Raw genomic sequence first — 69,167 nt, forward strand, 5'->3', positions numbered from 1 at the left:
GGGGGCGGGGGCGAGGGTGATGGGGGGGCGAGGGTGATGGGGGGGGCGAGGGTGATGGGGGGGCGAGGGTGATGGGGGGGGGCGAGGGTGATGGGGGGGGGGCGAGGGTGATGGGGGGGGGGGCGAGGGTGATGGGGGGGGGGGGGCGAGGGTGATGGGGGGGGGCGAGGGTGATGGGGGGGGGGGCGAGGGTGATGGGGGGGGGCGAGGGTGATGGGGGGGGGGCGAAGGTGATGGGGGGGCGGGGGGCGTGGGTGATATGGGGGGGCGGGGGCGATTGGGGGGGGGGCGAGGGCGATGGGGGGGCGGGGGCGAGGGTGATGGGGGGGCGGGGGCGTGGATGATGGGGGGGGCGGGGGCGTGGATGATGGGGGGGGCGGGGGCGTGGATGATGGGGGGGGGGCGGGGGCGAGGGCGATGGGGGGGCGAGGGCGATGGGGGGGGTGGGGGCGAGGGTGATGGGGGGTGGTGGGTGGGTGGAGGGATTGCTTTTGTGGGGTGTGGGGGTGATTTTGGGGTGAGGGCGTTTGGGGGTGTGTGATGGGGATGAGGGTGATAGGGTGTGAGGGTGGTGGGGGGGTGAGGGTGAAATGGGGGTGACAGCGGGGGGGGGATGAGGGAATTCATGGGGGGAAATGACGGTGTTCGTGCGGGGGAAATGACTGTATTCGTGGGGGGGGACAATGAGGGTATTTGCGGGGGGCGGGAAATGAGGGTATTCGTGGGGAGGGGAATGACGGTATTCGCGGGGGTGGAAATGAGGGTGTTCGCGGGGGGGAATGATGGTATTCGCGGGGGGGAGGGGAATGATGGCATTTGTGGGAGAGGAATGATGGGGGGGGGGAAATGATGGTATACGTGGGGAGGGGGAATGGGGGTATTCACTGGGGGTGGGGAATGGGGCTATTCGTGGGGAGGGGAATGATGGCACTCGCTGGGGGGGGGAATGATGGAATTTACGGGAGGGGAATGATGGGATTCGCTGGGGGGGGGAGTGAGGGTATTCGTGGGTGGGGGAATGAGGGTGTTCGTGGGGAGGGGAATGATGGCATTCGCTGGGGGGGGGGGAAATGAGGGGTATTCGCAGGGTGACTAAGGGTATTCGCAGGGGGGATGGGAGTGACGATGGGGCGCAATGAGGGTATTCGCCCGGGGGGGGGGGGGCGGGGGGAGAGAATGAGGGTATTCACGGGTGGGGGGGGGGAAATGAGGGTATTTGTGGGGGGAATGAAGGTATTCGCGGCATGTGTCTACTGATTCTCGCCTGAAAAATTGTTCCTGGAAGCTTGCACAATGATTTCGGTTTACATTTTAAAATCTGATCAATGGTTTGGATATTTCCTTCATGTAGCTACTTGTTCAGGATATGTATAGGTGCATCACACATGGTCCTGTTAAATCTATTAATGGATACAAGGCTGAAAGAATGAAATCTTGCTTTTTACCCAAATTATATTAAAAGTTCATTAACTTGACGTTTATATGCCTACGGCAATACTTAGTGTGAACCTTTTCGATGGTTCACAATGGCTGTGAGTTGAATGTTTGCAAACTTGCAGTGTAATTTTGTCAGTTGGCTTATGTTTCATGACTGACATTGACATGGATAAAGACAGATTTGAAATATAACTTGATATTCAGAGTTGTGCTGTTAAGTAATAAAAAATTAATCAATTTTTTAGTAATATTTGGTTTGTTAAGATTTAAACGAGGAAGGCTTTTTGAGGATCATTAACATAGTGGTCTGGCACCTTGTTTTGCAAAGGAGTGATAAAATTACATCATTACAGACCTCACTGTAGACTTTGATTGTTGCTGTAGCAGAGTAACTGATTAAATAATCTGCTTGAATTGGCAAAAGTGGGACTTGGTTGACTGAAAATGTAAATTGTTGGAAAGAAAATTAGAATCTATTTGTGTAGTTTCATCAGGTAATTCATTTCTTTTAAAAGCAAATACTGCGGATGCTGGAATCTGAAACCAAAAAGAAAATGCTGGAAAATCTCAGCAGGTCTGGCAGCATCTGCAGTGAGAGAAAAGAGCAAACATTTCGAGTCCAGTCGACCCTTTGACAAATGCATTTCTTTTGATCAATTCCAACGCAAGGTACATTGGGGGAAGACGTAATAATCTAGTTCATTGAAGAAAGCAAAACTTGCATTTGTTTAGCATTGTTTATGTCTTCATGACCTCACAAAGCTCTGCATGGCCAATCAGTTGCTTTTGAAATGCATCTCTATGATGTCGGCAAATGCAAGCAGCCAATTTACACAGTAAGGTCCCTGAGATCAATGACCAGTTAACCTTTTTTTATGTTGGTTGAAGAATGCACGTTGGCCAGGATATCCAAAGATTTTGCTGCTTCTTTTTGGGAAACAGGGCCATGGAATCTCTTCAAGCTACTTGACCACATTGGCATTTGTTTACAGCAGTCTACAGGAGTGGGCATCATTGAAGGCCAGAATTTATTGCCCATCCGTGGTTGTCCTTAACAGGGCACTGGTGATCCTTCTTCTTGAACTACTGCAGTCATGTACTTGAGGTACACCAAAAATGCTGCTTGCTAGGGAGTTCTGACCAGCGATGAAGGGACAGTAATTTATGTCCACTGGCAATAATAGTATTGTCTAAGTAATTTGTCACAACCAGGAGGAGAAATTATTTTCTAACTTGTATTTGTGAAAACTACATATTAGCACAAATGCATATTGATGATGTGTAAGTTTGCCAGTAGTTAAGGGGTGTGTGAATGCTTTATACACTTGCACGTTTGATTACATAAACTTGAACTTTTCCTTCTGCCTTTCGCAGTATTTGAGTAGAATCTTTATCACAAACCCTAACCTCTTTGATGTAATCAGATTACTTTCTGGATAAATCATTGCTGCTTTCAAAAACTACATATATTTAGCATGATTAGGTTTGATAGAGGTATTCACAATCAGTGGGTCAGGACACAATACATAGGAAAAAAATGTCCCTGTAGGAACAATTGAGGACACAGATTCAAGATAATTCGCAAAAAGAAGCAATGGAATCATGAGAAACTATTTTCATGCAATGTGTGGTTAAGATTTGGAATGGAATGCCTGAATGTGGTGAAGGCAGGTTCAACTGAGGCACTCCAGAGGGAATTAGATTATTATCTGGGAAGAATGTGGAGAAGACAGGGGAGTGGCACATTCGGAGAGCCAGTGCAAACATGATTTGCCAAATGGCCTCCATCCGTTCTGTCACAATTCTGTGACTGTCTACAGCAGCTTGGTTTGACATAACTCTAATTCAGATGAATGTAAACTGTAAGCGGGCAGTGAGGAGGAGATAAACATTTTACAGGCAGGTATAGATGGGCCAGGAGATTGGGCCAAAATTAAGTGTGAGGTTATCCATTTTGGCCGATTATTATTATCTAAAAAGCAGATTCAAAATGCCTGGGCGGAGGGATCTGGGTGTCTTTGTTCATGAATCGCAGAAAACCAGTATGCAGGTACAGCGTGTAATTTAAAAGGCAAATGGAATGTTAGCGTTTATTGCAAAAGGACTGGAGTATGAAAGTATTGTGTTCAGTTTTGGTGTCCCTGTTTGAGGAAGGATGTGGTGATATTGGAGGCAGTTCAGAGGAGGTTCACCAGATTGATTCCGGAGATGAAAGGGTTGATGTATGAGGAGAGATTAAACAGTTTGGGCTTGTACATGCTGGAGTTTAGAAGGATGAGGGAATCTGATCGAGGTATATAAAATACTAAAAGGGATTGATAAAGTATACTTAGACCAAATGTTCCCCCTTGTGGGGCAATCTAGAATGAGATCTCACCGATTTATAGGTTGAGAGGCAGTAGCTTTGAACTGAGATGAGTTGGAACTACTTCTCGCAGAGGGTGGTGAATTTGTGGAACCTGCTGCCCCATAGTGCGATGGAATCTGAGTCATTAAATGGTTTCAAGAAGGAGACAGATATATTTCTGATTTTAAAAATGGGTTAAAGGGATTTGGGAAACAGATAGGGATGTGGATTTGAGACCAGGAAGAGATCAGCCATGATCTGATTGAATGGCGGAGCAGGCTCGAAGCGCTGAATTGCCTACTTCTCCTAAAACAGCATTTTTGAAAAGGATTCAAGGGGAAATTATGATAATTGACCTTTCATCGGATGGAGTATAAATCTTTAACATTTGGAATGTGAGAAAAAATATGGCACTGGTAAAAGACTATCTGAAATATATACAGTGTTCGTGACCTGGGTTTATCTAAATACTATTTCTTTACTTCTGTGTAACTTCACATATATCTAAACCACCCTACATAGTTAGGAACCCCAATTTTCTACTCAAAATCCCCAAATTGTCAGCATTAATTTTTAAAAAAGCTTACTGACTTGGGTGCCGATTTGAGCTAAGGAACATGGTTATAGAAGAGATAAAGTCCAAAATCTTTGGTTCTCGTTTGCAGCTGGGATTTTCCGGTGTTGCTGAAAGTGAATGGAATTTTGGCTGGAACTCCAAATTCTGCACTCTCGCTTGCATTGGGCCCTGCCTCAGACCTGACCAGAAAATAACGCCCAAAGAATATCAACAGCTACCTATTAAGACAGCCTAGCTAAATTGATGAGGACATGCCCCCAATCCTGTCATTTTGTGGTAATGTCTTTGTTGCTTGGATCCATATTATATTACTAGTTTTGGTTTTGCTTTTTCATTTGAGAAACCAGTGGGAAGATCTGAAGAACAAGAATTTGATCAAGGTTGAAAAGCGTTTACAAAGAAAAATAGGAAAGCATTTATATTTTTTAAAAAAAGGATTAGGTGCAATAGGAAGTTATTTTTTATTGTATTCTGGCATAGAAAATCATGATTAAGCTGCAGCTTTAAATTTTAATGGACATTTAATTGATTTGTGATCCACTTGATTGGGGCAGAACTTGAAGCACCTCGTCCCTTTTTTTGTTGTGCTTAATTTTGTATGAATACGCTGATGAAATATGATTTGCTGAGTTTACAAAGAGGTTATGGAAAATTAAAATTCAGTGTTTTCACAAATTCCATAGGATTTGACATCCTAATATGGCACTCGAGCTAAAGAATGGAAATTAGAGGAAATTTCCTATGTAGTCCCCGAGTTGAGTTGCACTTTTCAAAAACAATTTAACCACAGGAGACATCCAGCACAAATTAAGTGTAGGGCAAAAGTAAGCCAGTTTTAGTGGCAACTGACAACCTGAATTTACAGTAGGAATCAATGTGGTTCATACAAAAAAACTTAATTGTTTTTGTCCACAGGTCTCACAACCAATACCATGAAAAACAGTTTATCTGCTCAGTCATTTGCTGTTTGAGAGACCTTGGTGTGGATCGTCTGGCTGCTGCATTTGTTTACCTAAGTATACCTTTACCTCTCTGCAGCCTTTCGAAACATAGACAGTAGGGGCAGGTGAAGATCATTTGGCCCCTCAAGCCTGCTCTGCCATTCGGTATGATCATGGTTGATCCTCCATCTCAACGCCACACTCCCGCTCTGTCCCCATATCCCTTGGCGCCTTTAGTGTCTAGAAATCTTTTTCCATATTCAGTGAACTGGCCTCCACAGCCTTCCACAGGTTCACCACCCTCGGTGAAGAAATCTCTTCTCATCTCAGACCTAAATGGCTTCACTCGTATCCTGAGACTGTGACCCTTTGAACTAGCGATCATCCCTGCATCCAGTCTTTCCAGCCCTGTCAGAATTTTATATGTTCCAATAAGAAACCCATTCCTCTAAATTGCAGTGAATACAGGCCTAATCGACCCAGTCTTGTGAACCTTTGTTGCACTTTCTAAATCCTTTCTTGGGTAAGGAAACCAAAACTGAAAACAATACCCCATTGTGGCCTCACCAAGGCCCTGTACAGCTGCAGTAAGACATCCTTACTCCTGTACTCAAATTATCTTGCAACAAAGGCCAACATACCATTTGCTCTCCTAACTGTACATCAACATTTCCCAATCTATCACCATTTAAATAATAATCAGCAATTCTGTTTTTCCTACTGAAGTGGATAACTTCATATTTTTTATACTGCATCTATTTCCCCCCCCCCTCGCTCAACTTGTTAAATTGCTTTGAAGTCTCTTTACATACTCCTTACCACTCACAATTCCTTCTAGTTTGGAATAGTCATCAAACTTGGAAATATTACTTTTGATTCCCTCACCCAAATCATTGATGTATATTATGAATAGCTGGGTCTGCGGTACCCCACTAGTTACTGCCTACCACGCTGAAAAATAATTATTTATTCCTACTCTCTGTCTCTTGTCTGCTAACCAATTCACAATCCATGCCAATATATTACCCCCAATCTCATGTGCTTTAATTTTGCATGCTTGTCTCTTGTGTGGGACTTTTATTTTGATTTTCAGAAAGCTTTGATATACCACATCCACTGGTTTACTCTTATCTATACTACTAGTTACGTCCTCAAACAATTCCCAGTAGGTTTTTGTCAAACATGATTTTCCTTCCATAAATCCATGTTGACTTTGACACTGTCCTGTTATTATATCCTTTAGCATTTTTGCTACTACTGATAGGCTAACTAGTCTGTAATTCCATCTAGATCAATCACATCTTCATCCTCTAATGCCCTGTGTTGTCCAGCTCATTGGAGCTTGTGATAGTTAATTTCAATTTTACCTGTTTGATCGGCTTCTCGTCCCCAGCAACAGTTTCCACATTTATGCTGATGACACTTGCCTCTGTCTCTTAATCCCTCTAATGCCTCTTCATTGTTAAACTGGTTGTTCAACATGCAATGTTGGATAGGAACAGGAGTAGACCATTTACTCTCTCGAACTTGATAGGTTCGAGAGAATAAATGTTCTACTCCTATTCCTATTAGGTCCTGCCCTTGTCTGCTAAAACTTTCGTTATTTCTTTTGCTCTCTCAACCCAATTTCACACTCCATGTATTGTGCCTCCCTCTAAATCTGTCGTCGCTACCTTTCTCCCCCAAAAAACAACCCTTGGCCTCACTATCCTTATAAACTACAGGCCCATTTCAAACTTTCCTCCCCTCTGAAGTCCTTGAACGTGTTGTTGCCTCCCAAATCCATACCCATCTTACCTGGAACTCCATATTTGAATCTTCCCAGTGTGGCTTTTGCTACTGCCCCAGGACCAAAACAAAGCTGGTCAGTCACCTGATATCCTATGTGACTAAGAAATGTAAACTTAACCTCCGCACTGCACTGCTTGACCTGTTAATGTGGTTGGCGATGGGACTGCATTCCTATCTATTTAACCGCAACCACAACATCACCTGAAATGCCTTCTCTTCCCATTTTCGACAACCAAACATTTGAAAGACAAGCCATTGTTTTTGGTTCACACTAGAAACACCGTTCTCTCGCCACTAACTTTTGTCCTTCCTGGCTGAACCAGAATTCTGAACCTTGGCGTCATTATTTAACCGAGTTAAGCTTCCAGCCACACACTGTGCTATCACAAAGAGTACCTGATTCCATCTCTAATATCATCTGACTCTGGCACTGCATTTGCTCAGCTGAACAGAGAAGGTTCAGAGGGGAAGTGAAAAAGTAAACAAGACAATCTGATGTGAAAGGGAATCCAGAAGTTTTCTGTCGGCAAAAAGATTAGGGACCAAAAAGGGTACTTGCATATGGAAGCAGGCTGACATATAAAATTAACACTTGCATCTTTTTTCTTGGTAAAGAACATGAGGGGATAGATTCAAGGTGAAGAAAGCAATGGAGACATGAGAATTTGTTCACAACATATGGTTAAGATGCCCAAGTGTGATCGAGGCACATTTATTTATTCTTTCTGGGATGTGGGGGCCCTGGTAAGGCCAGCGTTCATTGCCCATCCCTAATTGTCCTTGAACTGAGGTGTTTGCTAGGACATTTTAGAGGCAGTTCAGAGTCAACTGCATTGCTGTGGGTCTGGAGTCTCATGTATGCCAGACCAGGTTGGCAGGGCTACAGGGAAAAGAGAGGGGAGTGGGACTGGGTGAGTGCAGAGCCAGTATGGACACATGGGCCGATTGGCTTCCTTCAGTGGTTTATCCATTCCATGATTCTTTCGAATGTTCTTCCTGTTCATTTGGAATTCCAAATTCCCTGCAACGTTTTTAATAAGAGAGGTGACTTCTCCAAATATTTTGGCCAACATACATTCATCAACACGCACCACCTGATAGATTTAACAGGTCATTTGTCTTATTGCCATCTCGAGGAGCTTTATGGAAATTGACTGCTATGTTTGAATCCATAAATAACTACACTTCAAAAGTAATTCACTGGTTGAAGTATTTTGGGAAATTTGAGGGCTTGAAAGTTGCTATAAATGCATATTACGTATTTTTATAATGCCTTCTAACTTTGCAACTGTGTCTGTATACCTCCTGGATCTTCATTCCTTTGAAAATACCTCCATCAATACGTCTTCCAGTACTCTACTCTCAACCAGCTTCTGGACTCAACACAATACTCATTGATGCTGCATGCTAATTCCACCCTTCCGAAGTTGTTGAGCTAATCGTTTGGTATTTCTTGACCTTCCTGCTCTTGCTGCTGTCCCAGGCTTGACTCCCTGTTAGATAAGCCTTCATCTTTCCTCTGTGCTTTTCTTGGCATCCTTTAACAGGTTCATCGAGGAACTTGGTGCTGGGCTGGCTCATTACGTACCAACTCTGACCTCAGTTAACCAAACCAACTTTTCCGCCGATTGTGGCTAATTGCTAACCTTGGAGGGGGGTAACCTTGCCAGTCGTCTTTCTGTCAAGTCATCCCTTGCACTGACAACCCAATAAACTTTGTTAACTACTTAGCTCTCACCACTCCTCTATACATCTCCCTCTGGAATGTCTGTTCACTTGTGAACATGGCCTTTCCATTCGTGAACTTGTGAATGATTGCCGCAACATCAGGCCTTAATGGAACCTGACTGAGGAGTGCTGCCACCTTCCCTTAATGAAGTCTCCATACCTGGCTCCCCATCTTCCATCAATCAAGCAGTCAAGATAGTCCCAGTGGCAGTGTGCCATTTATCAAATTTATCTGATCCCCCATTCTCTCTCACCATGGCCCTTCCCCTTGGTACGACTCTCAAGTCCAAGGATCACAGACTTGAAAGGTGCAACTCATAGCTGGTTTAGCCATCCATTGTTGGATTTGACTGGACCTCTTAAAACTATCAGATCCGTGTCTTGGCCAAAACTGCTTCTTGCTATTCTTGACTGTAGACCGTCTTCTTGAACCCCTTGCCCTTGCTACTCAACCCTCACCTCCAACAAGTGTGGGGAGATCATGGACATTGGAGTCATAAGCTTGAGATGATTCAGTCACCTGTCTCTGACACATCCCTCACTTCTACTAGCCCTCTTAGCCATGTTTCCTTTAATGCTCCTACTTTCCCTCGCCCTGAACTTGTATTTTCCTCTCATTTTTCTCCTATCTCCCCATTGAGGGCAGCACGGTAGCATAGTGGTTAGCACAATTGCTTCACAGCTCCAGGGTCCTAGGTTCGACTCATGACTTGGGTCACTGCCTGTGCGGAGTCTGCACGTTCTCCCCGTGTCTGCGTGGGTTTCCTCCGGGTGCTCCGGTTTCCTCCCACAGTCCAAATATGTGCAGGTTAGGTGGATTGGCCATGCTAAATTGCCCTTGGTGTCCAAAATTGCCCTTCGTGTTGGGGGGGGGGGGTTCCTGGGTTATAGGGATAGGGTGGAGGTGTGGGCTTGTGTAGGGTGCTCTTTCCAAGAGCCGGTGCAGACTCGATGGGCCGAATGGCCTCCTTCTGCACTGTAAATTCTATATGCCTTCTGAGCTCATCTTAGCCATGCTTCACACCTCCTGTTCTCTTGATCCTATTCCAGTTCAACTCCCCATACAGTATCAATATTGTAAATGGTGTTCTCTCTTCAGATGTTTTTTCCTTCTCTTTTCAAATCTGCTGTCATTACCCCTCTCAAAAAACACCCCTGACCACTCTGTCCTTTCAAACTACCATCCAATTGATAATCTCCCTTTGCAAAATATTTGCGCTTCAGGAATCCATTCCCATGTTTTCTAAAACTCCCATGTTTGAATCCCTCAAATCAGGTTTCCACCCTGCCAGAGTACCGAGTTGACTCTGAACAAAGTCACAAATGACGTTCTCTATGTTGTAAATCTGAAGGTTGTCAGATTGTCTTGGGACTGTTTAGTTTAAGGTAAAATGGAGCGGTTCACACAATGGTGAGGCCCAGATTGATTCACAGGGAAGAACATAAAACATATTAACATCTTTCAAACCTGTAGACAATGAAGAGCATTTATGCTGACTTTGGCAAACTATCTCCAAATCTCAAAGGGAGCTTTTAGGAATGCTAGATTTAACGAATCTGTGTGAAAGCTCTGGCTGGGGGTTGGTTAGTTCAGTTGGCTAGATGGCTTGTTTGTGATGCAGGATGACGCCTACAGCAAGGGTCCAATTCCGGTATGGGCTAAGGTTGGCTTTGATTTTTATGTCATCATTGGCTACAGGAATAGTGCCAGAGGACTGGAGGACAGCAAATGTGGTCCCTTTGTTCAAAAAGGGGAGCAGAGACAACCCCGGCAACTATAGACCGGTGAGCCTCACGTCTGTAGTGGGTAAAGTCTTGGAGGGGTTTATAAGAGACAAGATTTATAATCATCTAGATAGGAATAATATGATCAGGGATAGTCAGCATGGCTTTGTGAAGGGTAGGTCATGCCTCACAAACCTTATTGAGTTCTTTGAGAAGGTGACTGAACAGGTAGACGAGGGTAGAGCAGTTGATCTGGTGTATATGGATTTCAGCAAAGCGTTTGATAAGGTTCCCCACGGTAGGCTATTGCAAAAAATACGGAGGCTGGGGATAGAGGGTGATTTAGAGATGTGGATCAGAAATTGGCTAGCTGAAAGAAGACAGAGGGTGGTGGTTGATGGGAAATGTTCAGAATGGAGTTCTGTCACAAGTGGAGTACCACAAGGATCAGTTCTGGGGCCGTTGCTGTTTGTCATTTTTATCAATGACCTAGAGGAAGGCGCAGAAGGGTGGGTGAGTAAATTTGCAGACGATACTAAAGTTGGTGGTGTTGTCGATAGTGTTTAAGGATGTAGCAGGTTGCAGAGGGATCTCGATAAGCTGCAGAGCTGGGCTGAGAGGTGGCAAATGGAGTTTAATGTAGAGAAGTGTGAGGTGATTCACTTTGGAAGGAATAACAGGAATGCGGAATATTTGGCTAATGGTAAAGTTCTTGAAAGTGTGGATGAGCAGAGGGATCTAGGTGTCCATGTACATAGATCCCTGAAAGTTGCCACCCAGGTTGATAGGGTTGTGAAGAAGGCCTATGGAGTGTTGGCCTTTATTGGTAGAGGGATTGAGTTCCGGAGTCGGGAGGTCATGTTGCAGCTGTACAGAACTCTGGTACGGCCGCATTTGGAGTATTGCGTACAGTTCTGGTCACCGCATTATAGGAAGGACGTGGAGGCTTTGGAGCGGGTGCGGAGGAGATTTACCAGGATGTTGCCTGGTATGGAGGGACTATCTTATGAGGAAAGGCTGATGGACTTGAGATTGTTTTCGTTGGAGAGAAGAAGGTTAAGAGGAGACTTAATAGAGGCATACAAAATGATCAGGGGGTTAGATAGGGTGGACAGTGAGAGCCTTCTCCCACGGATGGAAATGGCTGGCACGAGGGGACATAGCTTTAAACTGAGGGGTAATAGATATAGGACAGAGGTCAGAGGTAGGTTCTTTACGCAAAGAGTAGTGAGGCCGTGGAATGCCCTACCTGCTACAGTAGTGAACTCGCCAACATTGAGGGCATTTAAAAGTTTATTGGATAAACATATGGATGATAATGGCATAGTGTAGGTTAGATGGCTTTTGTTTTGGTGCAACATCGTGGGCCGAAGGGCCTGTACTGCGCTGTATGTTCTATGTTATCCATGAAGGTCTTCTCTACCTTGCCCCTCACCTGAGGAGTGGTGACCCTCAGGTTAAATTACCACCAGTCAGCTCTCTCTCTGAGAACAGCATGTGTTCCTCTGAGACTATAATGACTTTCATTTTCACTTCAAGCTCAAAGATAGAATTGAGTTTGGGGTTTAAAAACAGGTTAATCAGCATTTTTGCCTGGATGCAAAACTCATCTGATTCACATTGCCATGGAGTTTGGGAGAGGAATGGGCCATGGAAAGCCATTGGAGTATTGGTTTTCATATCTCTGAATTTCACAGAGGGATCATAATTCAATCTGTCCGAATAAAAGGGAGAGCAGAGGGACGGAGGTTGCCAGTTTCTGTTCACATCATAGAATTTACAGTGCAGAAGGAGGCCATTTGGCCCATCGAGTCTGCACTGGCTCTTAGAAAGAGCACCCTACCCAAGCCCACACCTCCTCCCTACCCCCATAACCCAGTTACCCCACCCAACACTAAGGGCAATTTTGGACACTAAGGGCAATTTATCATGGCCAATCCACCTAACCTGCACATCTTTGGATTGTGGGAGGAAACCGGAGCACCCGGAGGAAACCCACACACACACTGGGAGAATGTGCAGACTCCGCACAGACAGTGACCCAAGCTGGGAACCTGGGACCCTGGAGCTGTGAAGCAACTGTGCTAACCACTGTGCTACCGTGCTGCCCATGAAATGTGGGAGGGAGCTTGAAGGGGTCCTTCCGGAGGTCCAAATCCAAGTATAATGTCTGCTGAAAATACTGAGGATTCCGTTTCCATATCCACTGCTGAATCATCCGCACCCTGCTGACCTCAGCACAGGTCTCTGGTGGGGAGTTCTCCTTGGTTCATGGCAGGCAGGGCGAGGGATAAATTCATCCAATGTGGTTTGCTCTGGGGCAGGCTCCCTGCCTTTGAGATTGTCTATCTGCTATTGCAATGTTCGATCTTCTGTCTTGATTGAGTAAGAGACTGTTTGTGTTCTCTTTACTGATTCTTGGGAATCACTGGGCACCGTTGCTGAAATTACGAACTTGCACCTTGTCCCCAGGTTTAACCCCTCTGTAGCACATTTGTTGATTGTGATACCCCTGCTTCTCTTCCTTCCCACTAAGGTTAGGGAATGTGCATCCAGAGATTCCGGCTTATCAGTAGCACTGCTGGTGCTATCGCAGTTGTACGTGGTGTGGTCCAGTAAGTAAACGGGAATCGTGCCAGCTTTGTATCACGTATCCAGCAGTCTGTTTTTTTAAAAATACCTTGTTTAAACGTCTGCATGACTGTTCTGCCAGACCGTTGGAAGATGGGTGATATGAGGCAGTTCGGTTGTGTTTCACCTCATTAGTTCACATAAATCCTTGAAATTCCTCACAAGAAATCAGAGATGCATGTCATAAAGGAACATCTGTGATTATGGGTGACTTTAATCTGCATATAGTTTGGGTGACTCAAATTAGTCCCAGTACAATAGTGGAGGAATTTCTGGAGTGTATACGGGATGGTTTTCTGGACCGTTACTTTGAGGAACTAACAAGGGAACAGCCATCTTGGACTTGGTGTTGTGCAATGAGACAGGATTAGTTGGTATTCTAGTTGAGAGAACCCTTGGGGATGAGTGACCATAATATGGTAGAATTCTTTATCAAGGTGAATAGTGAGGTAGTTGATTTTGAGACCAGGGTCATGAACCTCAATAAAGGTAACCATGATGGTATGAGGCATGAGCTGCCTATGACGGACTGGGAAACATTACTGAAAAGAAGGACAGTGGATAGGCATTCAAGGAACAAATGTATGAGCTCCAAAAATTGATTATTCCTATTTGGTGCAAGAGTAGAAAGGGAATTGTGGCCAAACCATGGCTTACAAGGAAAATTAGAGCTGGTATTAGTGAGAAATTAATAAATTCTTTACCCATCTGGCCTCAATAAAACTCGAGATGGATTTGTAGGCATAGCATTAGTTATTTTTATTTAACTTGCAAGTCTGACTCTTCTCTCGAGTGATTCTGTAGAACAAAGATATCTCTACCAACACATTCAAATGGCATCAAGTTTCACATACACGATTCCCAAAGGTCATCCTATACCCCTCCTGACCTGGCCATACACACTTCTCATTCCTTCCCCTGGCCTCTTATTACCCAGCATCCTTTCCTCCTCATTCTCTAAACACCCCATCCCCCCTCTTTTGCCATGCTCTCTGAAATCCTTTGTCTGTGAACTAACATAAATTAGACCGGCCTATATCTACATTACAGTGACTAATATCTTTAAAGTAACTATTTTATATCACATTCGTCATTAGATTCAGAGAAGAGACATACAAATTAGCTAAAAAAAAAAACAATAGACCTGAGGATTGGGAACAGTTTAATATTCAGCAAAGGCAGACCAAGCGAATGATTAAAAAGGGGCAAATACAGTAAGAATGGGCAGCACAGTAGCACAAGTGATTAGCATTGTGGCTTCACAGCGCTAGGTTCCCAGGTTCGATTCCCTGCTGGGTCACTGTCTGTGTGGAGTCTGCACATTCTCCCCGTGTCTGCATGGGTTTCCTCCGGGTGCTCCGATTTCTTCTCGCAGTCCAAAGACGTGCAAGTTAGGTGGATTGGCCATGATCAATTGCCCTTCGTGACCAAAAACGGTTAGGAGGGGTTATTGGGTTACGGGGATAGGGTGGAAGTGAGGGCTTAGGTGGGTCGGTGCACACTCGATGGGCCGAATGGCCTCCTTCTGCACTGTATGTTCTATGTAAGCTAGCCAGGAACTTTAAATGTTCCTATAGGTATGTAAAGAGAAATGGATTGATTTAAAAACTAATGTTGGCCCCTTACAGTCAATAATGGGGAACAAAGTATTGGCTGAGGAACTAATTCGTACTTTGCTTCTGTCTTCACAATGGAAGACATGAATAATATTCCGGAAGTTCTGAGAAACACAAGTTTCAGTGAGGAGCTGAAGAAAATTAGTATTGGTGAAGAAATGGTTTTGGGGAAATTAATTGAAGGTGGATAAATCTCCAGGGTCTGATAATTTTCATCCCGGAGTACTTTGGGAAGTGGCCCTAGAAATAGTAGACCCATTGGTGGTCATTTTCCAAAATCCTTTGGACTCTGGAATGGTTCCTATAGATTGGGGCAGCTAATATAATCCCGCTGTAATGACCTCCAATTGGCATTATTGGTTGGCCAATTGGAGTATGAGCTCCCTCAATGATAGCTGTGTAGGCTTTGTGAGGCAGTCTTTTTAAAAAAAAAAAAAAAAAAAATGTTTATTCAGAATTTTGAACAAAAGTTTTCAACCATTCAAACCCCCCCCCCCCCCGGTAACAAAAAAGAAAAGTCACAGAGCAAGACATAAATATATCAATTCAACATAATACAGAACTTTGTACAATGGGTTCCTCCCGCACATATTGACTTTCCCATATGTTTATGTTTTTCCTTTCTCAAGTGCCCCTCGGAAAAACCCCTTGTGAGGCAGTCTTAAGTTGACTGGAATGCTAGCAGCACTGTTTGGAGCTGCTCTTGTATATAAGTTATTGCAAATAAATACTGGTGTGGTGACGGAACCCCTGCCTCCTGTGGATTATTACAGTGGCGACGAGGTAAACAAAGAACCTTGCGGAGACCAGCTGCCGCACTCGGAGGGTAAGCCCTGCTCTTTCAAAAATGCCTCTTTTTGGGAAGTTGGATGCATTCGACCCGACTATTGAGGACTGGTCCCAGTATGTGGAGAGAATGTGTTATTTTTTCCAGGCCAATGAGATAACGAAGGACGGAAGGAAGCGGGTTATACTGCTGTCGGCGTGCGGACCCTCAGCCTTCGCCATTATACGTAGTCTAACTTATCCCGGTACGCCGGACACGATACCTTTCCAAGAATTAACGAAATTGGTGGAAGAGCACTATGACCCAAAACCACCCCTCCTTTTGCGTAGGTACAGATTATACACAACGAAGCGGGAAGACCGTGTCAGTCACAAATTTCTTGACCCGCCTGAGAAGGCTGGCGGCAAAATGTGAGTTCGGCCCGACGCTAAATGAAATGCTTCGGGACCGGTTAGTGTGTGGCATAAATTACCTCCAAATACAGAAGCGCCTGTTGGCGGAAATGCAGCTAGACTGCAGGCGGGCGTTGCAGCTCGCTCTGTCCCTAGAAAGGCAGCAAGTGGGGCGCAGGAACTACAGGGCACTCCAATGGAGGTAGATACCTGGGAGAGGGACTACCACAATGGGTCCAGCTACCAGATAGCCGCCCTCAGGAAAAGCCTGAGGAACAGAGGGCCAAAGGAAAACCCCAGAACTGCCCCCAAGTCTGCTAGGACTAACTGGAGACAGAGGGAACTACCGGCTGAGGCTCCCCCAACAGAGAAGGACCGTTTCTAGCACCAGACAGAGTGGAGTAACAGCGACAGAAACCCTAGAAGGAGATGGCAAAAGAGGAATAGCAGGTGGGGACGCAGGGAAGTACACAACCTAGGTGCCCCATCCTCCTCCGAAGGGGAACAGTTATATAATATTGCGACAAAGAAAGTGGAACCTATTAAGATTACCCCACGGGTGAACGGTCGGCCGACAATAATGGAAATAGACACGGGTGCGGCCGTATCAGTAATGGGAGTGGCAGCATTTTAAAAAATCAACGATGGACTCCAGCCACTAACCCTAACAAAAACATCGACGAAACTTAAAACCTACACGGGGGAACCCCTGGAAGTTCTAGGCACGACTCATGTACCCGTGGAATATGACAAACAATTGCTCAGATTACCATTGACGATAGTAGAGGGCTCCGGACCGAACTTAATAGGACGGAACTGGCTGAAAGACCTAAACTTAGATGGGATGAAAATTTTCCAGAGTGGAAGCGGACAGTTGAGTGGAGTACTCCAAAAATACCCGGAGGTCTTCCAAGAAGGTTTGGGGGAAAGTATAGGCGCCAAAGCAACTTTGCACGTGGACCCAGAAACCCTTCCGAAATTTTGTAAGGCCAGGCCGGTACCTTTTGCATTAAGGAAGAAAGTAGATGTCGAAATAGAAAGGTTACGGCGCAAAGGCGTTATCAGACCAGTACAGTTCTCGGAATGGGCAGCGCCGGTGGTACCAATTTTGAAGCCAGACGGCTCGATATGCCTCTGTGGAGATTTCAAACAGACGGTAAACAAATACGCACTGCTGGACAAATACACAATCCCGAAAATAGACGACCTATATGCCAAATTGACAGGTGGGCTTTTGTTCACGAAACTGGACATGAGCCACGCCTACCTGCAGTTAAAACTGGACAAGGACTCCCAGAAGTTCGCTACGATCTACACCCTGAAGGGACCTTTTTTGTTATACGAGGCTACCCTTCGGAGTGCCTGTGCTATATTCCAGCGTACGATGGGAAATATTCTGCAGGGACTACCGCAGGTGGCGATTTATTTGCACGATGTCTTAATCACGGGTAGGACAAACCGGGAACACTTAAGGAACTTGGAGGAAATGCTCAGGCGTTTTGCAAAGGCAGGCGTACGGCTGAAGAGAGAAAAATGTGTTTTTCTGGCCCCACAAGTGCTGTACCTGGGATATAAAGTAGACGTGTTGGGCTTACACCCAGTGGAAGACTGAGTAAGGGCAATAAAAGAAGCCTCAGCTCCCACTATGGTCCAGGAGCTACGATCATTTCTAGGATTGGTAACATATTACGGCAAATTTATTGAAAATAGGGTGTCCATCCTAGAACCCCTCCACCAGCTACTAAAAAAGGGACCAGAATGGAAATGGTCCGCCTGCCAAAACCGAGCATTTAGGGACATTAAGGAACCGCTGTCATCCGAAAATGTCCTAGAGCATTATGACCCAAGGAAGGCGTTGGTGGTCACGTGTGATGCATCACCTTACGGGGTCGGAGCCGTCTTAGCCCATAGAGGAAGGAATGGGGAAGAACGGCCAATAGCCTATGCTTCGAGGACCTTGGCGATGGCTGAGAGAAAGTACGCCCAAATCGAGAAGGAAGGACTGGCGGTGATATTTGCAGTAAAAAAAATTTCACCAGTATCTGTACGGGCGGAAATTCACCATAGTGAAGGACCATAAGCTGTTATTAGGGTTATTAAAAGAAGACCAGCCAATACCCCCGATTGCATCAGCTAGAATCCAACGCTGGGCGTTGCTACTGGCGGCATATAGATACGTTCTGGAGCACAGACCGGGAACGCGAGTAGCAAATGCAGATGCTTTGAGCAGACTTCCCCTCCAAGACACCCCGCCGCTAATACCGAAAGTAGAGGAGACAGTAATGACTCTAAATATTTTGGACACCCTACCAGTGGACGCACAACATATTCGGTTGTGGACGCAAAAAGACCCAGTTTTAGCCACGATGAAGCATTTACTGCTAACAGGGGAACTGGAGAGACCAGTGGAGCCCCAGATGCACCCATACTGGAGCAGAAGGGACCAAATAACCGTAGAAGACGGTATCCTATTATGGGGAGCCCGGGTAATAGTTTCAGCTCAGGGCCGTCGGGCAATCTTAACCGAGTTACATCACGGACACCCAGGGGTGTCTAAAATGAAGATGCTAGCTCGAAGCTACGTTTGGTGGCCAGGATTGGACACAGACATAGCAGCCTTGGTACGTCGGTGCCAGGAGTGCCAACAGGGGAAGAGTGCCACCAGCTGCGCCATTGCACCCGTGGGAATGGCCAGGCAGACCGTGGACCCGTCTGCATATTGACCACGCCGGCCCTTTCATGGGCTCAATGTTTTTGGTGATAGTGGACGCCCACTCCAAATGGTTGGACGTCCACCGGGTAAACGCGGCAAGCACAGCATCGACGATTGAAAAGCTCAGGGCCTCGTTTGCAACACATGGACTTCCGGAGGTATTGGTGTCGGACAACGGAACGGCATTCACAAGTGGGGAATTTGGAAAATTCATAAAGGGAAACTGAGTCCGCCACATCAAAACGGCCCCTTACCATCCAACGGCCTGGCAGAGGGAGCGGTCCAGACACTAAAAGCGGGACTCGAAGCAGCCGGCAGCGTCAAGTGACACACCGCTCTCCCGCTGGCTGTTTGATTACAGGACCATACCGCATTCCACAACGGCCATACCGCCAGCTGAACTCTTAATGGGAAGGCGGCTGCGAACGAGGCTGAGTCTCCTTTTCCCAAATTTAACGGGGAAAGTGGAGAAACAACAGGAGGTCCAACGCAGGGGGCATGATAATAGTCGGCAGCAGAGACATTTCCAGGATGGGAATGGACCAACGTGGGTCAAAGGCACGGTAGAGTCCCAAACAGGGCCCATATCATATAAAGTTTCGATAGGAGGTAAGGTGCTGAAGAAACACCTCGACCAAATAAGGGTAGCGGAACCACACCTGGAGGCAGTCTAAGCAGGACCGCCTCAAGCTGGGATAGCTCAGACGGGAAAGATACCCACACCCCAGCCCGAGCAATTTCTCCAGACCCCGTCATCCAGTCGTCAGAGTCTGAGATGGACACGTTCGACGAGGCCGCCGCGACACCTCTTCCCGAGGAGGAGGAAGTACAACTTCCAAGGAGGTCGTCAAGGAAAAGACGGGCACCTATAGGGTACACCCCACCCACGTCGGAGAACGACCTGGCGGACGACACGGGTGACCGACCCAGACAGGAGGAGCAGGAAGAAGCTCAGAGGAATGCCAGCTGGCAGGAATTCCTCAGACCTTGGGGGGAGGGGTGTAATGACCTCCAATTGGCATTATTGGTTGGCCAATTGGAGTATGAGCTCCCTCAATGCTAGCTCATTGAGGGGGCCCATATAAGCATACGTGTAGGCTTTGTGAGGCAGTCTTAAGTTGACTGGAATGCTAGCAGCACTGTTTGGAGCTGCTCTTGTATATAAGTTATTGCAAATAAATACTGGTGTGGTGACGGAACCCCTGCCTTCTGTGGATTATTACACCCGCTATTCAAAAAGAGAGGTAGAGAGAAAACTATAGACCAGTGCGCCTAGCGTCGGTAGTCAGGAAGTGTAGAGTCCATTATCAAGGATTTCATGGCATATCTTTTGGAAATCAGTGGTGTAATCGGACCAAGTCAGCATGGCTTAATGAAAGGGAAATCGTGTTGGCAAATCTATTCTAATTCCTTGAAGATACAACGAGCACAGTTGACCAGGGAGAACTGGTGGCTTTGGTTTATTTAGTCTTTCAGAAGACGTGACAAGGTCTCTCTTGCATGGCAGATCAATATGTTAAGTTAAAGTACATGAGATTACGGTTAGTGTTTTGAGATGGATAGAAAGCTGGTTAGCAGCCAGGAAACACAAAATTGGAATAAAAGGGTCTTTTTCCGATTGGCAGGCAGTGACTAGTGGGATACCGCAAGGATCCGTGCTGGCACCCCAGCTGTTCACATTATATTTTCACTAAGGAACTAAATGTATTATCTCCAAATGTGCAGATGGTACAAAGTTGGATGAGAGGGTGAGCTGTGAGGAGGATGCAGAGATGCTTCAGTGGATTTTGTACAGTCTGAGTGAGTGGGCATATGCAGTATTATGTGGATAAATGTACGAGGTTATTGCTTAGTAGGAAAGATGGGAGGCACATTACTATTTGAATGGGCGTAAATTGAGAGCGGTAGATGCTCAACGAGATCTTGCTATCCTCGTGCATCAGCCGCTGAAAGTAAGCGCCGCTGAAAGTAAGCGCGCAAGTACAGCAGGCTCTAAAAGCAAATGGTATGTTGGCCTTCATAGCGAGAGAATTTGATTTTAGAAATAGGGATGTTTTACTGCAATGGTATAGGACATTGGTGAGGCCACATCTGGAATTTTATGTGCAGTTCTGCCGTCCTTCTGAGAATTATATTCTCTATTTGGAACGGATGCAGCTCGGGCTGATTCCTGGGATGGCGAGATGTCATATGAGGAGAGACTAAATTGGTTCAGATTCTATTAATTGCCGTTTAGAAGCGTGAGAGGGGATCTCATAGGAATTTATAAAATTCGAACAGGGTTGATTCAGAAAAAATGTTCCCGATGGCGGGGGAGTCCAGAACTAGGGGGTCATAGTTTGAGGATAAGTTGTAAGCCTTTTGCGACTAAGGTGAGGTGAGATTTATTCACCTATTGAGCGGTGAATCTGTGGAACTCACTGCCACCGCAAGTAGTTGAGGCCACAACGTTATGTAATTTCAAGAATGAATTAGACATAGCTCTTGGCTAAAGGGATATGGAGGAGAGGGTATTGAACTTGATCAGCCATGATCATAATAAATGGCGGAGAAGAGCCGAATAGCCACCTCCTGCTTCTATTCTCTATGTACGTTTTCAAGTATTTTAATCTTATTTTCCAGCACTTGGTCTGTAGCCTTGCAGGTTACTGCGCTTCAGATATTAGTATCTTTTTTAAGTGAATTGAGCATTGCTGCCTCATCCATCAATTTTAGACAATGAATTCCAGATGCCCATCACCTTCTGGATGAAAATGATTTTCCTCTGGTCCCCCCTCATCCTTCTAAATTGATGTCCGCTGGTAAGTGACCCATGAGTTCAGGGAAGCAAGTCTTTCCCATCTACCCTGTCTAGGCCCCTCATAACTTTATACGCCTTAATTAGGTCACTGCTTAGCCTCCTTTGTTCGAACGAAAACAACCTTCACTTATCCAATCTTTCCTTAGTTGTAATTTTCAAGTCCTGTCAATATTCTTGTAAATCTCTTCTGTACTCTCTTCAAAGCAATTATGTCTTTTACTGTAATTTGTCCAGAACGATGGCCTAACCAGTGTTTTGCAGTTCCATCATTATCATAGATCATAGAATTTACAGTGCAGAAAGAGGCCATTCGTCCCATTGAGTGCACCGGCTCTTGGAAAGACCACTCTAACCCAGTAACCCCACCTAATCTTTTGGACACGAAGGGGCAATTTAGCAGGGGCAATTTAGCAGGGCCAATCCACCTAACCTGCATATCTTTGGACTGCGGGAGAAAACCAGAGCACGCGGAGGAAACTCACGCAGACCTGGGAGAAAGTGCAAACTCCGCACAGTCCCCAGAGGTCGGAATTGAATCCAGGTCGCTGGAGCTGTGAGGCAGCAGTGCTAACCACTGTGCCATCTTGCTACCCACATCCCTGGTTTTGTGTTCAACACCTCACCCAATGAAGAAAAGTGCTGCACATGATTTCTTGGCCACTTTTGCAAAAGTATCAGCAAGTGCATGCTGAGATAATTACATTTGTTAAGAAAATTGCCTTATGAAAGACATGATGTGGAGATGCCGGCATTGGACTGGGGTGGACACAGTAAGAAAGCTTACAACACCAGGTTAAAGTCCAACAGGTTTGTTTGGAATCACTAGCTTTCGGAGTGTAGCTCCTTCAGGTGAGTGGTATTATTAAAGGCAGGTAATGGTTATTGGCTCAATCTCCAAGAGTAAATGGACAGGGCTGGAACAGTTGTGGTGGGGATTTATATGAAGTTATATATACTTGTGAAAGGTAAAAGATGAGCTGCTGTGTTATTCTCCATTGTATACTAACAGTTAATATTAACACTGTCAAGGATCTGTGGACATGCACTGCCAAATTCTCTCACTTCCTCAACCCCTTTCAATATCTTGTCATTTATTGAGTATTCCCTTGCTTTGTTTGCCATCCCTAAATACATGACCTCGTATTTTCCAGATTGAATTCCATTTGCCACTTCTCTGTCCACTCGACCAGACCATTAATATCATTCTGGAGTCAACCGGTATCGTCTTCACTATCAAGTACAAGACAATTCTTCTGACCTCTCAATTGTACCAGGATTAAGACTGACTGCTTGCACCTCGGTAACATGGCTCCTCTTCACCCCTGACTCAGCTCATTTGCTGCTGAGCTAGTTTGTTGCTGAAACCCTGACATGTCTCTGTTAACTCTAGACTTGACTATTCCAATGCACTGCTGACTGATCTCCCATATTTAACCCGACATAACTTTACAAAAAATAAATTTAGAGTACCCAATTACATTTTTTTCCAATTGAGGGGCAATTTAGCATAGCCAATCCACCTAACCTGCACATCTTTGGGTTGTGGGGGAATGTGCAAACTCCACACGGACAGTGACCCAGGGCCCCCAGCGCCGTAGTCCCAGTGTTAACCACTGCCCCATGTGCAGCCCAACCTTACATAAACTTGAGGTCATTTCAACTCTGCTCTACTGCTCATATCTTAACTCGTCGCAATTCCTATTTCCCTTATGAGCCCTGTGCTTGCTGCCCTACACTGGTTCCTGGTCAACCAACACCTTGATTTTAAAAACCTCTGACCCTTGTTTTCAGATCCCTCAATGGCCTTGTCCCTCCCTAATTCAGTTATCTACTCCAGCCCCACAACTGTCCCAAGATGTCTGCAATCTCTAATTCTGGCTTTTTGTGCATTCCTAATGTGCCACCAGGCAGTGTCATCAGTTGTCAAGGTACCAAGCTCTGGCATTCTCTCCCCCTCTATATCATTTTCCTCCTTTGAGACACTTGTTAAAACCAGCTCTATTTTTTTCTTATTTTTATCAAAATAAATTTACAGTACCCAATTCTATTTTTTTTTTTCCATTAAGGGGCAGTTTCACGTGGCCAATCCACCTAACTTGCACATCTTTAGGTTGTGGGGGTGAAACCAACGCAGACACTGGGAGACTGTGCAAACTCCACACGGACAGTGACCCAGGGCCGGGATTCGAGTACATTGAGGGAGAATTCAGAATGTCCAAATCGCCGAACGAGCACGTCTTTCAGGACCGGTGGGAGGAAACCGGAGCACCCGGAGGAAACCCTTGCAGACACGGGAGAACATGCAGACTCCACACAGACAGTGACCCAAGCCGGGAATCGAACCTGGGACCCTGGTGCTGTGAAGCAACCGTGCTAACCACTGTGCTACCGTGCCACCCATAATTTATGGTGACGACCTGCTTCTATGTATTACGAACCCAGTCTCCTCTATGTTTGAAATAAGAAAGCTACTCCGGAGCTTTGGTTCCTTTTCAGGATACAAACTGAACCTGGAAAAGAGTGATTGTTTTCCGGTTAACGCCCAGGTCCTCAACGCCGTAGGCAGCAGTGCTAACCACTGTCCCACATGCCGCTCCTTATCATTTACCAAGTTTTGTCATCTGACTTATCTCCTCATGTGGCTCTGTCCTGCTTTCTAATGCCTTGGAATATTTCATCACATTTAAGGTTCTATATAATTATAGATTTTAGTTATCTGATGTAAGTGACAGGGCAATGGTCAGTAGTCTTTAATAAGAGAAAATGTGAGGTTCATGGCAAACTATGTTTAGGAATTATGTTCTGATAGGAAAAAACCCTGCAGTTTTGATCAGCTAGGAATGATACTGCTACAGTGGAGTGGAAGCAAAATAATTCACTGAAACACTAGTCAAGAATGTAGATTTAAATAAATATAAAGTTGTATTAGTATTTGGTCAAAGATTGCCATTGACCTCCAGGCTGCCTTTGACCAAGTGTGCTGTCAAGGACCTCTAGTGTCAATGTTCGGCAGGGTAGAGTGGGAATACCTCTTCGAGACCTTGGGGAGATTTGGTCTTGGGCAGAAGTTCATTTGTGGGTCCGGCTGCTTTACAGTGCCCCAGTATACACACCAACACTTTGAGCTCAGGATATTTCTCATTAAGTAGGGGTACTAGGTAGGGATGTCCTTTGTCACCGCTCCTGGTTTGCACTGTTGAGCCTTTGTCGATAGTGCTGAGATCCTTGGAGGGGAGGGAGCATTGGGTGTTCCTTTTAATAATCTTTATTAGTGTCACAAGTAGGCTTATATTAACACTGCAATGAAGTTCAGTGAAAATCACCTGGTTGCCAAACCCCAGTGCCTGTTCGGGTACACTGAGGGAGAATTCAGAATGTCCAAATCACCTAACGAGCACGTCTTTCAGGACCGGCGGGAGGAAACCGGAGCACCCGGAGGAAACCCATGCAGACACGGGAGAACATGCAGACTCCGCACAGACAGTGACCCAAGCCGGGAATCGAACCCGCGACCCTGGTGCTGTGAAGCAACAGTGCTAACCACTGTGTTACAGTGCCACCTGTAATTTATGGTGACGACCTGCTTCTATGTATTACGAACCCAGTCTCATCTATGTTTGAAATAAGAAAACTACTCCGGAGCTTTGGTTCCTTTTCAGGATACAAACTGAACCTGGAAAAGAGTGATTGTTTTCCGGTTATCCCCAGGGAGGGGAACTAATATGGCCATCGCTCCATAGATTGAACTACACCAGTCTGGTGAGTAGGGGGAGGTCCTACTTGCAAAAGTGGAATAACCACTCTCTGTCCTTGGCAGGTAGGATCCAGGCTGTAAAAATGAATATTCTCCCAAGGTTCTTATTTATTTTTCAGTACCTCATGATCTTTCTCCCCAAATCCTTTTTTGCTCAGGTTAGTAAGATTGTGACATTTGGGCAGGTTGGGACCCAAAGACTCAGCACGGCTTTTCTTGAGAGAGGAGGAGGAGGGGGGGAGAGAGAGAATGAGGGTTGGTCCTGTCATGACCCAACCGACTGGCTTATCATTGGGCAGCCAGCAACAAGAAGGTAATGGGTTGATTTGGGGAGCCAGGCCCCATGTGGGGGCAGATGGAGGCAAGCTCCTGTTGGGGTTCTAATCTCAGAGCTTTGGCAATGGTCTGCATCCACTCTTTCCGATGAGGTCCTCCATGAACCCGGTGGCAGTGTCCACTCAATATGGTGGCAACTTCGACAGTATTACAGATTAGGTTCCATGTCAATGCTGACCCCTATCTGTGACAACCAATCTATTTGTTCTGTTGGGTTTAGATGCAACAGTTAGGTCAGGACCTTGGGTGTTTTAGGAATCTATTTTTAAGAGGGACAGTTTACTAGTTTGGGGGTATTATTGACAAAGTTCCAACTTCTGGGGCGAACTTGTTCTGTTTCCTCCAGGTGCGTGATTTTGTTTGAGCTTTTCCTGCATTTCCCTCTACTCCGCAACCCTCCTTGTTGAATAGGATCCTATTACTTGCGGGGTCTGGTTGGGGGAGCATTTCCAGCATCTATGGGCAAATCTTGTCAATGGAGGTGGTCCCGCTAGATCAGGTACAGGCAAAATGGGAGGGAGAACGGAGGCCAATTTTAGACTAAGACGTGTGGTATCAGGCCCATCGTAGGGTGAGCTCCACATTCCCGTGTACGACTTAGTCCAATTCAGCTCAAGGTAGTACATGGGGCTCACCTAACTAAAGCTAGGTTGAGCAGTTTCTTTTCGGGAGTGGAAGATGGGCGTGAGCTGTGTTCTTTGGGGCCTGCAAATCACGCCCACATGTTTTGGTTGTGTCCTAGGATGGTACGTTTTTGGATCTCTTCTTGAACACTATGTCAGCAATTCTTCACACTGATCAGGAGCCTTGACCTTTGGCTCATCATCACCATCTGGGATGCATCCAAAAAAGAGGCAACTGATGTTTCTTGGCAGGGTGTGGGGATCCAGTGTACATAGTTTGACAAGTTAATTTCGTACAATGAAATTTAATTTTTTGCAGTTGAGTGCAGTACTCGGCATGGTTGCAGATGGGGGTGAAGGTGGATATTCTTGCCTTTACCTCACTGATAGCCTGGAGGCAATATGTGCTGCTCCGCCCAGTGCGGTCTGTTTATGTGACCTTATTGGACTTCTGCATCTAGAGAGGGGCAAGTACACAGTCAGGGGGTTGGTTGAAGGGTTCTACCTGAGGTGGAAGCCATTTATTTCCTACTTTAAGAGCAAATCACGATCAGCTGTTTGGAGGGGAGATGGCAGGGAGGGGGTTTAAGTTCTTAGTTCTCATTGTCGGGGAGGGTGGTTCTTTCCTGGGTGGGTTTTGTGTTCTTGGGTCTGGTTTTTTTTAATACTGTACTTTGTAATATCTGCTTTTCCATGTTGAAATGAAAACTGTTCAATAATTTTTTTAAACTGGAGTCAATGGGGCAGGGGGGAAACTCCACAGGTTGGAGTCATACCTGGTACAAAGGAACATGGTTGACTGGTTGGCGGTCTATCATCTTGGTTCCAGGGCGTCACTGCAGGAGTTCCTCGGGATACTGTCCTAGGCCTAACCTTTTCAGCTGTTTCATCAATGGCCTTCGTTCCAAAATAAGTTCAGAATCATCAATCAACGATCTCCAGCTCCATTCGCAATTCCTCGGGTATTGAAGCAGTTTGAGTTGATATGCAGCAAAACCTGGACAACATTCAGTCTTGAGCTGACAATTGGCAAGTAACATTCGTACAGCACAAGTGCAATGACTCTCCAACAAGAGAGAATCTGTACATCTCCCTAGGCGTTGCCACTGCTGAATCTCCCACTATCAACATCCTGGAGTTACCATAGACCAGAAAACATATAAATATTGTGGTTCCAAGAGCAGGTCACCGGGTAGGAATCCTGCGGCAAGTAACTCGCCACCTGACTCTCCAAAACCCGTCTACCATCTACAAGACTTGACTGGATGAGTGCATCGCCAACAACATTCAAACCTTGACATCATCCAGGCCAAAGCAGCCTGCGTGCCTGGCACTACACCCAGTACCTTAAGCATTCACTCCCTCCCCACCGTGCAGTGGCAGCAGTGTGTCCCATGTACAAGATGCACAGTAACATCATCAAGGCTCCTTTGACAGCCCCTTCCAAACCTACAACCTCTCCCGCCTAGAAGGAGAAGAGCAGAAGATGTATGTGAACACCACCACAGGTTCCCTTCAGAGCCACACACCATTCTGAATTGGAGCTATATTATTGTTGCTGGGTCAAAATCCTCGAACTTACTCCCAAAGTGTTGTGGGTGAACCTACACCTCATGGGTAACAGTGATTCAAGAAGACACTCAGACTGAAGAGCCGATCCTTTGAAACTGAGATTAGCAGGGTGGCAAGTGGCACAGTGGTTAGGACTGGGACTACAGTGCTGAGGACCCTGGTTTGAATCCCAGCCCTGGGTCACTGTCCGTGTGGAGTTTGCACATTCTCCCCGTGTCTGCGTGAGTTTCACCCCCACGACCCAAAGATGTGCTGGTTAGGTGGATTGGCCGTGTTAAATTGCCCCTTAATTGAAGAAAAAAATTATAATTGGGTACTCTAAAATTAAAAAAAAAAAACTGAGATGAGCAGGAATTTCTTCAGTCAGAGGGTGGTGAATCTGTGGAACTCATTGCCATAGAAGGCTGTGGAGGCTAAATCACTTGTCTTTAAAACAGAGCGAGGTTCTTGATTAATAGGAGGATCAGGGGTTATGGGGACAAGGCAGGAGAATGGGATGAGAAACATATCAGCTATGACCAAATGGTGGAGCAGACTTGATGGACTGAATGCCTAATTCTGCTCCTATATCTTACGGTCTAAGATGGCTCACCAAAACCACCTCGAGGACAATTCGGGATGGACAACTGCTGGCCGAGCTAGCGAAATCCGCATCATGTAAAATAATTTTTAAAAAATGAACTGGTATTAGTACAACTCACTAATGCAAAATCCTTTCCAAACGTATATTAACTATCCTTTTTCATTTCATATGCTATCCTCAATGACTGAATTATTTGGAGTTTTTTTTTTTTAATAACTTAAATATTGTATTTGATTTTTTGCCCATTGTAGACATCTGAATGACACAGTCACTAGAAATGTGCCTTATGGCCTACTATGTTTAGAGACTATCTGGAATGTTGTAGATATTGGCCCTTGAGTGAATTATTTGTTGTGACTTTTCATGCAACTATCCAACAAATATTTTCTTCACCCTGAAATGGGTTGGCATGTATGTACACGTAATAGACCAGATTTTAATGCAAAGTCAGGCATAGCCTTTTGACCCATTGAAGCTCGTCATTCAGGTACAATAATGTTCCCATCAACTCATTACTATTGTTCAAACTGTGGTTTGCTATGCTTACTTGCTAAGGAGCTACAACTCCTACAAGCATGACACCTGGGGCTTCTTCACTGCCACCCAAGGCAATATATGGATTCAATACCCTAGGTCTCAAACTAGTGCGGAGTCAGGGACGGAATCTTCTTGAGAGACGGAAAGCAAAAGGCCAGCAGTGCGGGTTCAATTCCTGTACCGGCCCCCTGAACAGGCACCGGAATGTGCCGACTAGGGGCTTTTCACAGTAACTTCATTGAAGCCTGCTTGTGACAAGTTATTATTATAAAAAGTGTTTTCTCCATCGAAGGCCAAAGAACTCCCAAAGTGTGATACAATCATAGGTGAGGATGTGTTTGAAGAAATCTAACTCCCCATCAAAGATGATCTTGGACTCCTACCCAAGCATGGATGAAGTTGAAACTTTCATTTAACGTATGAAGAATGGAAAGCTGCAGGAATGGACAGCATCCCAGTGTAGTGTACAAACTTGGAGGAAATCACCTGTCATCTCCATCAGCTGTTACTGAAAATCTGGGACAGAGAAGAAATTCCTGCTGACCTCGGATGTCGTCATCGCCACCGTCTTCAAGAAAGGAAGCAAAGCTGACTATGGGAACTCCCGAGGAATCTCCCTACTCAATGCTGGGAAGATCATCACCCGAATCCTCACTAGTCGCCTTCTCCCATTCTCTGAAGAAATCCTTCCAGAAAGCCAGTGTGGCTTCCGACAAAACTGTGGAACAGTAGACAGGACTTTCATTGCTCGACAACTTTGAGAAGTGCCAGGAACAACATCAACCACTGTACATGGCCTGCACCGATCTAACCAGGCTTTTGACTCAGTCAATCGGGAAGTGCTATGGAAGACCCTGTCAAAGGCTGGCTGCCCAGAGATATTTAGCAACGTGCTACAATTCTTACGCAACAAGATGTCGGCGGCAGTCCTCACTGATTGGGGGGAAAAAAGTCCAAGACCGTTTGAGATCAAGACTGAAGCCCAGACTCCATCTCCATCGCCACTATCCTACACCTTGTCAAGAGCAAGCTTTGCAGTGGCGTGGACATTATCTACAGGATGGACGGCAAATCTTTTTGACTTCAACTGGTTAAATCCAGAAATGAAAATTACACCAACATCATCGCTCATGGAATTTCAGTAGGGTAATGACATTGCCAGCTCTACTCGCAGAAGAGAATCTCCAAGCCGTGCTTGGGGAACCAACTCACGTCTAAGGCTGACATCGATGCGGAGATCCAACATCGTATCCAATCCACCAGCGCCTCCTTCGGAGGCCTAAAGAAGAGGGAGGGCCTTTAACAATCGCAACATCCATGCTGATGCCATGAACTTTGTGTACAAGGTGGTTGTCCTTCCAACACTCGGCTCAAACGTGGATTACATGCAGACGCCACCTCCAGTCCTGGAGAGGTACCATCAACACATCAGAGAGAATGAGCATGGCACGGTGGTTAGCACTGCTGCCTTACAGCGCCAGGGACCCAGGTTCAATGCTGACCTTGGGTGACTGTGCGGAGTATGCACTTTCTTCCCGCGTCTGCGTGGGTTTCTTACGGGTGCTCCGATTTCCTCCCATTGTCTAGAGATGTGCAGGTTAGATGTATTAGCAATGCTAAATTGCCCCATAGTGTCTAATGGTTCGGTGGGGTTACAGGGTTATGGGGATATTTGCTTGAGTCCTGGGATTAAAGGCTCATTGAAGTTTAGAAGAATGAGAGGTAATCTTATTGACACTTGCAGATTCTAAGGGGCTTTCCAGGGTAGACGTTGAGAGTATGTTTCACCTCATGGGAAATTCTATTACTAGGGAACACAGTTTAAAAATAAGCAGCCTCCCACTCTTGAGGGCTGTTAGCCTTTGGAGTTTTCTACCCAGATTGGTGGAGGCTGGGGTATTGAGCACAAGTAAAGCTAAATTAGACTGATCTTTGATCTACAGGGGAGTTGGGGGTTGTGGGTGGTGGGGGGCAGGCAGGAAAGTTGGGAGTTAAGGCCACAGTCAGATCAGCCATGATCTTGCTGAACGGCAGAGCAGGCATGCGTAAGGGGTCAAAAGGCCTATTCCTCTTATTTCTTAGGTTTTTTGTGTTCTGATATTCGACAATCTGTACTGTCAAGTATCAGGTCAGAATACACGGGGGGACAGAACCTCTAAAACTCCCATGTCAATTTTAACATGATATTAAGCAGGACTTGCTCAGTGACTTTAAGCTATTATTTATGTAACAGTGGCTAGAACGGTGCATAAATCAACTTTGTTAACTGTGATTCAGTCAATATATTTTGCTGTGTAAAATGGGATTCAGCATTTGGTTAACTACTTATCATCATTGGCATGGTGCAGGGCACATCCAAGCAAATTGAATGTCTGTTATATATTGACATTTGAATGAATTTTGAAGATCTGAATCAAAATCAAATCTTGACTACTGCGTTCTTGTTTGCAACATTTTACTGATTGGATTAAGGACTCTTCTATATGTTATAATTAATATGCATTTTTTAATGCAGTGGGTACTTTATTTATTTCCACACACTTCACTCCCAATACCGTTGATTCCGTTGAAGGAATTTTTAACAAATACTGACACTCTTTCAACAGGAGAAAATGTCAAATTCTCTCTGCTGTGCAAAGTTTTGTTTTCTAGCTTCCACATTAATTCTTGTTTGATAAAAGTTTGATACTGCGGATGCTGGAATCTGAACCAAAACCAGAAAATACTGGACTATCGCAGCAGGTCTGGCAGCATCTCTGCAGAGCGAAAGAGTCTGGATGACTCTGTCAAAATTCTTGTTTGGATTTGTTAAAGCAGGCCGCATTGATTTTACTCGTTTGAGACTAATATCACTACTTTTAACATCCTTTATTGAAAACCTCTATCAGATCAATCTTTCATTTTCTTGACTGCTGGAAAATGGGATTTCATTTATTCTCTCGCAATTTTATTTCACTTTCTCTCTGCACCTCCCCTCCCAAGCAACATTACATTATTTTATACTGAAGTCTGAACCATTGAATTTAAATTACAATACTTTGTCGGCTGATTTGTTTTATTACCTGTATTCTATCTATGAATTATGTTCACTGAAATGTCACATGAAATCCATCCTTTTCCTGCAGTACCTTTTGCATTAACTCAAGAAAGAATACTTCATTCATTTTGCCTTTCCTGTTGCTACAGTGAAATCCACTGGCTGTGCAAAAGTTTGAAAAGGGCCATTTCATTGCTGTGGCAGGGGAAGAAACCTTAACTGGGGCTCAAACAGTTATGGAAAAGATATAGGCTTGCATTTGGGAGGTGATGTGTTCAAGACCTTGGGGATTTAAAAAAAACAAGTTTGGAGATGGAGCAGTGGTTTGCTAAGATGGTGTTCCTCTTTAACAATGCTCCTTTAAAGTTAACCTCCTTGACCAAACTTTGGGAAATCCAACCTAATCTCTCCTTGTCTGACAATATCAAATGATGTTTGATATTGTCCCTGTGTAGCACTTTGGGATGTTTTACCATGTTAAAGGTAGAATGTAACAACAATGTTGTTCAATTGTCTCTGTTCACGATAATGTATTTTAATCTTTTTTCATAAAATAGTGGTGTGAATTTGCCACTGGAAAATTGGGAGCACAACAGTGTTGTGATGGATTTCACTGTTTAAACGTTAACATTTTTCCATAGAAACCACGGCTAGTCCAGCAAAAGAAAACTACAGAATGAATCGTTACAAGAACAAAGCATTAAATCCTGAGGAAATGCGTAGGAGAAGGGAGGAAGAAGGAATTCAGCTAAGGAAACAAAAGCGAGAACAACAGGTCTGTCACATGGCTTAGTTTAGGTCGAGCTTGTCCAACTGATTGCCCCTAAGTGATTTTGTTTTTGAAAATACTGGAAAAATGGCTTGGGAAATTTGAAGATTTCTGCAGGAGACTGCTCCTCCAATCGCGGCCTATTTCTCACCTACAATTGCTGCTGATAGGTGTTGTGTGAGGAACCCGTGTGCGGGGCAGGCGGGCGTCTTTATTCCTTATTTGTTAATTATCATATGCACAAGTGTGCCCACCCAGACAGGTGGGTAACGCGCCCATGTCCCAAGTGCTGGACAAGCTTGGTTCGGGCATTTCATTTTCAAATAGTCCAGATGTAGCACAAACCAATTTGAGCATGAGCACTACTGATAACTTGAACCCTGATCAATTTTTCAATGGGATCAAGCTTGAGTTGATGGTGCAATACAGAACGCTAATTTGGACTGTTGTGGGGCAGTGGGCCGAAGTAGTGCAGAGTTGAGTCAATGGGCCGAATGGCCTCCTTCTGCACTGTAGGGATTCTATGATTCTAGCTAGCTTTGTTTCCCCCTCTCCACTTAAAAAAAAAAAAGCTTGAAGAATGTGCAAACTGCATACTTAACAGTGATTGATTCCTTTTGAAATCACTTGGTTGTGAAGTACTTTAGGATATCCTAAAATGTGATTTGGCATGGTGTAGATTAATTACAATAAACCCAGGAGGTCATGGTTGAAAATTTGATATTGATCACTAAAATTTTTTAATTAATTAAGGGGCAATTTTAGCGTGGCCAATCCACCTAGCCTGCACATCTTTGGGTTGTGCGGGTGAGACCCACACAGGCACGGAGAGAATCTGCAAACGCCACACGGACAGTGACCTGGGCCGGGATCAAGCCTGGGTCCTTGGCACCGTGAGGCAGCAGTGCTAACCACTTGCGCCACCGTGCCGCCCAGAGTAGAAACACTTTTTAAAAACTTATCATTGCCAATTTTAAAGAGGTTATTGTTATTGCCTAAAATTTATTTACAAAATAAACTTGACCTTGCATGTGAAATTGAGACATCCTTGAGTTCCTCCCTAAAACTATGACACCATCTTTATTGGAAAAATGATCCCATCCTTTTGCCAACCACCTCACATTTTTGGATAACAAAACAGATCCAAGTTATTTAAAAAGTCAACAATGTTTTGCTGATCCTTAATAAAGTGATTCTTTTTCGGAAGTGTGCATTATAAGAAAGCTCTGAAATTTGACGCAAAATATTACTTTTTTTTTTCCAGCTGTTTAAAAGGAGAAATGTGGAGCTTATCAATGAAGAGTTGGCCATATTTGAAAGCCCTCTCATGGACTCGTATGTCAACTCAACTGCAGCAGGGGTAGGAACCATATATGATGGATAATCACTGCATGTTAATTAATCAAATCTTCATATTAATGTTATGGTACTGAACTAACATGTTGCTTGAGTTCATATGGCAAGTTGTGAAATTGAATTCAATAAACACAAACATACGAGTCAGGAGCAGGAGTCATACGAGTCAGGAGCAGGAGTCATACGAGTCAGGAGCAGGAGTAGGCCACTTAGCCCCTCGAGTATGCTGCAACATTCAATAAGATCATGGCTGATCGGATTGTAACCTCCACTCCATATTCCTACCTACCCCCATAACGTTTCACCCCCTTATTAATCAAGAATCTCTCTAGCTATATCTTGAGAATATTCAAAGACTTTGCTCGCACTGTCTTTTGAGAAAGTGTTCCAAAGATTCGCTACCAGAGAAAAAATTCTCATCTCTATCTTAAATGAACAACCACTTATTTTTAAATCGAGGCCCCAAGTTCTAAATTCTTGCACAAGGGGAAACATCCCCTCCACAGCCCAAGAAATCTCAGGATCTTGGTTTCAATCAAGTCACCACTTAGTCTTCTAAACTCCAGTGGATACAAGCCTAGTGTTGTCTGTAAAATCTCAGACACTTCGACCGGTTTTACCCAGGTGCTCTTACTTGTGAGATGAACAAAGCACAAAACAGGTTCACAGTTTAACAAAATTTTATCCGCAACACTCTCGCACAAAGTATGACTTGGACTCTCAGCTGAGCTCTAGGTATTACCCACACTTAATGAAAGAGGCTGACCAGGCTGCGATTGCTCAATGTGGATATCTTCTTTCAGCTTTGAAACCTAGGATTCCCCCCCCTTCTTGTGATGGTTGTGCCTGGGGGACTCTCAGATTATTGCTAAAGATCTGTTCCGATGTTCCTTTTATATCGGTCTGCTTGCATTGAGTCATAGGTATGCGCCCACAACTGGCCTGAGTTCCATTGTCCCATCCAGACCCAAAAGCGTTAATGGGACTAAACAGTATTCCTGTTCATCCGGATGATTCAATCAAGATCATTTGTCCTCTAAAACACCCTTGTCTGACCAGCCATTTTGAGCCTGATGGCTTCTTTGTCTGTCCTTTGTCCTGCTGCAAAGTTGATTACCTGTGTCTGGAAATGTGTTACATATTCATAGCATGGTCTGGTTCTTTTATGTAAATGTGAGTGGGTAATCACAGTAACCTCATTGCACTGTTAATATAAGCCTATTTGACAATAATAAAGATTATTATTATTATTATTATGTGGTATCACCAACTGAAGCATGACCTACTAGCCTTCTGTGACTCATGCATTAGGACACCTGAATCCCTCTGACTCTGAGCTCTGCAATCCCTCATTATTTAGATAACATGCTTTTTTACTCTTCCTGCCAAAACGGGCAATTTCATATTTGCCCACATTATACTCCTTTCCTAGATCTTTGACTGTTGTGAATCACAGAATTGTCATGGTGCTGAAGGGAGGCCATGTGGCCCATCATATCTGCACCAGCTGTCCAAATGAGCATCATGGTTTAGTGCCACTCCCCTGCACATTATTTCTATTCAAATATCTAATGCCCTCTTGAATACCTCGTATACCTTGAACCTGCCTCCACCACACTTACAGGCACTGCATTCCAAACCTAGAACCACCCGTTGTGAGAAAAATTATTTTCTCACATCACATTTGCTTCTTTTGCAAATCACTTTAAATCTGTGCCCTCTCGTTCTTGACCTTTTACAAGTGGGAACAATTTTTTCCTACGTATTCTTATGTCCAGCCCCTTATGATTTTTAACATCTCTATCGAATCTTCTCTCCAAGAAGAACAGTCCCAACCCCTCCAGTCTATCCTCATAACTGACATTTCTCATCCCTGGAACCATTCTTGAAAATCTGTTCTGAACTCTCCAGTTCTGTTATCTCAAAAGTTAGTTAAACAATATTTCCCCTTTTGAAACCCATGCTGGATCTTCCTAATTAACCAACATTCTTCCATGTGACAACTAATTCTATCCTGAATAGTTGTTTCTGGAACCTTTCCCACCACTGTTAAACTGACTGACCTGTATTTGCTGGGGCTATCCTTACAACCCTAAGATTTGCAATTCTCCAGTACCTCCGCTGAGTTTAGAGAAGATTGGAAGATTATGGCTATCGCCCCTGCAATTTCCATTCTCACTTCCTTGGATGCATCTCACCTGATCCTGGTAATTTGTCTATTCAACAATTTTGAATCCTTCTAGAGTTTCCTCGTCTTTTGCCATGTCCTGGGTAGCACCTACCTCCTTGAGAAAGACCTATCTATGTCACTTTATAGCCTCCATTGTATACTAGGACAAGAACAAATGACTGTAAAAGCTGTTGGGCTGGCATTAATTTGTGTGTCCTATGTATTAACCTAGTTTACACCACTCTGTCTCATCATATCTTCTAAACTGCCCATCAAGGTACTTATTTCTACAAAAAAAATCACTAATGACCACTATCATTTTAAAGCAACATGACATGGGCAGTATTGCCCTAATCTTAAAGGCAGTTAAAAAAATTTCAGAAATCTATAAAACACTGACTTAAAAAGTACAACTTGGGTATAAGCTTAGAAGAGTTATATAATGTAATTTATTCTATAAAATAGATAGATGTACAGTGGCTGACAAGAAATGGTGGTAATTGTGGTTGAATGCATGACTATTAGCAGATAATGTTAAAACATTGTATTATTTAGTTGCAAATGTTTCATTTTCTGCTTTATTTCTTCTAAACTGATGCAGTTGAGTCAAAATAAATCAGTGAAGCGTATTCATAATTCAAGTATCCTGTTTGTTGATGAAACTGTGTTCTCTAGAGTTTCTGTATTGTGTGCTTTTGCAATGCCAAGCTGGGTGCAGATCCAGATTTAAAAGGAAAATACTGAGGATGCTGGAAATCTGAAATAAAAACAGAAAATACTGGAAAACCTCAGCAGGACTGACAAGATCTGTGAAGAGAGAAGTAGAGTTAACATTTTGAGTCTGTATGACTTTTTCAGAGCTGAAGAGGGCGAAAGATGATGGATTGGATACTGCATAAGAGGAGGTGGGGCAGAAAAAAAGGTCAGTAATAATGGGAGGTAGGAGAGATTGCAACAAAGATGTTAAGGGCACATGGCAGGAAGCATTAATAACCGCGTGAAAGGCTATAGAAGATGCTATTAGTGGCATAAAGATAAGATTGCAGAATATTGTTAATGGGAGAATAAAGTCAGTGCTCAGTGAAAAGAAAAGTTAATAAACTAGTGACTGGTCCAGTGATTTTGTGTTGGGACAAAAATGTTTTGAATAAAGAGGGTTAAGATGGAGGAGAACGGTCACAGTCTAAAATTGATAAACTCAATGAGTCATGAGGACTGTCACATACCTAATCGAAAGGTGAAGTGCTTCTCCTGTCTGCTTTGGGCTACACTGGAGCATTTCAGCAGGCCAAGGACTGACTTGTGGGCATGAGAACAAGATTCTGCATTGAAATGGCAAGCGACAGGAAGGTTGGAGTCATGCTTGCGAACTGAATAAAAATGTTCTGCAAAGGGGTTCTCCAGTCTGCATTTAGTCTTCCCAACATAGAGGAGATTGCATTGGGAGCAGTGAATGTAGTAGACCAAATTGAAGGCGGTGTAAATGAAATGTTGCTCCACCTGAAAGGAGTGTTTGGAGTCTGGAACAGTGAGGAAGGGGGAGGTAACGGTGCAGATGTTACACTATCTGTGATTGCCAGAGAAGGACCCATGGGTAGGGAATGAAGAGTCAGCGGTGATGGAGGTCCCTGCAGAATGTTGGCAGGCAGGTTGAGGGAAAGATGTGTCTCATGGTGGATTCATGCTGGAGTTGGTGGAAATGGAGTAGGATAATCCTTTGACTGCGGAGGTCTACTCTGGCCCACTCTCACAACTCCTTTTCCATTACATCGATGACTTTTGGTGCTGCTTCATGCTCTCATCTGGACCTGGAAAGATTTAACAATTTTACTTCCAGTTTCCCTCCCTCACCTTTGCAAAATCCATCTCTAACACTTCCCTTCCTTTTCTTGACCTCTCTGTCTCTATTTATGGTGAGCACAGTAAGAAGTCTTACAACACCAGGTTAAAGTCCAACAGGTTTGTTTTGATGTCACTAGCTTTCGGAGCGCTGCTCCTTCCTCAGGTGACGCCGGCATCGCCACATCATGGCTATTTATGGTGATATAATGACCACCAATATTCATTACAAGTCCACCAATTCCCACAGCTACCTTGATTACGACTCCTTACACCCCGCTTCCTGTAAAGGCTCTGCCCCATTCTCCCAGTTTGTCCACCTCCGTCACATTTGTTCCAATGATGCTATCCTCTAATGTCTCTTCTAACTTGCATCTCTGCCCTCTCTCTTCAATTCTCTCCCTCGTCCTCAATTTCCACCCCAGCAGCCTCAGGATTCAAAGGATCACCCTCTGTCGTTTCCACCAACTCTGGCATGATGCCACCATTAAATACTTCATCTGCTCATCACACCCTGCCCCTTTCCCTCCTCAACACTCCTTTTAGATGAAGCAGCATTTCACTTGGCATCTCCTTCAATTTGGACTACTGTATGCACTTCTCCCAATGCGGTCTCCTCTACATTGGGGAGACTAAATGCAGACGAGGTGGCCGCTTTGCATAACACCTTCACTCTGCAAGCATGACCCAAACTTCCTGTCATTTTCCATTTCAAATCAGCATTTTGCTCTCTTGCCGTGTCTCATGTCTGCTCTTGACCTGCTACAATATTCCAGTGAAGCTCAACACAAACTGGAGGAGAAGCATAGCACCTCCTGATTAAGCACATTACAGCTCTTGGGATTCAACACTGAGTTCAACAACTTGAACTGTGACCTTTCTCCTCCATCTTAACCCCTTTTTTTTATCCCAAAGAGTTTTTGTCCGAATGCAAAGACCCCCTCTATCGCCCCCACTGGGTCATCTGTCACTTCTTTAGCTTTTTTTTTTGCTGAGCACACTTGTTCTCCCCTTAACAAAATTCTGCAATCTTATCTTTATGCCACTATCAGCACCTTCTGTAGCCCTTGACACTGCCATTATCGCTACCTCTGTTTTGTGCCCGAGACACCTTCGTTGCAAACTCTCTCTGAGCTCTCTCCTATCACTGACTGTCTCTGTGCCAGCTGCTCCACTTCTAATACAGTATATAATCCGTCACATTTCTCCCACTCTTTAACCCTGAAGAAGAGCCATACAGGCTTGAAATGTTAACCAGTTTTTCTCCACAGGTGTTGCCAAGTCTGCTGAATCATGCCAACATTTTCTGTTTTTATTTCAGCCTTTCAAAATCTGCCGTATTTTGCTTTTGTATCATAATAATTGCTTTCCTTTTAAACATTTATGAATTGTTGTTACAAAAGAAATTGTGCTATTTGTATTTTTAAAAATTGTATTTTCAATTCAGGAGAGTGTGATCTCAAGGGAAATGGTACAGATGCTTTTCTCTGATGATACTGAGCAGCAGCTAGCTACCACTCAAAAATTTCGAAAATTGCTTTCCAAAGGTAATTAAACAAAGGAAACATGGATGATGTCAAAAATTACTAAGTGAACACTTTCAGGACAACAGCCCCTCAAATTATTTTATGTCCTTTTGAGGATTTTAAAATGGAAACCTGACTAAATTTAAACGTTAATCATGCGGAGAGATCAGGAGCTCATATTCTCTTAACCAAACACATGCCATATATCGTGCTAAAAACAGAAAATGGTGGAAATACTCCAGGTATGGTAGCATCTGAAGAAGAATCATACAACGCGAAACGTTAACTCTGTTTCTCTCTCCGCAGATGCTGCCAGACCTGCTGAGTTTTCCCAACATCTTCTGTTTTACTTCAAATTTCCAGAATACACAGTATTTTGCTTTTAGTGCCACATATAGTATTGTCCAACGGTATTTTTCTGACAGTATGGCACAGGAGAAAGCATTCCAACCATCATCAGTGTGTTCTTTGCACTCGCATTTCAAAATCAATTCTACTGCTTCACTGTCTTCCAAATTATAAAACTTTGAAATACATCTTTTGACCATTTTGTTTGCATGTCAAATTGTGGCAAAATCCATTTTCAAAACATCCTACTGTTACTCTGGTACTTGTTCATCTTTAGCTGACAGGTTGGAAGTTGTTTTTAAATGGCATGGCCTGCAGATTTCCAATCATCTGATCGATGTGCTTCTCATCTTACTGACATTTTTGCTTCTATTAATATTTGCAGAATGATACTTAGAAACCTAACCAAAAGGTAGGGTGAGTTAATTGCCAATTGTATTTAAATGACAGTTAATTCTTACTAATTAAAATTCTGAACTCTCTACTTGTATGGATAAATTGTAATTTTTTTTTCATGGTGGCTGGACCAGAATTTATTGCCCATCCCTCGCGTCCATTTAAGAATCCACCACATTGTTGTGGATCTGAAATCACATGTAGGCCATACTAGGTAAGGATGGCAAATTTCCTTCCCTAAAGGACGTTGGTGAACCAGATGGGTTTTTACAACAATTTACGATGTTTTCATGGTCATCATTAGATCGTTAATTCAATTCCAATTTCACCATCCACTATGGTGGGATTTGAAGCTGGGTCCCCAGAGCGTTGCCCTCGGACTCTGGATTACTAGTCAAGTAACAATACTACTATGCCACTGCTTCCTCTGATTGAATTTTCACCATCAATTAATTTTATTCTCTTTAAATAACAATTGGGAACAGGTATTATTTGGACATTGAGCCTGCTCTGCCATTAAATAATATAATGGCTGATCTGAGTGTGGCCTCAATTCCGTTATCCTGCCCCCCCCCCCCCCCCAACCCTGAACTCTATTGTCAATCAAAAATCTAACTCAGCCCTGAATAAATTCAATGACTTGGCCTCCACTGCTCTCCTTTGGAAGAAAATGCCTTATTTTTAAACTGTCCTATATTGCTAGATTCTCCACAAGAGGAAACATTCTCTCCGTATCTACCCTGTCAAGTCCCCCTCAAAATTTTTCACCCCTCCATTCTTCTAAGCTATAACCGTTCCTCAAGACAACTTGCCTATCCCAAGAGTCAGCCCATGAACCTTCTCTGAACTGCTTCCAAAGCAGCCAAGTAAAGAGACCAAAACTGCACAGTACTCTAGTACGCCTCACAGTTGTAGCAAGACTTCCCTACTTTTGTATTGCATCCCTTTTGCAATGAAGACCAATATTCTATTTTCCTCAATTACTTGGTGTACCTGTATATGTAATTAATTTACAATGACATCCAGATCCCTCTGCATTGCAGCATTTTGCAATCTCTCCCCCTTTAAATAATAATCTGCTTTTCTATTTTTTCTGTCGAAGTGGACAGCCTCACATTTTCCCATATTATACACCTAATTTTTTGTCCATTCATGTAATCTGTCTTTCTCTCATTGCAGACTTTGAATCCTCCTCATAATGCAAAGATAGATAGGAAAGCAAGTTATCAGCTAATTGACCACATTACGGTTGGTTCCTTCTTCCAAGTCATTAATAAAGATTGTAAATAGTTGAGGCCTTGACACTGAACCCTGTGGCACTCCACTGGTTAGTTTGCCAACCTGAAAGTGACCCATTTATTTTGACTCCTTGTTTGTTGCCAATCTTCTTTCCATGATAATATATCACCAGCAGAGCTATGCACTCTTATCTTGTGCAGGAATGATTTTTTTAAGCGATACAAGCAAAGGCAATTGTGAACATACATTGAAAAATAAGAGGAGTGTTATAATAATAAAAAATAAAACCATAATCAAACAAAACGGAAACATTGTATATACATCTGTTGTTTTTAGCTATTTACATCAGTTGCGGCTTCTTGGTTTTACGTTCTCCAGTGGGTGTTTATTCCTGACTCGGTTCCCCCCTCCCCTTCTAGCCGTCTGGCATGCTCTCTTTCCTCTTTTTAGCTCCTGTATTCTGCTCGTGTGGTTGGCATGACACCGTGTATTTTGTTGTTGGTAGTTGGGTTCTATGTTTCATTGTTTCCCCCCCTACAACAGCAGCAGCCAGAGCAGTGGCACCACGGCTGGCTCTGATGTTCAGAAGGGAGGGTCAAAGCGCAGAAGAGTAATAGTAATAGGGGACTCTATAGTCAGGGGCACAGATAGGCGCTTCTGTGGACGTGAAAGAGACTCCAGGATGGTATGTTGCCTCCCTGGTGCCAGGGTCCAGGATGTCTCCGAACGGGTAGAGGGAATCCTGAAGGGGAGGGCAAACAGGCAGAGGTCGTTGTACATATTGGTACTAACGACATAGGCAGGAAGGGGCATGAGGTCCTGCAGCAGGAGTTCAGGGAGCTAGGCAGAAAGTTAAAAGACAGGACCTCGAGGGTTGTAATCTCGGGATTACTCCCTGTGCCACGTGCCAGTGAGGCTAGAAATAGGAAGATAGAGCAGATAAACACGTGGCTAAACAGCTGGTGTAGGAGGGAGGGTTTCCGTTTTCTGGACCACTGGGAGCTCTTCCGGGGCAGGTGTGACCTGTATAAGATGGACGGGTTGCATCTAAACCGGAGAGGCATAAATATCCTGGCCGCGAGGTTTGCTAGTGTCACACGGGAGGGTTTAAACTAGTATGGCAGGGGGGTGGGTACGGGAGCAATAGGTCAGAAGGTGAGAGCATTGAGGGAGAACTAGGGAATAGGGACAGTGTGGCTCTGAGGCAGAGCAGACGGGGAAAAGTTGCTGAACACAGCGGGTCTGGTGGCCTGAAGTGCATATGTTTTAATGCAAGGAGCATTACGGGTAAGGCAGATGAACTTAGAGCTTGGATTACTACTTGGAACTATGATGTTATTGCCATTACAGAGACCTGGTTGAGGGAAGGGCAGGATTGGCAGCTAAACGTTCCAGGATTTAGATGTTTCAGGCGGGATAGAGGGGGATGTAAAAGGGGAGGCGGAGTTGCGCTACTTGTTCGGGAGAATATCACCGCTATACTGCGAGAGGACACCTCAGAGGGCAGTGAGGCTATATGGGTAGAGATCAGGAATAAGAAGGGTGCAGTCACAATGTTGGGGGTATACTACAGGCCTCCCAACAGCCAGCGGGAGATAGAGGAGCAGATAGGTAGACAGATTTTGGAAAAGAGTAAAAACAACAGGGTTGTGGTGATGGGAGACTTCAACTTCCCCAATATTGACTGGGACTCACTTAGTGCCAGGGGCTTAGACGGGGCGGAGTTTGTAAGGAGCATCCAGGAGGGCTTCTTAAAACAATATGTAAACAGTCCAACTAGGGAAGGGGCAGTACTGGACCTGGTATTGGGGAATGAGCCCGGCCAGGTGGTAGATGTTTCAGTAGGGGAGCATTTCGGTAACAGTGACCACAATTCAGTAAGTTTTAAAGTACTGGTGGACAAGGATAAGAGTGGTCCGAGGATGAATGTGCTAAATTGGGGGAAGGCTAATTATGACAATATTAGGCGGGAACTGAAGAACATAGATTGGGGGCGGATGTTTGAGGGCAAATCAACATCTGACATGTGGGAGGCTTTCAAGTGTCAGTTGAAAGGAATACAGGACAGGCATGTTCCTGTGAGGAAGAAAGATAAATACGGCAATTTTCGGGAACCTTGGATGACGAGTGATATTGTAGGCCTCGTCAAAAAGAAAAAGGAGGCATTTGTCAGGGCTAAAAGGCTGGGAACAGACGAAGCCTGTGTGGCATATAAGGAAAGTAGGAAGGAACTTAAGCAAGGAGTCAGGAGGGCTAGAAGGGGTCATGAAAAGTCATTGGCAAATAGGGTTAAGGAAAATCCCAAGGCTTTTTACACGTACATAAAAAGCAAGAGGGTAGCCAGGGAAAGGGTTGGCCCACTGAAGGATAGGCAAGGGAATCTATGTGTGGAGCCAGAGGAAATGGGCGAGGTACTAAATGAATACTTTGCATCAGTATTCACCAAAGAGAAGGAATTGGTAGATGTTGAGTCTGGAGAAGGGGGTGTAGATAGCCTGGGTCACATTGTGATCCAAAAAGACGAGGTGTTGGGTGTCTTAAAAAATATTAAGGTAGATAAGTCCCCAGGGCCTGATGGGATCTACCCCAGAATACTGAAGGAGGCTGGAGAGGAAATTGCTGAGGCCTTGACAGAAATCTTTGGATCCTCGCTGTCTTCAGGGGATGTCCCGGAGGACTGGAGAATAGCCAATGTTGTTCCTCTGTTTAAGAAGGGTAGCAAGGATAATCCAGGGAACTACAGGCCGGTGAGCCTTACTTCAGTGGTAGGGAAATTACTGGAGAGAATTCTTCGAGACAGGATCTACTCCCATTTGGAAGCAAATGGACGTATTAGTGAGAGGCAGCACGGTTTTGTGAAGGGGAGGTCGTGTCTCACTAACTTGATAGAGTTTTTCGAGGAGGTCACTAAGATGATTGATGCAGGTAGGGCAGTAGATGTTGTCTATATGGACTTCAGTAAGGCCTTTGACAAGGTCCCTCATGGTAGACTAGTACAAAAGGTGAAGTCACACGGGATCAGGGGTGAACTGGCAAGGTGGATACAGAACTGGCTAGGCCATAGAAGGCAGAGGGTAGCAATGGAGGGATGCTTTTCTAATTGGAGGGCTGTGACCAGTGGTGTTCCACAGGGATCAGTGCTGGGACCTTTGCCCTTTGTAGTATATATAAATGATTTGGAGGAAAATGTAACTGGTCTGATTAGTAAGTTTGCAGACGACACAAAGGTTGGTGGAATTGCGGATAGCGATGAGGACTGTCTGAGGATACAGCAGGATTTAGATTGTCTGGAGACTTGGGCGGAGAGATGGCAGATGGAGTTTAATCCGGACAAATGTGAGGTAATGCATTTTGGAAGGGCTAATGCAGGTAGGGAATATACAGTGAATGGTAGAACCCTCAAGAGTATTGAAAGTCAAAGAGATCTAGGAGTACAGGTCCACAGGTCATTGAAAGGGGCAACACAGGTGGAGAAGGTAGTCAAGAAGGCATACGGCATGCTTGCCTTCATTGGCCGGGGCATTGAGTATAAGAATTGGCAAGTCATGTTGCAGCTGTATAGAACCTTAGTTAGGCCACACTTGGAGTATAGTGTTCAATTCTGGTCGCCACACTACCAGAAGGATGTGGAGGCTTTAGAGAGGGTGCAGAAGAGATTTACCAGAATGTTGCCTGGTATGGAGGGCATAAGCTATGAGGAGCGATTGAATAAACTCGGTTTGTTCTCACTGGAACGAAGGAGGTTGAGGGGCAACCTGATAGAGGTATACAAAATTATGAGGGGCATAGACAGAGTGGATAGTCAGAGGCTTTTCCCCAGGGTAGAGGGGTCAATTACTAGGGGGCATAGGTTTAAGGTGAGAGGGGCAAGGTTTAGAGTAGATGTACGAGGCAAGTTTTTTACGCAGAGGGTAGTGGGTGCATGGAACTCACTACCGGAGGAGGTAGTGGAAGCAGGGACGATAGGGACATTTAAGGGGCATCTTGACAAATATATGAATAGGATGGGAATAGAAGGATACGGACCCAGGAAGTGTAGAAGATTGTAGTTTAGTCGGGCAGTATGGTCGGCACGGGCTTGGAGGGCCGAAGGGCCTGTTCCTGTGCTGTACATTTCTTTGTTCTTTGTTTGTACCCCTTTCATTGCCCTCTGTTGGAGTGTTTTCAGCTCCCTTTGGTTTACTGGCTGTTAGCTGCAAACAGGTCTTGGAACAACTGAGTGACTGGCTCCCATGTCTTCTGGAAGCCTTCTTCCGACCCCCGGATGGCAAACTTGATTTTCTCCATCTGGAGAAATTCCGACAAGTCAGACCGCTACTCTGCAGCTTTGGGTGGTGCTGCTGAGGCGATCGCCAGGATTCTCCGGGGGCGTCCATTGTCACGGGTGTGAACCTGTGGTTATTGCAGATGGGGGCCTTAACAGACATTTTGGTTAGCCCGAAGTGCTGTTGCAGTTGGTTCCACGACCGGAGTGTTGCTATTACCACTGGGCTTGTTGAGTGTTTGTTCGGTGGGGATGGGAGTGCGGCCGTGGCCAGGGCCCCGAGGGAGTTCCCCCTGCAGGGGCCCTCCGCCATAAGCACCCACTCAGCTTCTGCCTCTTTTATCCACCCCTTTACCCTTTCCACAGTTGCCACCAAGTGATAATATTGCAGGTTTGGGAGGGCTAAGCCCCCCAGGCCTTGGGGATGTAGATCAGAATGGATCTGAACAAGAAGAGGAACATGAGCAGTACGTTCATCTTGATTGTCTGCACTTTCCCTGACAGGGAGAGTGGGAGTGTGTCCCATCTCTCTAGGGCTTTTGAACTTCCATCAGACTGGTCAGGTTCCATTTTGTGGATGCCTGTCTATTCATGAGCGATTTCTATCCCCAGGTAGCGGAATTTGTCAGGCCTGTTTAAACGGCATTCCATCCAGCTATGCCCCTCCCCCTTGCGGGTTCACCGGGAAGACCTTGCTTTTTGCCAAGGTTGAGTTTGTAGCCCGAAAAGACTCCAAACTCTCGGTACCACCCTCACTTTTAATACCTCTGACATGACGTCAGCAAACCCCTGCCAAAAACCCCTCCGCCTCAGACATGCCCAAAACATATGGACATGGTTTGCAGGACTACCCTGTACAGCGCCCACATCTATCCTCCACCCCCTCAAAAGATCCTGCTCAGTCAAGCCACAGTAATATGTGCCCTGTGGACCACCTTAAATTGTATCAGGCTGAGCCTGGTACACGACGAGGATGCATTGACTTGCCTCAGGGTTTCCTCCCATAATCCGGCGCCACCCAGCTGCTCTTACCACCATCTCTTCACCTCTCTTATTGGGACACCCTCCCACTCCATCAGTTCCTGATAGATCTCTGAGACCTTCCGCTCTCCTACTCTGTCCTCGGCACCACCATATCCTGTAATGGCAGATGTGGGAAGGTCGAAACCTACCTTCGCACAAAATTCCTCACTTGTAAATACTGGAACCCATTCCCACCTGGCAACTCAAACTCCTCCTCCAAGCTTGGGAAACTCTCATCAATAAACAGATCTCCAAATCTCTCGATCCCTGCCCAGTGCCACCTCCGAAACCACCCATCCAGCCCCCCTGGAGCGACCGGTGATTCTCACAAATCGGTGACCAAACCGGCGCCCCCTCTAACCTCATGTGCTGCCTCCACTGTCCCCACACCCTCCGGACTGCCACTGCGACCGTGCTTGTGGAGTACCTGGCCGGCGAGAACGGTAGAGGTGCCGTTAACAGTGCCCCTACATGAGGCTGCTTCCACCTGTTCCCAAACTGACCCCTCCCCCACTACCCACTTCCTGACCATCGCAATATTTGCTGCCCAATAGTAATTGATAAAATTCGGAAGAGTCAGCCTCCACGCCCCGCTCCAGCAGCACCTTCTTCACCCGCGGGGTTTTACCCGCCCAAACAAATCCCGAGATCACTACATTCACTTTTTTAAAGAACGCCTTGGGAATAAAAATTGGGAGGCTCTGAAAAACCATTAATAACCTCATGAGGACCGTTATTTTAACTGTCTGTATCTGCCCCTACAATGACAACAGGAGCACGTCCCACCTCCAAGTTCCCCCTCATCTGTTCTACTAACTGACCCAGAGTCAGCTTATGCAGCTGCTCTCACTCCTGCGCCACCTGAATACCCAAATACCGAAAGCTCCCTCCCACCACCTTGAGCAGCATCTCACCCAACCGGCTCACCTACCCCCTCGCCTGAAACGCAAAGACCTCAGTCTTTTTTTTCTTAAAAATTTAGAGTACCCAATTATTTTTTCTCCAATAAGGGGCAATTTAGCATGGCCAATGCACCTAACCTGCACATCTTTGTGTTGTGGAAACCCACGCAGACACAGCGAGAATGTGCAAACTCCACACAGACTGTGACCCAGGGCCAGGATTCGAACCCGGGTCCTCAGTGCCGCAGTCCCAGTGCTAACGACTGTGCCGCCCAAAGACCTCACTTTTACCCATATTCAATTCATACCACTCTATCCGATCAAAGGCTTTCTCTGCGTCCATGGCCACCACCACCTCAACCTCGCGCTGCTCTGGAGGCATCATAATCACATTGTGTAACAAATGTTGTTCGCCAAATGCCTCCCCTTAACGAACCTGTATTACTCGTGGGATGCAGTCTTCGATCCTCATGTCCAGGATCTTTGCCAGTAGTTTGGCATCTACATTTAACAGGGAGATCGGTCTGTATGACCCACAATTTTACAGGCCCTTATCTCGCTTTAAAATGAGGGGGATCGACGCCTGTGACAACGTCGGGATGAGTACTCCCAACTCCTTTGCCTTTATTGGGGGCCCTTACCAACAGTGGTCCCAACACCCAAGAACTTGTTGTAAAATTGCATTGGGTACCCGTCCGGTCCCATGGCCTTGCCCAATTGGGCCCCAAGGCCTTCCACCAGCTCCTCAATCAACCTTCGGGATCTCCAACCCTTCCAGAAACCATCTCATTCCCTCTTCGCTGGGGGTTCCGACTCATCCAAGTTACTATAAAAGTCCCTAAACACCCTGTTCACCCCCGCCGGGACCAGGACAGTATTCCCACCTGTGTCCTTCACTTTCCCAATCTCTCTTGCCGCCTCTGCTTCCTCAACTGGTTCGTTAACATCATGCTCGCTTTCTCCCCATACTCTTATACCGCCCCTCCCACCCTTTTCAACTACCCTACCGCCTTACCTGTAGATAACAGCCCAAATTCCATTTGCTATCTCTGCCGTTCCTTTAGCACAGTAAGAGGTCTTACAACACCAGGTTAAAGTCCAACAGGTTTGTTTCTAATCACTAGCTTTTGGAGCACTGCTCCTTCCTCCGGTGAATGAAGAGATAGGTTCCAGAAACGTATATATAGACAGTGTCAAAGATGTAAGAAAATACTTTGAATGCAAGTCTTTGCAGGTAATTAAGTCTTTACAGATCCAAACGGAGCAACTGGAGAGAGGGATAATCACAGGTCATTATCCTTTTGCGTTCCTTTAGCAGCCCTTCCTCCATGACCTCTGCATATCTCCTGTTCATAGAACATAGAACAATACAGCGCAGTACAGGCCCTTCGGCCCACGATGTTGCACCGAAACAAAAGCCATCTAACCTACACTATACCATTATCATCCATATGTTTATCCAATAAACTTTTAAATGCCCTCAATGTTGGCGAGTTCACTACTGTAGCAGGTAGGGCATTCCACAGCCTCACTACTCTTTGCGTAAAGAACCTACCCCTGATCTCTGTCCTATATCTATTACCCCTCAGTTTAAAGCTATGTCCCCTCGTGCCAGCCATTTCCATCCGTGGGAGAAGGCTCTCACTGTCCACCCTATCTAACCCCTTGATCATTTTGTATGCCTCTATTAAGTCTCCTCTTAACCTTCTTCTCTCCAACGAAAACAACCTCGAGTCCATCAGCCTTTCCTCATAAGATTTTCCCTCCATACCAGGCAACATCCTGGTAAATCTCCTCTGCACCTGCTCCAAAGCCTCCACATCCTTCCTATAATGCGGTGACCAGAACTGTACGCAATACTCCAAATGCGGCCGTACCAGAGTTCTGTACAGCTGCAACATGACCTCCTGACTCCGGAACTCAATCCCTCTACCAATAAAGGCCAACACTCCATAGGCCTTCTTCACCACCCTATCAACCTGGGTGGCAACTTTCAGGGATCTATGTACATGGACACCTAGATCCCTCTGCTCATCCACACTTTCAAGAACTTTTCCATTAGCCAAATATTCCACATTCCTGTTATTCCTTCCAAAGTGAATCACCTCACACTTCTCTACATTAAACTCCATTTGCCACCTCTCAGCCCAGCTCTGCAGCTTATCTATATCCCTCTGTAACCTGCTACTTCCTTCCACACTATCGACAACACCACTGACTTTAGTATCGTCTGCAAATTTACTCACCCACCCTTCAGCGCCTTCCTCTAGGTCATTGATAAAAATGACAAACAGCAACGGCCCCAGAACAGATCCTTGTGGTACTCCACTTGTGACTGAACTCCATTCTGAACATTTCCCATCAACCACCACCCTCTGTCTTCTTTCAGCTAGCCAATTTCTGATCCACATCTCTAAATCACCCTCAATCCCCAGCCTCCGTATTTTCTGCAATAGCCTACTGTGGGGAACCTTATCAAACGCTTTGCTGAAATCCATATACACCACATCAACTGCTCTACCCTCATCTACCTGTTCAGTCACCTTCTCAAAGAACTCGATAAGGTTTGTGAGGCATGACCTACCCTTCACAAAGCCTGCAGGGTTTCTTCTACTAGCCTTTCTATTTCCGCCCGCTCCACCTTCTCCCTATGTGCCCGAATCAAAATAAACTGCCCCCTGACCACTGCCTTCAGTGCCTCCCAAACCTTACCTGCCAAAACCCCCCCTGTGTCATTAATCTCTACAGCGCCCCGGATGGCATTCCTCACCCACTTACACACCTCTTCCTCTATCAGCAGACCCACATCCAACCTCCATTGCGGGCGCTGGGCCCTCCCTTTGCTCACCCAGTGCAGGGCATGGTCCAACATCACTATCGCCGAATACTCAATATACACCACCCCTGCCAACAACGTTGTATCCAACACCAAGAAATCTATTCGGGAATACGCCTTGTGCACATGGGAGTAAAACAAAAATTATTTCGCCCTTGGCCTCCCAAATCTCCATGGATCCACCCCCCCCCCCATGTGATTCATGAACCCCCATGCTCCTTGGCTGTTGCTGACACCCTCCCCGGCCTCGAGCCCGACAAGTCCGGTGTCGAATCCAGGACCGCATTAAAGTCGGTTAAAGCTCGCTTGTAGTTCCTTCCTCTTTTCCAACTTTGGTGAGTCCCCATCTTTTGCATAAGTCCTATCTACCTCTAGCATTTCATCTATTACCCTCTGCCGCTCAAACCTCTTCACCTTAGCCTTAATTGAGATCACCTCACCACCGCCTTTAGAGCCTCCCAGACAACTGCCTTCGACACCTCACCCGTACAGTTGAAACTACAGATTCCTCAATTTCTTTTTCAATTTTGTCCCCCAACAGTCCCACATCTAATTTCCACCCCGGCCTCTGTACTACCCCCTTCTCCAGTACCATATCCACCCAATGCGGAGCATGATCTGATATTGCAATTGCCGAGTACTCCTTAACCCCAGCCAGCAAAGCCTTCCCCACCACGAAAAAGTCGATCTGTGAGTATACCTTATGGACCGCCGAGAAAAACGACTACTTCCTGATCCCTCGGGTGCAGAAACCTCCAAGGGTCGTTCCCCCCCCCCCTCCCATTTCCATAATTAGCCCAGCCAACACCTTTGACCCCCCCCCCCCCCCCGATGGGACCAGCGAGCGCGGCCTTGACCTGTCCAACCTTGGCTCCTGCACCAAGTTCAAGTCCTCCGATTTTTTCCCCCCCCATCAGTTTGTGTGTATCAAGTCGGGGATGGCCCCAAACACCACCTTCGTGAATCACACATCGTCCCAATTGGGACCATATATACTTAGCAGCGCCACTAATCTCCCCTCCAGCGCCCCTGTCACAATCACATATCTACCCCACTGATCTGCAACCACATTAGATGGCATGGATTTCTTAACATGTACAGGAGACCTTTTTTAGCTCGGTATGTAGACAAGGGACGGCGCTGTGCTGACCCCAATTCTGGGAATGACGCTGGACAGGTGGCGGTGGTGGGGGTAGCATTTTAGTGATGGCAACCACGACATGGTACAATGTACGTTTGACAGAGAAATTGACAAGTTGCAAAAAACAAAAAAACAAATTGTATTGGGGAGAGCGCATTTTAGTAAAAGAAGGCAGGTTCTGGTCACGGTAGACTGGGAACAGCTACTTGTGTGTAGAAGAGTGGGGTTGGGGGCGGGGGGGTGCATTCATAAAGGAAATGGAGAGGGTGTAGGCCCAACATGTTCCCTCTAGGGTAATAGGAAGGAGTAACTAGCCCCGAGAACCATGGATGACGAGAGATATTCGGGATGCGATTGCAAGGGGAGCAAATCAGCAGAGGCATTAGTGCAGCACAGAAAGCGCAGGGTGGAGCTTAATAAAGCAATTAAGAGAGCAAAGAGGGGACATAAGACCATAAGACATAGGAGTGGAAGTAAGGCCATTCGGCCCATCGAGTCCACTCCACCATTCAATCATGGCTGATTTCAACTCCATTTACCCGCTCTCTCTCCATAGCCCTTAATTCCTCGAGAAATCAAGAATTTATCAACTTCTGTCTTAAAGACACTCAACGTCCCGGCCTCCACCACCCTCTGTGGCAATGAATTCCACAGACCCACCACTCTCTGGCTGAAGAAACTTCTCCTCATCTCTGTTCTAAAGTGACTCCCTTTTATTCTAAGGCTGTGCCCCCGGGTCCTAGTCTCCCCTGCTAATGGAAACAACTTCCCTACATCCACCCTATCTAAGCCATTCATTATCTTGTAAGTTTCTATTAGATCTCCCCTCAACCTCCTAAACTCCAATGAATATAATCCCAGGATCCTCAGACGTTCATCGTATGTTAGGCCTACCATTCCTGGGATCATCCGTGTGAATCTCCGCTGGACCCGCTCCAGTGCCAGTATGTCCTTCCTGAGGTGTGGGGCCCAAAATTGCGCACCGCATTCTAAATGGGGCCTAACTAATGCTTTATAAAGCTTCAGAAGTACATCCCTGCTTTTATATTCCAAGCCTCTTGAGATAAATGACAACATTGCATTTGCTTTCTTAATTACGGACTCAACCTGCAAGTTTACCTTTAGAGAATCCTGGACTAGGGCTCCCAAGTCCCTTTGCACTTCAGCATTATGAATTTTGTCACCGTTTAGAAAATAGTCCATGCCTCTATTCTTTTTTCCAAAGTGCAAGACCTCGCACTTGCCCACGTTGAATTTCATCAGCCATTTCTTGGACCATTCTCCCAAACTGTCTAAATCTTACTGCAGCCTCCCCACCTCCTCCATACTACCTGCCCCTCCACCTATCTTTGTATCAACGGCAAACTTAGCCAGAATGCCCCCAGTCCCGTCATCTAGATCGTTAATATATAAAGAGAACAGCTGTGTCCCCCAACACTGAACCCTGCGGGACACCACTCGTCACCGGTTGCCATTCCGAAAAAGAACCTTTTATCCCAACTCTCTGCCTGACAGCCAATCGTCAATCCATGTTAGTACCTTGCCTCGAATACCATGGGCCCTTATTTTACTCAGCAGTCTCCCATGAGGCACCTTATCAGAGGCCTTCTGGAAGTCGGGATAGATAACATCCATTGGCTCTCCTTGGTCTAACCTATTTGTTATCTCTTCAAAGAACTCTAATAGGTTTGTCAGGCACGACCTCCCCTTACTAAATCCATGCTGACTTGTCCTAATCCGACCCTGCACTTCCAAGAATTTAGAAATCTCATCCTTAATGATGGATTCTAGAATCTTGCCAACAACTGAGGTTAGGCTAATTGGCCTATAATTTTCCATCTTTTTTCTTGTTCCCTTCTTGAACAGGGGGGTTACAACCGAGATTTTCCAATCCTCTGGGACTTTCCTTGACTCCAGTGACTTTTGAAAGATCATAACTAACGCCTCCACTATTTCTTCAGCTATCTCCTTTAGAACTCTAGGATGTAGCCCATCTGGTCCCGGAGATTTATCAATTTTTAGACCTCTTAGTTTCTCTAGCACTTTCTCCTTTGTGATGGCTACCATAATCAACTCTGCCCCCTGACTCTCCTGAATTGTTGGGATATTACTCATGTCTTCTACTGTGAAGACTGACGCAAAGTACTTATTTAGTTCCTCAGCTATTTCCTTGTCTCCCATTACTAGATTACCAGCGTCATTTTGGAGCGGCCCAATGTCTACTTTTGCCTCCCGTTTGTTTTTAATGTATTTAAAGAAACTTTTACTATCATTCCTAATGTTACTGGCTAGCCTAGCTTCATATTTGACCCTCTCCTTATTTCTCTCTTTGTTATCCTCTGTTTGTTTTTGTAGCCTTCCCAATCTACTGACTTCCCACTACCCTTTGCCACATTATAGGCTTTCTCTTTTGCTTTGATGCATTCCCTGACTTCCTTTGTCAGCCATGGCTGCCTAATCCCCCCCTCTGATAACCTTTCTTTTCTTTGGGATGAACCTCTGTACTGTGTCCTCAATTACTCCCAGAAACTCCTGCCATTGCTGTTCTACTGTCTTTCCCACTAGGCTCTGCTCCCAGTCGATTTTCGTCAGTTCCTCCCTCATGCCCCTGTAGTTACCTTTATTTAACTGTAACACCTTTACATCTGATTCTACCTTCTTTCTTTCAAATTGCAGACTGAATTCTACCATATTATGATCACTGCCTCCTAAGTGTTCCCTTACTTTAAGATCTTTTTTCAAGTCTGGCTCATTACATAACACTAAGTCCAGAATGGCCTGTTCCTGCGTGGGCTCCATCACAAGCTGTTCCAAAAAGCCCTTCTGTAAACTTTCAATGAATTCCCTTTCTTTGGGTCCACTGGCAACATTATTTACCCAATCCACCTGCATATTGAAGTCCCCCATGATCACTGTGACCTTGCCTTTCTGACATGCCCTTTCTATTTCGTGGTGCATTTTGTGCCCCTGATCCTGACCACTGTTAGGTGGCCTGTACATAACTCCCATTATGGTTTTTTTGCCTTTGTGGTTCCTCAACTCTACCCACACAGACTCCACATCATCTGACCCTATGTCGTTTAGTGCTATTGATTTAATTTCATTCCTAATTAACAAGGCAACCCCGCCCCCTCTGCCCACCTCGGCATGGTTGGCCGGGCCTCCTTGGCACCCTTCGCATCTATCCTCCACCTCCGGGGGAAAACCTGCTCTTTCGGGTTCTGGTTAAGTGGGCTTGGTGTACCACTTTTAGCTGCATTAGGCTTAGCTTTGCACATGTGGGGGTGGATTTGACCCTGTGTGGTGCTTCACTCCAGAGTCAAACTCCAAGTCTTCTTCCCACTTCTCCCTTGTCTCGTCCAGTTGGGTATTGGTCCCCTTTGGCAGTCGCCCGTACATGTCACCACAGTTCCCTTTCCCCAAGATATCCGTGTCCAGCAGGTCCTCTACCAATGATTGTCGTGGTAGTCATGGGTATGTCTTTATTTCTCTTTGTAGGAAGTTTTTGAGTTGTCGATACCTAAGTTTGTTTCCCACCATCAGGTGGAATCTTTCTGTCAGCTCTTCGAGCATTGTTAACTTGTTGGTGTAAAAGTCCCTAACTGTCAGCGTCCCCCCGTCCTGTCTCCACCTTTTGAAGGTGGCATCCATAGTCGTTGGCATGAACCTGTGGTTGTTGCAGATGGGGGCTTTATCGGACATCTCGGTTAGGCCGAAATGCTGTCGCAGTTGGTTCCACGACTGGAATGTTGCTACCACCGCTGGGTTCGTTGAATATTTATTAGGTGTGGATGGGAGTGCCGCTCTGGCTCGTGCCCAGAAGGAGGTCTCTCTGCAGGAGCCCTCCTCCATAAGCACCCACTCAGCTTCTTGCTCCTTAATCCACCCTTTTACTCACTCTGTGGTTACTGTCCACTAGGATTCAAAGGTGGGCCCTACTTCTGGCAGCTTACGTGTTACAACACAGCCCTGGAACAAAAATTCCGCATGCGGAGGTCTTGAGTTGGCTTCCGCTCCCGACCAGGCCATCAACACTCTCCAGTGCTGACGAGGTCATCACCACCTTGCACTTCATGGGCACCTTGCCTGTCATGGCAGCCAGGTACATGCGTGGACCTCGACCGACTCCTAAATAGCCAGAGTTTGACACATTGTTCTGTATGGGGCCCAGCATCGCACGCTGCCTGGTGATCTGAAGGTGTTTACGACCAAAATTGTAAAACTCTGCACCAAAGACCGGATCCTCTTGTGGGTGACATGCGTCATGGTTCCGAAGAAAGGAGCAAGCCCCATCCTGACGGACCTCCATAACGGGCACCCCAGGGTGTTGAAGATGAAAATGCTTGCCCGTAGCTCGGTATGGTGGCCAGGCATGGATGCAGAGATCAAACAGCTAGCCCAGTGCTGCAGCCTGTGCAAAGAGCAGAAGAAGCTCCCACCGCAGCACCCCTCCACTCGTAGGAGAAGCCGGGGCACCCATGGGCTCGTCTCCATGCCGACTTTGCCGGCCCTTTCCAAGGACCGATGTTCCTTATCCTCATCGGCCCTTTCCAAGGACCGATGTTCCTTATCCTCATCGGCCACTCAAATGTTGCTGGACGTACATGGTACACCGTTAATAACTTCGAAAGCGACAATTCAGAAGTCCTGACTCTCCTTCAGCATCCATGACATACCGGAGGTTTTGGTCTCGGACAACAGAACATCCTTCAGCAGTGCGGAATTAAGTTGGGGTATGCCACGTCCACAACAAAACACATCACCCCGGATCCAATTGGTTGGCCGAGCGAGTGGTCCAAATATTCAAACGTGATATGCAGAAGCTGACAACAGGGTCCCTCTACATATTTGCCATGTTTTCTTGTTAGCGGACCATGCCTCGTGCTACCACAGGCATTGCATCAACAGAATTATTCATGGGTCGTCACTTGCAGACTCGCCTCAGCCTCATACTGCCTGATATCGGCGGGAAGATTCTCAGCGGACAGGAGCAGTAGGACGGTGACTCTTGCAGATGTACGCCATTCTGACATTTCGCACCTGGGAACATGGTCTAGGTACAAAACGTTGGGGATGGTGGGGGTTCTGGGTGTTGCTGTCACAGGTCCGGTGTCGTATACAGTCTGCATCCAGGACCCGGTATTGAATTGACACATGGACCATCTTTGCAGCCGCGCACCCATGCTGCACAACCCTGTTGTGGAAGGTGCAATCTTTGGCGCTGCCAACCCTGCCACCGCATGCCCTGAGTGTTTCATTGCCAAGATGTCAGAAGCTGATGACTGACTCCCAAGATGGAGACACGGCCACCAGAAGGGGCCCGGGACGGCGGCCTGAGTGAACAACTGCCAGAGGCCGCTCCATCAAGGTGATGGACTCCAGTGTTGATTCCTCCGAGCTTTACATGCCGTAGGGCCTGCACTGCTAACACCTGAGTGGCACCCTCGGATGAAAAAAGTGCAGGGGTCCCCCCCCCCCCCCCCCCCCCCCCCCCGTGCCCCCTTTTGGTGGAAACTTTCGTACATTTTGGGGGGGGCGGGGAGGAGGGGGAGAGAAAGAGTGTCTTACTTTATATACAAGAGTCACGGGAAGACTGATCAGGTTACCGGTGACCCTCAAAGAATTTGAACTGCTCCACTAAGAGGGTGGGATTCTCCTCGAGTGGGATCAACCTGGATATAAAAACCCCAGCGCAGATGTGGGCCGTGATGCAGCAGACTCTGAGTGGATTGCAAAGCGTTTGCTAGTGTTCATTAAACCTCAATTGTTTTTCCTTACGCTTTCGTGTGGTCACTTCCTCAAAATCTAACACTTGCTTTCCAACCTATCATTATGTCAACTGCAAACTTAGCTACTGAACCTTGGGCCTCCTCATCAAAGTCATTGACACAGATTGTACAGCTTTGAGGCTCCAGCACAAAATCCTGTGGGACTCCACTCGTCATATTCAAAAAAAGACCATTTATCCATACTCTTTAGGCAGGATTCACCACGCAACCTGCCCTGTGTTTTGCAGTGAGATGAGGCCATTGGCCAGCGGCGGGATCTTCTGGTCCCACCATTGTCAACAGGATTTCCTGTTGAATAAACCCCTTGCAGATGTGAAACATGCAGTGGGAGTGTGCCATTAGCAGGGCCAGAAGATCCTTGCGGCGTGAGCAGCCGGTTCTGGCCTCTGTTTTCTGCCAGCAGACCAATCTTCTATCTGTGCTAATATGCTAACCCCTACACCATCAGCTTTTATTTTCTGCAATGACCTTTGTGACACCTTATCAGTTGCCTTCTGGAAATCCAAGTACAACTTGTCTACAGTTCCCCTTTATCTACAGTGTGTATTACTCCTTGAAAGAACTCCAATAGATTGGCTAAACAGAATTTTTCTTTCACAAAACTACACTGACTCTCTCCTATTACCTTGAGTTTCTCTCAAACACTTCTATCTCATTGGCCATCTTAAGACCGTAGGATGAAATCCATCAGGACACCCAAGCGATTTGCTCAATATTGCTTCCCTAGTGATTGTAATTTCACCAAGTACCCCTCTTCCTTTCACTTAATTTACAGCTATTACTGGAATGTTTTTTGTGTTCTCTATAGTGAAGGTGAAGCAAAATATTTGTTAATTTCATCTGCCATTTTCTTATTATCTACTATTAACTCCCCATTGTCACTCTCTGGAGGACCAATACTCGTTTTACTCTGTCCTGATTAACCTTTCAGTCATTCTCTTCTGTTCTTTATATTCTGGCCAGTTAGCTGAGCTGCTAATCTTTCTCTCCCTCTCTCTCTCTCTCTGAGCTTGGCTAGACCAGAAGCCCAACATACTGTTAGAAGTCCTTCAGTTAACAAGAGGTTTAAATTTTTTTAGCCAACACCATTTTCAACTGAACTCTTGAGGGATACGTTTTCTCTTCTACAGCCAACTTGTTATCAAATATAAAACCTAAACTGTTTAAACACCAGATTACACCTCTATAATTAACTTATGTTGACCATTTTTCCTCTATTGTTTATCTCCCAGGCAACCTGGTCACATGATCATTTACTGGCAGCCAGGTGTTTTATCAGAAATCATGTCCTGGAGACGCCTAGTTCTTAAAGGCACCATCACTCCAAGATAAAATGTAATTTTCCCCCTAAAAGGACATGGGCCATCACAATAGAATTACATATTGAAAAGAGTATATATTGAAAAGGTCAGCCCAATTTCAATTAAAAGATTTTGGATTATTCAAATCAAACACCTTGTGCATGCTGGATTTGGAGACCTAGCATGAAAGGAAAATTGTGGACGTGTTTTAAATATGTGTGCATGAATAATTATTTCCTATTCCTGTAAATGGGCCACAAGTCCAATGTGCAAAGGCTGCTTGAAATGTTCAAATGCATGCATTTTATTTTATAAAAAACGCCTGTTTAATCCCTACAAGTTGTTATGAAACCTTGTGTTTATTTTTAGAGCCAAACCCTCCTATTGATGAAGTAATTAACACATCTGGTGTAGTGGAAAGATTTGTGGAATTCTTAAAAAGAAATGAAAATTGCACACTACAGGTAAATCTTTAATGCTATTCTTTTAAATTTCAACTTATGTTTACAAATGAGAACTGCCAACATGAAGAAATATTTTATCACGGTGCTAACATTCTTTAGTCTAAAATAGAAGGAGCTAAGATACAGATCAGATATGATCTACTGTGGAGGAACAGGCTGAATGGCCTTGTCATGCTAAGAAGTGAGAAACATGCAGTAAGAAGATTTAGCGTCTGCATTGCATTTCATACAGAAATACAATGTTATGATTTATACTATACCTTTATAGAAAAATAATCAGAGGTGCTTGTACATTGGGAGGTTGTAAGATTTTCCAGTTTTTGACAGAGTTTCCCCCATCCAATATGATTCAGTTGATGGTAGGGAGTTGGGGAGAGTTATAGAACAAGGAGACCTAAAAGTACAGGTGCATAGCTCCTTGAAAGTGGAGTCACAGGTGGACAGGGTGGTGAAGAAGGCATTCGGCATCCTTTGTTTTGTTGATCAGAACATTGAATACAGGAGTTGGGACGTCTTGCTGAAGTTGCCCAAGATATTAGTAAGGCCACACTTGGAATACTGTGTACAGTTATGGTCACCCTATTATAAAAAGGATATCATCAAGCTAGAAAGAGTGCAGACAAGATTTACTATGATACTATCGGGACTTGATGGTTTATGTTATAAGGAGACTGGGACTTTTTTCCCTGGAACATAGGAGGCTTAGGGGTAATCTTATAAAGGTCTATAAAATAATGAGGGGCATAGATAAGGTAGATATTCAACATCTTTTCCCAAAGGTAGGGGAGTCTAAAGCTTAGAGGGCAGAGGTTTAAGGTGATGGGGGAGGGCTACACAAGGGTTCAGAGGGCCAATTCTTTCATACAGGAAGGTGGTGAGTGTCTAAAACGAGCTGCCAGAGGCAGTAGTAGAGGCGGTTACAATTTTGTCTTTTAAAAAGCATTTAGACAGTTTCATGGGAAAGATGAATATAGAGGGATCTGGGCCAAATGCCGGCAAATGGGACAAGTTTAGTGGTTAGTGGTTAAATACTGGGCGGCATGGACAAATTGGGTCAGATTTCATGCTGTAAACCTCTACGACTCTATAGCCACCAGAAGTCACGTGGCAGACTGATGATAAACCCTCCTGAAGAATCAGAGCAACAAGGATCAGCTGTGTAGCCTTGCTCGACTTTATAAGCAGAGCTCACTGAATCCTGCTGTGGGGGGGGGAAACCAACTTGATGAATGCAAGAAAGGTGCCTTGGGGTGTGAAGAATGTGCTGTGCGCATACGGTGTGTTTGTTGCTGACCTCAGACTCTATGACACCCCTGATTTGGATGGAACTTTGACCTGTATGAGAACTTCTACTGGCAATCTAACTGTTGCTGTTATATACAGTGTTGAGTTTTCCATGGGAAATGGATCAGCCATCTAGGTTTAAATAGGATCAAGGATAACCCTAAAGCTTTCTATAGATATGTCAGGAATAAACGAATGACTAGAGTAAGAGTAGGGCCAGTCAAGGACAGTAGTGGGAAGTTGTGCTTGGAGTCCGAGGAGATAGGAGAGGTGCTAAATGAATATTTTTCATCAGTATTCACACGGGAAAAAGACAATGTTGTCGAGGAGAATACTGAGATTCAGGCTACTAGACTAGAAGGGCTTGAGATTCATAAGGAGGAGGTGTTAGCAGTTCTGGAAAGTGTAAAAATAGATAAGTCCCCTGGATCGGATGGGATTTATCCTAGGATTCTCTGGAAAGCAAGGGAGGAGATTGCTGAGCCTTTGGCTTTGATCTTTAAGTCATCTTTGTCTACAGGAATAGTGCCAGAAGACTGGAGGATAGCAAATGTCCCCTTGTTCAAGAAGGGGAGTAGAGACAACCCTGGTAACTATAGACCAGTGAGCCTTACTTCTGTTGTGGGCAAAATCTTGGAAAGGTTTATAAGAGGTAGGATGTATAATCATCTGGAAAGGAATCATTTGATTAGAGATAGTCAACACTGTTTTGTGAAGGGTAGGTCGTGCCTCACAAACCTTATTGAGTTCTTTGAGAAGGTGGCCAAACAGGTGGATGAGGGTAAAGCAGTTGATGTGGTGTATATGGATTTCAGTAAAGCGTTTGATAAGGTTCCCCACGGTAGGCTACTGCAGAAAATACGGAGGCATGGGATTCAGGGTGATTTAGCAGTTTGGATCAGAAATTGGCTAGCTGGAAGAAGACAAAGGGTGGTGGTTGATGGGAAATGTTCAGACTGGAGTCCAGTTACTAGTGATGTACCACAAGGATCTGTTTTGGGGCCACTGCTGTTTGTCATTTTTATAAATGACCTGGAAGAGGGCGTCGAAGGATGGGTGAGTAAATTTGCAGATGACACTAAAGTCGGTGTAGTTGTGGACAGTGCGGAAGGATGTTACAAGTTATAGAGGGACATAGATAAGCTGCAGCGCTGGGCTGAGAGGTGGCAAATGGAGTTTAATGCAGAAAAGTGTGAGGTGATTCATTTTGGATGAAACAACAGGAAGACAGAATACTGGGCTAATGGTAAGATTCTTGGCAGTGTGGATGAGCAGAGAGATCTCGGTGTACATGTACGTAGATCCCTGAAAGTTGCCACCCAGGTTGAGAGGGTTGTTAAGAAGGCGTATGGTGTGTTAGCTTTTATTGGTAGAGGGATTGAGTTCCGGAGCCATGAGGACATGTTGCAGCTGTACAAAACTCTGGTGCGGCCGCATTTGGAGTATTGCGTGCAATTCTGGTCGCCGCATTATAGGAAGGATGTGGAAGCATTGGAAAGGGTGCAGAGGAGATTTACCAGAATGTTGCCTGGTATGGAGGGAAGATCTTGTGAGGAAAGGCTGAGGGACTTGAGGCTGTTTTCGTTAGAGAGAAGAAGGTTAAGAGGTGACTTAATTGAGGCATACAAGATAATCAGAGGATTAGATAGGGTGGACAGTGAGAGCCTTCTTCCTTGGATGGTGATGTCTAGCACGAGGGCACATAGCTTTAAATTGAGGGGAGATGGATATAAGACCGATGTCAGAGGTAGGTTCTTTACTCAGAGTAGTAAGGGCGTGGAATGCCCTGCCTTCAACAGTAGTGGATTCGCCAACACTAAGGGCATTCAAATGGTCATTGGATAGACATATAGACGATAAGGGAATAGTGTAGATGGGCTTTAGAGTGATTTCACAGGTCGGTGCAACATCGAGGGCCGAAGGGCATGTACTGCGCTGTAATGTTCTATGTTCTATAAATAGGGATATCTTATATAGGTGTTTTGAAGACCTTTAAATAAATGTTCAGTTTTTGGTATTTGGACAACTGAGCAATTGAATTGAGTGAACTCCACCCAGCCTATCACAGTCCCCAACTCCTTGTGATATCACAGTAGATATATGTGTTTATAAAATAATATCTATTGAAATAGGTGATTGAATATATAAGATGATTGTGTATTTAATATTTTAAAAATGACTCTCTATTGGAGGTTAGTTTTGTGGAGGGGGGCGGGGGAGAGAAGAGAAGGGACTATCTTGTGTGTTGCATGAAGTTCATTCAGTGGGCCGGTGCTGACGCGAATGGCCTCTGTGCTGTAACAATTCTGGAAAAAGCCCAAGACCAAAGTTTCTTGAGCATAGCCTTGCAATGAAAAGCTCGGAAACCATAGCTGCTCGGCTGCTTCCAGGGACATCTACTTGGGGCTAAGTCACACATCTTCCACTCATATTGACCCATAACCTCCTGGCTCCCCAGCATCACAATTCAGGGGTATCCTAATGATGCACTGGGGAATCCCTCTAGGACGTTCCCCCATAAGGGTATACCTGGCAATTGCCCAGATGTGCGAACTTCCTGTGGACAATTGCGCTGGGCTGAGAACCATCTAACTGAACAATTTAATCGCTAACTTCGGATGGTTCTGCCAGCTTTACCTTGATAGTTACTCTGAAAGAGAGCGGGGGTGGGGAGAGAATCACTTCTAGCTCCAAAGTAACTATTTAAAAGACCCTGAACCAGCCTCGCACAGAACACCCAGTCTAACCCGATGCTCTCCTCCCTCCTGGTCTCTCTCTCACCCCCCTCCCTACCGGTGTCTCCCTCACCCTCTCCCTCCCACCTACCCCCTCAGCCTCCCTCGCTCCCACTTACCCCCTTGGTCTCCCTCCGACCTATTCTCTCAGTTTCCCTGAATCACTTACCATTGAAACGTACCTTCTTCCTATAAATTGCCCCTTTTATTTTTTTTTAAATAATATTTTATTGAAAATTTTTGGTCAACCAACACAGTACATTGTGCATCCTTTACACAACATTATAACAATACAGATAATAATGACCTTTTTTATTTAAACAAGAACAAAAGAAAACAACAACAAATAAATAAATATTAAATAACAAAAATAAAAAAAAACTAGCCCTAATTGGCAACTGCCTTGTCTCAGGCCACCCCCCCCCCCCCCCCCACCCCCCCCCCCCCCCCCCCAGTTCTGGGCCGCTGCTGCTGCCTTCTTTGTTCTCCCCTATCTATCTTTCCGCAAGATATTCGACGAACGGTTGCCACCGCCTTGTAAACCCTTGAGCCGACCCCCTTAGGACGAACTTAATCCGCTCTAACTTTATGAACCCCGCCATATCATTTATCCAGGTCTCCACCCCCGGGGGCTTGGCTTCTTTCCACATTAGCAATATTCTGCGCCGGGCTACTAGGGACGCAAAGGCCAAAACATCGGCCTCTTTCGCCTCCTGCACTCCCGGCTCTTGTGCAACCCCAAATATAGCCAACCCCCAGCTTGGTTCGACCCGGACTCCTACTACTTTCGAAAGCACCTTTGTCACCCCCATCCAAAACCCCTGTAGTGCCGGGCATGACCAAAACATATGGGTATGATTCGCTGGGCTTCTCGAGCACCTCGCACACCTATCCTCCCCCCCAAAAAATTTACTGAGCCGTGTTCCAGTCATATGTGCCCTGTGTAATACCTTAAACTGAATCAGGCTTAGCCTGGCGCACGAGGACGACGAGTTTACCCTGTTTAGGGCATCTGCCCACATCCCCTCCTCAATCTCCTCCCCTAGCTCTTCTTCCCATTTCCCTTTTAGTTCGTCCATCATAGTCTCCCCTTCGTCTCTCATTTCCCTATATATATCCGACACCTTACCGTCCCCCACCCATTTCTTTGAGATGACTCTGTCCTGCACCTCTTGTGTCGGGAGCTGCGGGAATTCCCTCACCTGCTGCCTCGCAAAAGCCCTCAATTGCATGTACCTGAATGCATTCCCTTGGGGCAACCCATATTTCTCGGTCAGCGCTCCCAGACTCGCAAACTTCCCATCCACAAATAGATCTTTCAATTGCGTTATACCTGCTCTTTGCCACATTCCATATCCCCCATCCATTCCCCCCGGGGCAAACCTATGGTTGTTTCTTATCGGGGACCCCCCCAGTGCTCCGGTCTTTCCCCTATGTCGTCTCCACTGTCCCCAAATCTTCAGTGTAGCTACCACCACCGGACTCGTGGTATAGTTCCTTGGTGAGAACGGCAATGGGGCTGTCACCATAGCCTGCAGGCTGGTCCCCTTACAGGACGCCCTCTCTAATCTCTTCCACGCCGCTCCTTCCTCCTCTCCCATCCACTTACTCACCATTGAAATATTAGCGGCCCAATAATACTCACTTAGGCTCGGTAGTGCCAGCCCCCCCCTATCCCTACTACGCTGTAAGAATCCCTTCCTCACTCTCGGAGTCTTCCCGGCCCAAACAAAACCCATAATACTCTTTTCTATCCTTTTGAAAAAAGCCTTCGTGATCACCACCGGGAGACACTGAAACACAAAAAGGAATCTCGGGAGGACCACCATCTTAACTGCCTGCACCCTCCCTGCCATTGACAATGCTACCATGTCCCATCTCTTGAAATCTTCCTCCATCTGTTCCACCAACCGCGTCAAATTTAGCCTGTGCAATGTGCCCCAATTCTTAGCTATCTGGATCCCCAGGTAACGAAAGTCTCTTGTTACCTTCCTCAACGGTAGGTCTTCTATTTCTCTACTCTGCTCCCCTGGATGCACCACAAACAGCTCACTCTTTCCCATGTTCAATTTATACCCTGAAAAATCCCCAAACTCCCCAAGTATCCGCATTATTTCTGGCATCCCCTCCGCTGGATCCGCCACATATAGTAGCAGATCATCCGCATATAAAGATACCCGGTGTTCTTCTCCTCCCCTAAGTATTCCCCTCCATCCCTTGGAACCTCTCAGCGCTATCGCCAGGGGCTCAATCGCCAGTGCAAACAGTAATGGGGACAGAGGACATCCCTGCCTTGTCCCTCTGTGGAGCCGAAAATATGCCGATCCCCGTCCATTCGTGACCACACTCGCCACTGGGGCCCTATACAACAGCTGCAACCATCTAACATACCCCTCTCCGAACCCAAATCTCCTCAACACCTCCCACAGATAATCCCACTCCACTCTATCAAATGCTTTCTCGGCATCCATCGCCACTACTATCTCCGTTTCACCCTCTGGTGGGGCCATCATCATTACGCCTAACAACCTCCGTATGTTCGTGTTCAGCTGTCTCCCCTTCACAAACCCAGTTTGGTCCTCATGAACCACCCCCGGGACACATTCCTCTATTCTCATTGCCATTACCTTGGCCAAGACCTTGGCATCTACATTGAGGAGGGAGATTGGTCTGTAGGACCCGCATTGTAGCGGATCCTTTTCCTTCTTTAAAAGAAGCGATATCGTTGCTTCTGACATAGTCGGGGGCAGTTGTCCCCTTTCCTTTGCCTCGTTGAAGGTCCTCGTCAGTAGCGGGGCGAGCAAGTCCAAATATTTTCTGTAAAATTCAACTGGGAATCCGTCCGGTCCCGGGGCCTTTCCCGTCTGCATGTTCCTAATTCCTTTCACCACTTCTTCTACCGTGATCTGTGCTCCCAATCCCATCCTTTCCTGCTCTTCCACCTTGGGAATTTCCAGCCGATCCAAAAACTCCATCATTCTCTCCCTCCCATCCGGGGGTTGAGCTTCATACAATTTTTTATAAAATGTCTTGAACACTTCATTCACTCTCTCCGCTCCCCGCTCCGTCTCTCCATCTTCGTCTCTCACCCCCCCTATTTCCCTCGCTGCTCCCCTTTTCCTCAATTGGTGTGCCAGCAATCTGCTCGCCTTCTCTCCATATTCATACTGTACACCCTGCGCCTTCCTCCATTGTGCCTCTGCAGTGCCTGTGGTCAGCAAGTCAAATTCCACATGCAGCCTTTGCCTTTCCCTATACAGTCCCTCCTCCGGTGCTTCCGCATACTGTCTGTCCACCCTCAAAAGTTCTTGCAACAACCGCTCCCGTTCCTTACTCTCCTGCTTCCCTTTATGTGTCCTTATTGATATCAGCTCCCCCCTAACCACCGCCTTCAACGCCTCCCAGACCACTCCCACCTGAACCTCCCCATTGTCATTGAGTTCCAAGTACTTTTCAATGCATCCCCTCACCCTTAAGCACACCCCCTCATCCGCCATTAGTCCCATATCCATTCTCCAGGGTGGACGCCCTCTTGTTTCCTCCCCTATCTCCAAGTCTACCCAGTGTGGGGCATGATCCGAAATGGCTATAGCCGTATATTCCGTTCCCCTCACCCTCGGGATCAATGCCCTACCCAACACAAAAAAGTCTATGCGTGAATAGACTTTATGGACATAGGAGAAAAACGAGAACTCCTTACTCCTAGGTCTACTGAATCTCCACGGGTCCACCCCTCCCATCTGCTCCATAAAATCCTTAAGCACCTTGGCTGCTGCCGGCCTCCTACCAGTCCTGGACTTCGACCTATCCAGCCTTGGTTCCAACACCGTGTTAAAGTCTCCCCCCATTATCAGCTTTCCGGTCTCTAGGTCTGGGATGCGTCCTAGCATTCGCCTCATAAAATTGGCATCGTCCCAATTCGGGGCATACACGTTTACCAACACCACCATCTCTCCCTGTAATTTGCCACTCACCATCACGTATCTGCCCCCGTTATCCGCCACTATAGTCTTTGCCTCGAACATTACCCGCTTCCCCACTAATATAGCCACCCCCCTGTTTTTCGCATCCAGCCCCGAATGGAACACCTGCCCTACCCATCCTTTGCGCAACCTAACCTGATCTATCAGTTTCAGGTGCGTTTCCTGTAACATGACCACATCTGCTTTAAGTTTCTTAAGGTGTGCGAGTACTCGTGCCCTCTTTATCGGCCCGTTAAGCCCCCTCACGTTCCACGTGATCAGCCGAGTTGGGGGGCTTCCCACCCCCCCCCCTTGCCGGTTAGCCATCATCTTTTTCCAGCTTCTCGCCCAGTTCCCACGCGGCTGTATTTCTCCCAGACGGTGCCCCCCCGCCCATCCTTTCCCGCACCCACTCCCCCCTTTCCCCAGCAGCAGCAACCCAGTAATTCCCCCCTCCCCCCCCCCCCCCCCCCCCCCGCTAGACCCCCCGCTAGCGTAATTACTCCCCCCATGTTGCTCCCAGAAGTCAGCAAACTCTGGCTGACCTCGGCTTCCCCCCGTGATCACGGCTCGCCCCGTGCGGTGCCCCCTCCTTCCTGCTTCTCTATTCCCGCCATAATTATCATAGCGCGGGAACCAAGCCCGCGCCTCTCCCTCGGCCCCGCCTCCCATGGCCAACGCCCCATCTCCTCTCCCTCCCCACCTCCCCCCATCACCACCTGTGGGAGAAAGAAAAGTTACCATACCGCAGGATTAATCATACAATCCCTCTTCGCCCCCCCCCCCCCCCCACTCGTCCCACCACTTTGTCCAAACGTTCATTTTCGTAGTCCAATCATTCCAATTTTTCTTCTACAATAAAAGTCCACGCTTCATCCGCCGTCTCAAAGTAGTGGTGCCTCCCTTGATATGTGACCCACAGTCTTGCCGGTTGCAGCATTCCAAACTTTATCTTTTTTTTGTGAAGTACCGCTTTGGCCCGATTAAAGCTCGCCCTCCTTCTCGCCACCTCCGCACTCCAATCTTGATAGACGCGGATCACCGCGTTCTCCCATTTACTACACCGAGTTTTCTTCGCCCATCTAAGGACCATTTCTCTATCCTTAAAACGGAGAAATCTCACCACTATGGCTCTGGGAGCTTCTCCTGCTCTCGGTCCTCGCACCATAACTCGGTATGCTCCCTCCACCTCCAACGGACCCGTCGGGGCCTCCACTCCCATTAACGAGTGCAGCATCGTGCTCACATATGCCCCGACGTCCGCCCCCTCCACACCTTCAGGAAGGCCAAGAATCCTCAAGTTGTTCCTCCTTGCGTTATTTTCCAGTGCCTCCAACCTCTCCACAGATCGTTTCTGGTGTGCCTCCTGTATCTCCGACTTCACCACCAGGCCCTGTATGTCGTTTTCATTCTCTGCTGCTTTCGCCTTCACGACCCGAAGCTCCTGCTCCTGGGTCTTTTGTTCCTCTTTCAGCCCTTCAATCGCCTGTAATATCGGGGCCAACAACTCTTTCTTCATTTCCTTTTTTATCTCCTCCACGCAGCGTTTCAAAAACTCTTGTTGTTCAGGGCCCCATATGAAACTGCCACCTTCCGACGCCATCTTGGTTTCTGCTTGCCTTCCTTGCCGTTGTTCCAAAGGATCCGCTGCAATCCGGCCACTTTCCTCTCCTTTTTCCATCCGTGTCCAGGGGGAACACCCTTCTGGTTTACCGCACGGTGTTTTCAGCCGTTAAAATTGCCGTTGGGGCTCCTATCAAGAGCCCAAAAGTCCGTTTCACAGGGAGCTGCCGAAACGTGCGACTCAGCTGGTCATCGCCGCACCCGGAAGTGAAATTGCCCCTTTTAAACATCTCCTTTACAACAGCTGGTGCTTCCCTGCGGCGCAGTTATCCC

General features: G+C 45.9%; 1 protein-coding gene across 1 annotated transcript; it reads left to right on the forward strand.

The window, feature by feature from the left end:
- Positions 1-23,576: 23,576 nt before the first annotated feature.
- On the forward strand, positions 23,577-59,290 carry LOC140406906 (importin subunit alpha-7-like; the record flags this gene model as incomplete). The annotated part of the gene is made up of 5 exons (XM_072494772.1): positions 23,577-23,894; positions 32,569-32,702; positions 33,961-34,056; positions 39,509-39,608; positions 59,196-59,290. Coding segments are annotated over exons 2-5 (390 nt in total), but the record flags the coding sequence as incomplete, so codon positions are not given.
- Positions 59,291-69,167: the final 9,877 nt, after the last annotated feature.

Source organism: Scyliorhinus torazame, unplaced genomic scaffold (genome assembly GCF_047496885.1).
Source record: "Scyliorhinus torazame isolate Kashiwa2021f unplaced genomic scaffold, sScyTor2.1 scaffold_1011, whole genome shotgun sequence".
NCBI classification, from domain to species: Eukaryota; Metazoa; Chordata; class Chondrichthyes; order Carcharhiniformes; family Scyliorhinidae; genus Scyliorhinus; species Scyliorhinus torazame.